At 35.9% G+C, this 72089-nt stretch overlaps 4 protein-coding genes across 4 annotated transcripts; 1 reads left to right on the top strand and 3 right to left on the bottom strand.

Moving 5' to 3' along the window:
• Window positions 1–5331: 5331 nt before the first annotated feature.
• LOC131654002 (ribulose bisphosphate carboxylase/oxygenase activase, chloroplastic) lies at window positions 5332–9818 on the bottom strand. The gene is made up of 9 exons (XM_058924377.1): window positions 9302–9818; window positions 9107–9220; window positions 8958–9019; window positions 7399–7453; window positions 7026–7227; window positions 6621–6727; window positions 6377–6432; window positions 5933–6025; window positions 5332–5668 (listed from the first exon to the last, which is right to left on the bottom strand). Exons 1-9 carry the CDS (start codon window positions 9741–9743, stop codon window positions 5561–5563), a joined length of 1239 nt encoding a protein of 412 aa, XP_058780360.1. The 5' UTR covers window positions 9744–9818; the 3' UTR covers window positions 5332–5560.
• Window positions 9819–46041: 36223 nt separating this feature from the next.
• LOC131651375 (uncharacterized) lies at window positions 46042–47325 on the top strand. The gene has a single exon (XM_058921044.1). It carries the CDS (start codon window positions 46042–46044, stop codon window positions 47323–47325), a length of 1284 nt encoding a protein of 427 aa, XP_058777027.1.
• A 13254-nt stretch (window positions 47326–60579) lies between these two features.
• On the bottom strand, window positions 60580–60930 carry LOC131651371 (uncharacterized). The gene has a single exon (XM_058921035.1). It carries the CDS (start codon window positions 60928–60930, stop codon window positions 60580–60582), a length of 351 nt encoding a protein of 116 aa, XP_058777018.1.
• Window positions 60931–63885: 2955 nt separating this feature from the next.
• LOC131648288 (probable pectinesterase/pectinesterase inhibitor 21) lies at window positions 63886–66732 on the bottom strand. The gene is made up of 2 exons (XM_058918070.1): window positions 66422–66732; window positions 63886–64725 (listed from the first exon to the last, which is right to left on the bottom strand). The coding sequence occupies exons 1-2, from the start codon at window positions 66720–66722 to the stop codon at window positions 64046–64048; spliced, it is 981 nt and encodes a 326-aa protein (XP_058774053.1). The 5' UTR covers window positions 66723–66732; the 3' UTR covers window positions 63886–64045.
• Between the last annotated feature and the right edge of the window lie 5357 nt (window positions 66733–72089).

Genomic DNA, 72089 nt, shown 5'->3' with positions numbered 1-72089 from the left:
TATCATCCTTACACATATAATTTCAGTCCCGATGTTCTAAAATCTCTAATAACATTATCGCACCTTCTTTGCCACATACATCTTCCCTCTTCTTCTATAATCTCTACTCTCTTATATTCATTCTTTTTCACCTTCTCATTTTTATGTAAATGTTCCGTATTTCAGTTTCGTTTTTATCGCATATCTTCTTCTCTAATCTCTCAACACTTTTTTTCTTTTTCACTTTCACTAATCTTTCGTCTCTTCTATTTTTTTATTTCGTTATAATAATTTTTATATTGTTTTATGCTATTATTTTATGTTTAATATTCCACTTTTGTCTAATTTAATTTTTACATATTAAATGAAATTTTTTTGTCAAAATATGACGAGTTTTGTTGTTATTTGATAGTGTATGAATGTATAAATACAAAATTATGTTATCATCTATATGTATATGTATGGCTCAATAAAATATTTGTAAAAAACCGAACCAACCGCACCGAACCAAACCGCATTAGTTTGGTTTGGTTTGGTTCGGATTTTTTTTAAAAGCCAACCGAACCAAACCAAACCGCACTATTTTTTCTCTTGCGGTTCGGATGATTTTTTTTGTCAAAACCGCCCAAACCGCACCGCGAGCACCCCTAGTAATATCTAACGTCATAGAAATATAAAAAAAAAAAAAACAGAGTAGAAACTAAATACAAAAGAAAAGTATAAAAACACAACTCTCACAAGCACATCCATTGAGAGACATATATAAAGAAAAGTATTATAAGAGTGACAAAAGGGTTGATAAGAAGACACTTTTACAACACACAAAATTAACCCTAACATCCTCCTAGGTACTAGGGCCTCCAAGTGTAAGGTTATCCGATGAGCTTCTCTAATCACTCAGACAAAAGTTTTGTAGAGTGTAAAGATTTAACAATGAATGATGATATAAGATTTGTAAAAACTTATTTATAAGATTTGTAAAAACTTCTCTAATCCTATAAATTGATCTTGTAAAAACTTATTTTATCCCTATTAATTACTGATTGTCAAGGATGTTTACTCCTAAGGATTTAGTGAATAAACCTTTTAAACATTCAAATCAACTCTCATGGCCATAGTGAATTACAAATAAAATTAAGCATTCGCTTATCAAAAACATATCGGTTTCTATATGGTATCCCTAAACATATGTGATATCTAATATAAAATACTTTAATCAAGTGTTATTGTTGAAAGCCCTTCTTAATATATAACCGTAAATCAATTCACAATTTGACCGAAAGCAAAAGCAATGAACTCAGACAAAATTAAATGAGATAAAGATAAAATATATGTCATTACAAGGTTCAATTTAGAAAAACCAAAAAAAATAAAGAACAAGGATACCCTTAGCATTAGAGGGTTTAACTACTCATAGTAATAACAAACAACATCATAAAATTGTCAAACATTACAGAAAGACGAAGAAGATAAGGAGTCTTCAATGGAGAAATTCTCTTGAAGATGATGCTCCACCTTGATCTTCAGCGTTCTCCAACTTCTAATTCATATTTTGCCGTCAAAAATCAGTGTCTCTCAAAAATCACTTTGTGGCGTTTAATAATCTGAAACTAAGCTATTTTTCACTTGTTAGCGCCCATAGGCGCACAAATTCCTTTTCCTGCACCCTATACGTATATGGGAGTGTATTGGTGATGTATTGGCCTGCTGAGAGCTCCTAATAGTTCATCTCCAAATGCAGATTTTCAACTGGATCAATCCCATCCATTCTTTGTTCATCCGAGTGATGGACTATCATCTATTAGTGTTTTTCCAAAACTCAGTGGTGTGCATTATCACTGATAGTTTTGATCCTTTTTAATTTATTTTAAATATACATGTATAATATATTCTACTTTTAATATATATTTTTATTTGAAAAAATGTAATTTTTAATTTAAAAAAAAATATTTATCGTTTTTTTAGTATTTTATTTATAATTCTATTTTTAAATTTTTTTAATGTTTTTTATACATAAATATTATATTCATCATTAATAAAAAATACTTTTTTATTAATATATAATTTTTTCTTCATAAAAATAAAAAATATATACTATTTTTATTTTTAATTTTAATATATTCAGTTTTTTAATATATTATATTTTCAAAAATATATATAATAATATATTTTTTAACGTTATATATAATATAAAATTCGTTTTAATAAATTTATATATAATAATCTGTTTTAATAATATATATTTTATAATCTGTTTTATATATATTCTAACAGATTTAATAAAAAATTTGTTTTAATAAATTTATATATAATAATCTGTTTTAATAATTTTTTTTATAAATTTATAATAAAATATAATTCTTTTTTAATAAATAAATAATAACATATAATAAAACATAGTTTTTTTAATAATAAATTTATAATTAAAATAATCTGTTGTAGCATATATATATATATATATATATATATATATATATATATATATATATATATATATATATATATATATATATAACCTGTTTTAATAAAATATTTAGTAAATCTAATAATCTGTTTTAATAAATATATAAAATCTGAAGAAAAAAATCATATCATCTAACAACCAACAATTAATATAATAAAATCTGAAAAAATAAATAAAATTGCAAAAATATCTCTTGGAGTTCTTATTAATCCAAAAAAAATTCCTTTATTTTCTTAAAAAAAATGGCCCATACCATTAACACTTTAGAATGGAGAATTTTAATGAAATTAGATGGATTTGGGGTTTGAGAGAAGGGAAGAAGAAGAAGCTTGAGAGAAGAGAGAAATAAGAGAGACGGAGGGGAAAGTGTTATGTTGGAATTAATAGCGTCATCAGCGACATGAATTTCACGTTGCAACTTTGCGAAATAGAATTCACGTCGCAACACGCAACGGTAATAATAACGTTACCCACTCTACTACGTGTCAATCCACTTAATCTGAAAAGTTATTTTGGTTTTTGCAATTGACGTGATTTTCACGTCACTACTTGAATTTTGAAAAATTCAAACTCCCCCCCCCCCCCCTTTTTAAACGTAACTTTTCATTTTTTTAATATTATATACACGTTGTGACGTGATATTCACGTCACAACGTCTTTTTTTACCCACGTGAAAAATATGTCACAACTTCACGTGGCTATAGAGCACATTTCTTGTAGTGAGGAAATCTTCCTCCCATGAGGATGACCATATGGTGATCAACATCCAAATATTCAATTAAAGTGTCAAGAGTGTCCTTGTGGATCCTAGAGGCTCGGCCAATGTACTTTACTGGAGTGCGTTCAAAGAGTTAAAGTTAGATCCTAGTCTCCTCTTACCATTTAGGGGGTCGCTGGTAGGATTCTTTGGAGAACATGTACACGTTTTGGGATATATCTCTATGCCAACCAAATCCTCGTACAACATCATCATAGGCAGGTCGGCCTTCAACATCTTGGAATACGCCATATCCACCCTTTACTTGACCAAGAAATAACAAATTTATTCTCCAAAAAATCGGTTTCAAACCCGTTGTCCAAAAAACGCGTAAAATGGAGAAGAAAAGAGGGTCGGTCCCCATCGCTCGAGAGTTAGAAAAACTAAAATAGGTTAGGTTCATACGGGAGATCAAGTATCTAAGCTAGTTATCCAATATCGTAATGGTCAAGAAATCATTTGGAAAATGGCTGTTATGCATCAAAAATGGCGTTCAAGACCAGCCTTAACAACTTTTACTACGACATCATTTCGTCCTGTCTTAAGAACACGAGAGCAACTTATCAGAGACTCATGGACACCGTTTTCTCTAGGCAGATTGAACTGAACTTGGAGGTATACATTGACGACATGGTGATCAAAACCTTGGACGACGCACATCACACCCATGATCTAGAGGAAACCTTAACATCAATTAAAATGTACAACACGTGGTTAAACCCAACCAAATGCTCGTTTGGGGTTCTAGAAGGAAAGTTCACGGGATTCATGTTGACCAGGAAAAGAATCGAAGCAAACCCGGACAAGTCTCATGCTATCATCAACATGAGGAGCCTGTTTTCGATGAAAGAGGTTTAAGAATTGACGGGAAGCATTGTAGCGCTATCCCATTTCCTATCATGCTCAGGGGAAGGTTCGTTCACTTTTTCATCGCTCTGAGGAAGTTAGCAGCCTTCTAGTAGACAGAAGAATGTGAGAAAGCTTTTCAGAAATTGAAGAACTTCCTGGAAACACCTCCTATACTAACTCTCCCAAAGAACTTCCTGGAAGCACCTTCTAGAAAATACCAAATTTTTGAAAAATATCTAATATAATTGCATCGGATTTTTCAAAAAATTCAGTAAAATTACAAATTTTTAAAATATTCAGAAATAATGCTCAAAGGTTCTTTAAAAATCCAGTAAAATTATATAAGTTTTCCTAATTCCAAAATTTTTCGTACCAAATTATTTTTATTTTTACTGCTTTTCCACAAGTAACATATTTTTAACAAATGAGATCCTTTTGATCAACATGAAAATATGTGGAATGCCAGGTGAAAGTGTGGCTAATAATATGTACACGACTAAAAACCTGACTTTGAGGCTTCTATCATTATCATTGGCTGATATGTACACGATTATAAACATGACTTTGAGGCTTTTATCAATATCATTAACTCATTTACAGTAATTCATCCATTACCACATCAAGTTTTTGGTCTATAATAACATAACTCTTGTTTAACAAAAAATGTTTTCATAAGAAATAAATTTAGTTTAGTTTATGGTAATTAGGCTTATACACACGCTCATTACTCCACCATGCAGTTCTAATGAAGGAGATTGTAACTTGTAATCACATCACATGTTTGTATTGCCACCATCAATCCTAACATTATGAAATGATATGCTATATCATTGTTTAGATAATTTAAAAAAATTATTGAACATAAATTAGTGTTCTTCATTCTTTATATTCCCTCCGTTTCATATATTCCCTCCGTTTCAAAATGAGTGTTAGTTTAAAAATTTTACACACAGTTATAATTAGCGGACACAATTAAAAAAATAGCAATGATTTCTATATTGAAAAGTGAGAACGATATTTATTTTGAAACAAATTTTTTGCTCTGAAACAACATTCATTCATTTTGAAACGGGAGTATTTTATTAGTAACCACAATTTCACTTTCTAACAAATTGTGCAGAATGAGTTCAAATGACTCCTAAACATGATAAAATGCTCAAACAATATAAGGGGATCTTTGTTCCATATTGCTTCAATACATTCTCATTTTATTCTATTTCATTGCACACCACTAATCCAAGCATATTTTTACTCAAATAAAATTTTCAAGCAAGGAAGAGGATGACCAAAATAATCGGAATTTATTGAGTAATTATTTGTACAGTCCAGATATCATTACGCTACTGTTCTTCACACATTTCAGCATCTAGGTTATATCCAGATTTATACACACAAAAAATGAGAAAATGATAAAGAGAAGCACCCTGTTTGAAAGTAGACCTTTTGGGAGGTAGCAACTTTCACAATCATAATTCATGAGAACTTGCACCAGAGAACCAACATCCTTGGTATTAATCTTCTATGTTCTTCATGTACTCCTTTGAAAGTTTAGTTTCCATTATCAACTCTTGTTCTTTGATTAGTGAATAACCTGACTCAAGTAGAGCTTCGGTTGTTTGCTATCCAACCAAACACAATGGCAGTGTATTATTTTCACATAAGCCAGATCAATTGAAAAACATAAATGAAAGACAAAAGGAAAACTACAATGTAAAGTCCATAACCCTATTTTTGTGTGTCTATATTTAGATCTTATAACCAATTTTTATTTACTTGTAAATAAGCTGAATCAATATTTCATCAATATTGGTCAACAGGAAACAGCTAAATGCTATTGGTTAGCCTACTACAACAGAACTGGGGAAAAAAGGCTGGCTTTTTACCTCTGGAGGAATAAATACAGGAAGATTCTTGTCCTTTTTTCTTTTGAGAAAATTGGATGCAAAATTTTCAGCGCCTCCAATATCATCAATCCACTGAAGTTCACCACAAATTTTAACTCATTAGTAGCAATCTTTGGGGCAGAAGATTTCTGTAATGTATAATGGACGAGATCCAAGAGTCACGTCCAAAAAGATTGCTCCAGAAATATGTGACTCTTGGATGTCTACATTTTAACATAGGTTATCAAAAAATTTTAACTCGATTTTAACTACATTATTCCTTTTCTTCTTTTTGGTAACCTATGTCTTTGGTCATAAAAAACTACCGTTAATATTTAACCAAACATAATCAGTAACAGTAATCAAAAACTAGATTTTTTACATATAAAATGAAAAGTCAGATAGATCGATAAGATATTAATATAAACTCAGGTATGTGCATACCTTCAAAATAGATTTGTCATATGTACGCGATCTTAGAGCTCCATAAAAGTCCAATGCTGCCAGTATCAAAATAAGAGTGTGTTTGTTTATGTTTTGGAATTCATATTAGAAATATTTTAGATTGTATGTTTAAGCTTTAAAATAATTAAAAAGAAAACTGAGTTATGCTAATTTTGAGAAACTACACTAAGTAGCTTAAGATAAATATAGCTTTTCTGGACCTACATGACAAATGGATAAGTACCTTGATTAGGAAAAGTGTTCACAATTTTTTCAACTTCATCCCTAGATATGCCATCTTTCTCATACATTCTTTGAACAATATTCAGTATATCTTCACGGTTAGGCTGCCTGTGCCACATTTACAGACAACATTTTAGGGAAGAGTGACATAGTTACCTAGTATCATAAAATCAGATACTTCAGAGTCATTATCACATTAGCAATGTGATAGATGAGGTAATCATGCTAAAAAACATGGCTTAATCGATCACAATCACATAGATCATGAAAATTCATCTCCCAGTACTACGTAAAAATTCAACTAAAACCAATTTTTATCCAACTACACACCTGGAAAACACTACCCTAATTAAAATTCATGAATGACGAGTATAATAATCCTAGAATAAGACAAATGACAATTTACCAGTAAAATTTATCCATCCTTCCATCACGTATCAGTGGAGCATAAATAGTTGAAAGATCATTCCCTGTTACAATAATCGGAATTCTGTTCGTGACATCTGATTCTCGCCAATCTTGACCAACACTAACTCTGTTAGGATTGTCACATAGATTCATAAGAGTCCCAACAACAATTTGGTTATTGACTGTCATTTGAGTAAACCCTGAATCAAAACAGGAAAAGTATATTCAGACTAAATAACTGAAACACTAGGAGATTCATTGTAACGCGCACGCATACATTCACACAAACTACAACGTACTGAACAAATAAGGATATGAAATAAAAATTACAAAAAAATCATTTTCTTTGGTCTAACCAGATGTTAACTTACCGAATCTACCAAGGCCGGCATCGATGTCATTGATCATTAAACAGCTCATTTTTCCCTGTATCAGGAAAACAAATCTAGACTGCTTCAGCAGATTAACAAAATGCAGTATCATTATTCAACTAATAAAGATTGGTCTAGAGGTAAACCGGATTTACACTATTTTAAACTACTTCATCCACAGTAGAATGTGAGCATCGGGTACATCAACCTTCAGTATATCTTCATTAAGTGTTTTTTACACAGATTAGACCAGTCAAATATGCAGAATAGGATGTTAGGCTTTCCTTTGTAAATTGAATTCTACTTAAAATGAAAATAAACTAGTGTGTTATTGTTGAGTTTCAAGACGTCTGATGCCTTAACACCCCACATTTTGATAAATCTAAACGCTCCATGAGTTGACGAAAATTACAAGGGTATCATCATCTACTCTAACTCTAGTTCAGCTAATAATGCCGGTGCAACGTCCTTCTACATCGCCCATCAGAATTCTCTAGGACAATGGAGTTGAATAATGGGATATATTTGATAAAGCATTTCAAAACTAAGTCTTGTTGAGAAAGATTCCTAATACATTAAGAGAAGTCGATTTTAGAAAAGAAATCCCTGAGCAACGCATGTGATAACTTCAAATGAAAGGCAAAAAAACAGAGAAATCTTGGCTGTACGCCTATTGTATAATCATTTCAAGGGAAGTTCTTTAAATATCTTTGTGCTAAACTGTCATACACTTGCCACAATTGCACAAATTTTGACAAGTGAAGATAATAGCAATGTCTATTTGTGTTAGTTGCTTGTCAACATTCAAGTTCAAAAGAACATATTTCATTTGTGTCTAACGTATTTCATTCTTAGAAGCTCTGTAAATAGAAGCAGAAAAGTTTCTGCATCCTTCATTTAACCCGTTACTCTTTTTTAGTTTCTTGTTTTGTGAACTAATGAAATTGACAAGGAGTTAAAGTGTGGTTTTCAAGACTATCTTAACAATCTTCAAAAAAAATATGCCATTGAGTCTATCCTCTAGGACTAGTAGAAGATATATACGAAACTTTGTTTCCAAAATCTACGCATGCTCAGTCATCTGACTTTTATTAGACGATACTACCATCTAAAGCCTTTGTGAAAAACACATAACATTATATTTTGTAAATACCATCTTAGAAGCAAAACTCAACCCCCTCTTCCAGTGCTTTTTTAGGTGTTTCAGTGTGCAAATACTTAATGCCACAGAGTAAACACTAGATCGGGGAAAAGATCAGAAAAACCCCAAGCAGAAAAATACGTAGTATGCAAAACGATTTCTGGGTAATCAATATCAAAAGTTTCTATTAGCTTAAACCGAGGCGCAAACTCTTTCCTCAAAACAGTTCACATTAGCATTATTTTCTTCATACAACATAGGGAATGTAAAGTGAAGAAGATATATCATAATGTTCAATTTCTTTAGATGAATGAAAAAAGTATTTTATCCAAAGGAAAAAAAAATGTATAACTAATCCCATAAAGTAATATATCAACATGAAAAATCAAGACATACTGAAAAGTTTAAAACTCCTAACTTGATTCTGGACCACTCGAGATGCAGTTCTATAGCGCTCACGAATCAATCTTCCCGGCTCTCCTATTAATAGAAGTTAGTTACAAAAATTGTATAAGTAAATACATGTAAATCAAACTTAAATCAGCATAATTTCATCAAACACCTTACCTGCATTTTCTGATTCTAGTTCCCCTGCAGACATAATCACAGGTTCAACTCCCATAGCCCGAAATATAAGTTCTGTTTGAAATGTTTTCCCTTGCCCTTTACCTCCCCAAATACCTGCAACAAAGTGAAAACAAAACTCAACTCTTAAACCTTTCTATCATAAAACGAGTTTCGAGTTCGGTTAATAAACTATACCTAGAATTAAAGGAACTTTAGCGTTGAGGAGATGAGAAATGTAGTTCTTCACAATGTGGCAAGCAACTTTGTCCATAAAAAGAGGCGCAATGTAATAATCTCCTTGAAGATATTCAAACGATCTAGTAACTTTCTGACGATAATCAAAGACAATATCAGAGTCTTTGCCGAGAAAATCACCGACGAAAAGATCATCGATGATTCCGGCACGCTGACCAACGGCGATATTCATGTTATCAGCTTCTTTGCCGAGTCTGTAGAGATAATCTCTTCCCTCGGAATCCTTGGTTTCCCATGAAGACTGCTTTGATAGCCTCTTCTTATTGTTGTTGGTATCTTCGTCGTTACGATCGCAGCAGCGAACAGAGAAATGTTGGGGTTTGAATTTGAAAGAAAGGTTGGGAGTTGGAAGACATAACGGTAGGAATAGTAGCTTCGCCATATCGTCTCATAAGTTCTTTCCATTGCCCGCCACATAACAATAACATAACTCTGTCTTCCACTCATTTTTGGTTCATTATCTTTCTCTATCTTCAATTCTATTTTACATTATTTTTCCATCGGGCTTAAGTAAAATTTTTTTTATATTTTATGTGTAATATTTTTTTTAGTCATTAAGATCCATCACTTTTATATTATTTTTAGGAAATGTTAACAAATGTTGAATTTTTTTTCAAATAATTAGTTTTTTCAAAAAAAAAAAAAACAATTCCCTTGGATAACCACCCTTTCAAAATATTTATCAATTTAACCATTTTGTTTTAAAAAGTTGTCACATAGAGCAGACGTCATTTGGCGCATGCACTTAATTTATAATTTATAGAGGAGACATCACACTTCGTAGTGTGTGCATCTCTGTCATGTCATGCAGTATGGCGCATGCACTTAACCTTTAAGTGCAGTAGTCGTTCAGTACGACTACTCAGTTGTTTTGTTTTTTTTTATAAATACAATCATTCTTCTCCACCATTTTTCACACATCTCTCCTAATTCATTCTTAAAAATGTCTTCTAGTACTCCTCCCATATTTTCAATGATCAAGCATTTTCAGAGGAGTCTGATCAGATGGTTAGACTGAGACATTCTTGACGGTGAACATATCAGAAGAATTGATAGGTGAGTTACGATATCCAACGAAAATAGAGTAACTCGTTCATGGAAACCCGTGAAAAACGACTACGAAATTCTTAGGATGATGCTTGAACCAGCTGAAATTGTCTTGATAGTTGTAATCTCTAAGTTTTTATGATGTGCTCAGTTGTTTTATTTTTTTTCCTTGTTGTTGTTGTTGTTTGTGTGGTTGCGTTAAGTATATTGTACCCGAATGTTTAATGGAATATGAAATGAAATTCTAATTTAAACTAAAATTTCTTGGTTACAAAAAATAAAATACATATTAAAATTGACATAAAAATTTGTGTTGCAGACACTGTAATACTAAACCTGCCTTTAATACGGTCAAACACTGTATTAAATTTGTGTTGACATATTAAAATTGACCATCATTATGATCCATTCTCTCATGTACACTAAACCTGCCTTTAATACGGTCAAACACTGTAACACCATGTGTGTTATCTTTGACAGTTTCCTCTTGAATAAATTTTATAGAGCTTTCACTAAATAATTTTCCCGATTGCATTATTGGTCTCCATTTTGAACCCCTGGTATTGAACAGTGACCCTAACCTAAAATATGTTGCTCTAACCAATACAGTTATCGGGAGATTTATGATGCCTTTGAAGACATAGCTCATTGATTTCATTAAATTGGTTGTCATGTGTCCCCATCATTGACCATTGTCAAATGTTCAAGCCCACTTCTCCACGGGAATATTATCAATCCACCTTAACGCATCGACATTTGTCAACTAGATCTCTTCATGATAGTGCTGGATCGATGGCTCTGTTAAGGCATATGCTGCATTAATCACTTTTTTTGAAGCATCTTGTCTATTAACTCCCTCATGAAGTTTTGAGCAATATGTCTAATGCAATAAACATGCATCAAAGGGGGTTCTTCTCAACCATTATTATGTTTATTGTAAGCACTCTAATAGAAGGATGTCTCTCTGAAATCAAACATAGGGTGGGTTGGGGAGCAACGTGTAAGCGTAGGTTTTTGAGAAAGAAACTTCAACCACCAGCCGTCTCACCTTCAACTAGAGCGAATGCAATTGGAAAAACATTGTTGTTCCCATCTTGTGCCACTGCCATTAGTAACATTCCTTTATACTTCACGTACTACCAAGTTCCATCAATTTGTATAATACGTTTTCAGAATGCAAAACCTTTGATGCATGGTTCATACGCCCAAAACAGTCAATGAAATATTCTATTTCCACTAACACAAGTTCTGTCTAGCGCAAAGGCAAGGAGTGTTTAAAGACTAATAACAGTTCTCGGAGCATAAAACTTGAATGCAATCAAAAATCTTGGAAGTTCTTTGTACGAATCCTCCTAGTTGCCTTATACAAGTTCAACGGATTTAGTCATAGTGATACATCCATTCCTATAAGAGGGAGTATAATTAAATCTTGTAACTATATGAGAAATGATTGTACCCACCTTCAATAATGGATCCTTATTAAAAAATTGTCCACTGTTTTTTTGGCCAACAATTTCAAACAATGCTCATCTGATCATTCCCTCTTGATACATCAATCTCAATCTCACTTTACTTTTATTCTCATATATGTTGATGATTTACTCATTGCAGGTAAAAATGTAGAAACTATTGAGCAAACAAATCAGCTTCTTCAAAATCACTTTCACATTAAAGACCTAGGGACTTTGAAATATTTTTTAGGTCTTCAGGTGGCAAGAAACAAATCTGGAATCAACATTGCTTCTATATGCGTCGTCCATTACCTCAAATCCTCGCCTGCACAAGGCCTCTTCTTCCCCGAGACTTCCTGCTTACAATTCAAAGCCTTTGTTGACTCTGATTGGGCAACTTATCAGGAAACACGAAAGTCTGTTACAGGATTTTGCATTTACATGGGTGATTCTTTAATCTCATGGAAGTCTAAGAAGCAAGTCACCCTATCACGCAGTTCCACTAAAGTAGAGTATCGCTCCATGGCCTCGACAACTTGTGAATTACAATGGTTAACTAACATCCTCAACGAACTCTTTATCTTTTTCAAACAACCTGTTTTTCTATATTGCGATAATGCATCACCCATCCGTATTATTGCCAACAACTCTTCCTTCCACGAACGCACCAAACACATGGAACTTGACTTTCATTTTATCCGCGAAAAATTACAACAACACCTCTTCTAACTTTTTCCTATCTCATCATCTCAACAACTCGCGGATATGTTTACAAAACCTTTGGATGTTTCTATGTTTAATGCTAACGTTAGTAAGCTTGGGTTATCTTCCATATACGCTCAAGTTTATGGGAGGTATTAGACACATAGTTTTATTGGGCTTCATGTTATCTTTGGACCTTAGGGTTATCTTAGTTTGGCTCATGCAGATTTCTATATATTGTAAACATATTCCATTATTGGCTTCAAGGAGAAAGGCAGGAACTTCATTTTAAACTCTCACTTCCCTTTTTGTTCACATCAAGATGGCTTTGCCACATGTAATATATTCGGAGATCCATCTCCGAACTAAATTTTGGCAAAAATTGATATTTGGTGCATTCGCAAATCCTTCTCCAAATGCACTCAAGGGTATTTTTCAAATTTTAAGGGTGCGCTCCATATAAAAAGGGAGAGAAGAGAAATTGCCTTAAAAAATGTGCTACGTAGTGTATGCTATATTACTTTTCTCTACTTTCAATAACATCCATAATAGTAGACAACCTCTTACTCTCTCTGGTCCTTATTATAAGAGAAAATTTATTTTGTAGATTCATTCAATAATAAATGTATCTAGTCGATATATAAACTAAATAGATTGTTCATTTCATGAATATAAAATCTAAAAAGTGGATATTTTCTTATAATAAGGATCAGAGGAAGTACTACATACTAAGATCCTAACCGTCAAAGTTGGAAACTAAACATAACATGGAAGTAACAAAGAAGAGAGTGTGAAAGATGCCTTGTAGCAGTATTTTAGGGTCACTGTCTTCTCCCGAATTAGATGTGATTATAGACACGGGCGCATTCCTTAACCTCACACTTTTGATGGTTTTTTTGAATATTGGAGTTACAATTAATCACTAAATTTCTTCTCTTTCTTCTTTTTCTTAAACAGTCTGAGCTAACCTTCTTCATCTTTAGGTTGCAGTTACAAGTTCAGTTGCAGAAGATAACTATAGCATTCTTCAAAAGGGTAAGTGTTTCTTAACTTTTGCTATTACCCTTTCGTTAAATTTAACAAAATTGCCTAAAGGTGAAAACTTTGATTTGGGTTTATTATCATATATAATTTTATTTCTTTGTTTAGATTTGTGTTATAAATTATATTAATAGCAAGGTTTTTAATTGCGGCCCGCAGCCGCAATATTGTTGAAGCGGTAGCCTCTGCATCAGACTGCAATTGCGGTGTGATTCGTAATCACACGTCCATTCCTTCAAGTCCCATCTCATTAGTTCCCACCTTCTTATCTACCACTTTCTTGACCTTAATTTTTCCATTTTTCACATTCATTCACTTTCTCCATTTTTCTCACCATCTACAACATAACACACAAAAAATGGAGACTCTTCGTTAACTTCTTCGAAGACCAAGAAAGATCCATTTAGTGATGATCCGTGTCAAAGGAGATGTAATTTTTATGGTTCTCATCCATTGTTTTTTATTGATTTAGCAAATTAGAGTAAGAAATAGAGCATTGTTTGTTTGTTGTGCGGTTAAAAATTCGTGTATGTTGTTTTTAATTCAGTTGAATGTGTTTATTTAACAACATATTGTGTTGAAAACTTGTATGCACGTGTTCAAAATTTTGTGTTTGTGTGTGTTATATTTTGCTCTGTTTTATATTGTGTTGCTTAAATTTCATATATCTTTTGCTTTGTTTTGCTTTAAAAAAAATTATTTAACAACATAATGTGTTCAAAAAAATTTAACTAAAGTATTATTAATAATATGCTTTGTTTTAAATATCATGCTTTGTTTCGTGTATGTTGTGTGTTCTATTTTGATCTGTTTTTTTGTGCAAAAATAAAAGATTATGTCTTCTGTGTTGCTTTTTATTTTTAATTCGTGTATATTGCTTTTTGATTTAACAACATGATCTCTAAAGTATTATTTATAAAGATTATGATTAGTTCTAAAAAAATTATGTGCATTGTTAGGTCGAGGGCGAGATTGAACCATATTTCTTAGAAGAATTCAAATGGGAGTTGGGAAAAAAATTAGTCCTATATAATGCCAAAGGTCTTCAACTGATGGTTGAATTCAATGTTGATGATAAAATTCCTAGAATTACCGATGATTGGATGACTTTAAGAGAACATTATAAATTTCAATGTCATCATCATATTTTCTTGGGTTAATAGCTATGTACCCCCCTGCCATATAGGCGAGATTTGATTTTCCCCCTCTTAAAAAAAAATGTGATTCCCCCCTTGAGAAACCCAGATTCCAAATTGCATCCCCCTCATGCTGACTTGGCCATGAAATCTTCATATTTGACCTGCCAAGTGTTAGCTGAAGATTTCGTCTTGTAATATTTGTCCTTCGAAGAAGTGGAAAATCGAAGGAAAGATGATTACTGATGGCCATCCCTTAAAAATAAAAGATGGCTACTGATGGCCATGCTTCGAGAATAAAGATTTCTAAGTTCGTTATGAAGATAATGAATACTGAAAGCTAGTGAAAGTATGTGTCTTCGGGGACTTAGACAAAATTTATAAAATATATTCAAGTATTACTACTTAGCGTGTTTTCGTAGTGTTTTTAATACACTGCCACGCGTCGAAGACGGACTCAGGCAGGAAGATTTGAAATTCGAAGACGGTTTCGTAACTGTCCAAGTAACAGATGGCGTCGCTGGAAGTACTTATGAGAGACGTGGCAGCAGATTAGTGTAGGACCGTTAAGGTCGAAACTAGTATAAATAGGAGTCTTAATGTTAGGATTCTGTGTGTTCATTTTGTACAAATCACTCACATATTTACTCAAGTATCAAGTGTTAAAGAGAAAGAGTTCGCTGAGAAAATGTACGTATGACACCACCACTTTAATACATGTGTATTATCTTTCGTTTTCAAATATCTTTCAGAATTACTGCATTCCATTTACTTCTTGCCATTTACATTTCTGTATCTTTACTTTAATGTCATTTACTTTCGAATTACTTTCATGTCATTTATTTTCAAAGTCTTTAACGTTCCTGCATTCTAAGATTCTTTACGTTTTAACAGTCCTTTTAGTTTCATATGTTATGTTACTTATCTTTTCATTGAAATCATACTTACATATAACAAAGTAATTATCAAGATTACTTGTTCTTTATCGAACAACGCTTATTGAAGAAGACGAATCATGAATATGGTTCAAATGAACATTGATAACAATCTTTTTGACTATGTGTCCTAGGATCAATCTAGTCGATCCTGCGAGTAACCAAATCATATTTATTATAGTTTGGAAGACTAGCAGTTGTTTACCGGAAATCACCGTAAACAAATTGGCACGCCCAGTGGGACCGTGTCAAGCGGATTGTTTTAATCAATTGCTTTATTTTTGTCTAGACAATATCAAGACCTTGTATGAACCTTAGGAACGGTAAATTAACGAACAGTGCACAACCGATTCCCAAACGAAGGTACAACAAGAAAATGGTCGTTACGGCCAGTGCAGGGGGTGATCAAAATCCTCCACAAGGTTCAGGATCAGGAGCGGTAAATTCGACTTCCACTCAAGGAACACGGGATACAACGGGTCCAAATGAATCGAGACCTGCAGATAATTCCCAGGCTATGCCTGAAAATAATACGGGACCCTCATGGACTATTCCAGTTTCTGTGTCGACAACCGCACCCTCATCCACAAGTGCAGAGGACGTACCGTTTTCCTCGACAAATGCTGCAAACAATTTGTTTGGTCAAGGCACGAATTCTGCTTTCAAATGGAGACCAAATAATCCATATGGAATGCCATACCAATATGGAACAGGCGTACGAGGGGCAGGACCTATATATGCCCCAACTAACAATGCGACATTTTCACCGAATGTTAGTTCAGTGGGTCGAAGTGCACACAACACTAGTTTTTCTACCCAGATGCCCCACTTTACCACAAATAACCAAGCAGCATTTCGACAAGAAATGGATGCAAGCAACCATGATATGCTAGGGGCTTTGGCCAGAGAATTGACTTCAATTTTAAACCCACTAGTGACAAATATTGCTACTACAAATAGGGAAAACGTGGAGACTTTCCAAAAGATATCATCTCAAATGAATCGAATGGCAGAGTTCATGGGAGTAACACCACCTAGAAGGAAAGACAAACAGCCTTCGAATCAAGAAGAGAGGCCCATTATGGAACGTGTACAAGATATAGTTCCGTTATCTAGGACAGCCACTAGGGATGTATGCCCCTCACGAAGAACAGAGACGATCGAAGGAACTCCAGTAATTAACTTAGAGGCTTCAAATCAAAGAACCGTCCCCGTTCGACAGGAAACGGAGGAAGAGCGACCCAGATTAAGGGTTGTGGGTAGAAACGAACACCCAGATGAGGTTGTCCAAAGAATCAGAAGAGAAAATCTGGCTACAGAAAATAACTTAACTGCCATGATAGAAAGGGTTATGGCCAATAATGGCCTTAGTACTGGACTTAGACGTCCAAATTATGCATCCCCTATATCAGATTATATCATGCAGACAGAATTGCCTAGGGGCACTAAGGTACCCAAATTTACAAAATTTTCAGGCGAAACTAATGAGTCAACGGTGGAACATATTGCTAGATATTTGACAGAAGCAGGAGACTTAGCGGGAAACGAGGATTTAAGGATCAAATATTTCCCTAGTTCGCTGACAAAGAATGCCTTCATTTGGTTTACTACTTTGCCACCAAATTCGATAGATGCGTGGGCATACTTAGAAAGGCTGTTCCATGAGCAATTCTATATGGGCCAAACTAAGATAAGTTTGAAAGAATTGGCCAGTATTAAGAGAAAATTCACAGAAACAATTGATGACTACTTGAATAGGTTCCGTCTGTTGAAATCAAGGTGTTTTACAACAGTCCCATAGCATGAACTTGTCGAGATGGCTGCGGGTGGTCTAGATTATTCAATAAGAAAGAAACTAGATACCCAATACCTTAGGGACATGGCCCAATTAGCAGACAGGGTTCGACAGGTCGAACGTCTGAAGGAAGAAAAAGTTAGGGCAAATAAAAGTTATAAGAAGGAAAGGGTAGCGTACGTCGAAGCCGAGGACGCTGATGATGAGTCTTTCAATGACTCATATAGCCCTGAAGAAGTCGAAATAGACTTGGCTGAGTTGAAAGAGGCGCCACCTTATGCCTGCAAATTGCTAAATCCTGCAAATGGAAAAAACCCAGTAGAAAACGATAAGAATGATAGGTTCCCTAAGAAAACTTATACATTCGACGTTACTAAGTGTGATGAAATATTTGATTTACTGGTAAAAGATGGCCAAATGATACTACCTCCAAATTCCAAAATTCCTCCGTTGGAACAACGGAAGAAAAGAGGTTTTTGTAAATATCATGGCTTTTTAGGCCATAAAACTTCTCAATGTTTTCTTTTCAGGGATCTAATTCAAAATGCTATCAATGATGGAAGGTTGAAGTTTGCTGACAAGACCAAGAGTCACATGAGGGTCGATACCAATCCCCTGAACATTGCTGACGCTAGCCTCTGTGAGGTAGAAGATATCAACATGGTGGAGGCATCTGAAGTCGAAGTTGTGGAAACTAAAACAATGTTCAATGGAAAGCAGGCTACTGAAAGCCTAAATGGTGACATAGTCTTCAATACTGATGTTGAAGAATCTTCCAAGACAGAGATAACTGAAGCATCGAAGGAAGAAAACAGTGAGGCCACTGAAGACCTCAGGATGAAACTCCAGAAAATCCAAATCTCTGAAGTTCCTCCAGCAGTGGTTAACATGGTCAGCGCCAGACGCCTAGTGTCTGAGTTTGGCGAACTAGAGACATGGATGACGAGGCAAAATGGGGGCATCGAAGTTCCTCCAAAAACTGAGAGCCTCAAAGACTACCTCTGGAATTGCCATGAGAGAAATGGTGGTAAACAATGGATGTGTCCAAGGTGTTCGATCTTGCTGAATCGAAGGGTCGAAGCCAACTTCGAAAGGGCTCGACGTGAAAGATGGGAACACCCAGGAAGAGAGCCAAATCCCCTACTACAACTGTACCCAAGGATGGAGGAAAGCTTAGTAGGATTTTTGGTCAGATGCCACAAAGGAAACACTGAAGTTGCTCTGTGCCCCAGATGTGGGGCAGTCTATGATGAAATGCTAGCACGATCATTCGAACGTGTGTACTGCTACATGAGTCGAGAAACTCAGGGGTTGCGTCCTAACCTGTACGGTTTCGACATATGGACTCCGACAAAGAGACCTGATAGCCCACACCCCAGAGCTCGAAGGGTAACATTCAAAATCCCCGCAGATGCACCCAGGGATAGGTGGGTGCAAGCTGATGCAAGAACCAACAAATGGCGAAGTTGGGACCAAGGAGGGAGAACTGCAATGGCATATAGGAAACGATTTCAAAGACCAAATCGAGAGGCGTATCGATTGGAGAATTATAAAGGAAAAAATCCTATGTCTCGGTCCCAGTGGAGAAGGCATCAGAGAATAAAAAAGGCTCAGAAGGAATACAGGCCAAGAGAAACTAGAGAATCTAGTAGCAACCAAGTCCCACACCAGGGGGCAAAGTCAAACAAACCTCCGGTGGAACGCAGATTATTCGAAGCTGAAAAACTCTTGGATGAAGAAGAAAAGATGCGTTCAAATTCCTGGAAAGAAGAGGATAGAATGACAAATGATTTTGATTCTGATGGAGTGTCATCTATAAACTTGAATTGCAATGTTGTATCCGTACTCCCTCACGAGTTTAATCAGGAAACTGAAGTGGAAGACTGTGAAGAGGCTGATATCGAAGAAATGGCAAAACACAGACCTGTGTGTTACTATGTGCTGAATAATGGTGCAGTTGAAGAACAGAATGCTTTCTTCGAAAGGCCTGATGAGGGTATGCGAAATCATTTGAAGCCACTCTATATCAGGGCTAAGATTGAGAATGTTGGCATTAATAAAGTCCTAGTTGATGGGGGAGCAGCAGTGAACCTAATGCCTCAATACATGCTAAAGAGAATTGGTATGTTCGATACGGATATAAGGCCACATAACATGGTTTTATCTAACTACGAAGGCAAAATAGGACAAACACTGGGAGTCGTTCAGGTCAATTTGACAGTAGGCTCAGTTACCAGGCCAACTATGTTCATGGTTATACCAGCAAAAGCAAACTACAACCTTTTGCTTGGTAGGGAATGGATTCATGGGGTAGCAGTTGTGCCCTCAACAATGCATCAGAGGGTGACAATTTGGAGGGAAGATGGTATAGTGGAGAATATCGAAGGTGATTAGAGTTACTATATGGCTGAAGTCAACCAGGTGAATAAAACCAACTTCGATAGGAACCTGGCAAACATAGGCCCTTGTCATGCTGCAGAAGAGATGTATACCCCAAATAAAAATGCATTGTACTATTTAACTTTACACCCAAATGGATTCCAATGGGATAGAGAGATCATGGATGGTCCAGCAGATACAGCACCATTGGAGAATTATCCAACAGTACGGCCAACAGGCTGGGACGATGACATTAATTATGTTTGAGTCTTCGTTCTTCGAAAAGATTTCGGCCTATGTGGCCGAGAACAAAAGGAAGGCGGCTCTCGAAGCCGAACTATCAAATACAAAGATAGATGCAGTTCTAACCAAAGAAGGAATAACAGAATTGGAGATACGTACGAGTTTCGAACTCTCTGAAGACGCGGCTCCAGACGAAGAGATCATAAGAGAAGAACCAAAACAAAGGTTAGATGCAATATACGACGAGGAACCTTTGGGATTCGAAAAAGACCCAATGGCGTCGAACATAAAGATGTTGGCCCAAGATCCACTTGAAGAAGTAAATCTTGGAGACAATGATCAAAAAAGGATAACATATATCAACGCGAAACTAGAACCAGAATTAAAAGCAACGGTCATCAAAATGCTGAAAGAAAACAGAGATTGTTTTGCTTGGGATTATGATGAGATGCCTGGTCTAGGAAGAGACTTAGTCGAATTAAAATTACCAATAAAAGAAGGGAAGAAGCCTATAAAGCAAACTCCCAGAAGATTTGCGCCAGAGATTCACTCGAAGATTAAAGCAGAGGTCGAAAGGCTCTTGCGTTGCAAATTTATCCAAACTACAAGGTATGTTGAATGGATTGCTAATATAGTACCTGTAATTAAAAAGAATGGCTCATTAAGAGTATGCATAGACTTTCGTGACCTTAATGCAGCTACTCCTAAAGACGAGTATCCCATGCCTGTAGCAGAAATGCTAGTAGACTCAGCCGCAGGTTTTGAGTATTTGAGCATGTTGGATGGATATTCGGGATACAATCAAATCTTTATAGCAGAAGATGATGTATCCAAAACAGCATTTCGTTGCCCAGGGGCAATAGGCACTTACGAATGGGTTGTGATGCCTTTTGGTTTGAAAAACGCTGGGGCAACTTATCAAAGAGCAATGAATTCTATATTTCATGACTTTATAGAAACATTCATGCAAGTATATATAGATGACATTGTGGTAAAATCTACCTCGGGTATGAGTCATCTCGATCATCTGAGCCAATCATTCAAAAGAATGAGGAAATATGGCTTGAAGATGAACCCCCTCAAATGTGCTTTCTTTGTGCAGGTAGGTGATTTCTTGGGTTTCGTAGTCCACAAAAAAGGGATAGAAATTAACCAGAACAAGACAAAAGCCATTATGGAAACCAAGTCTCCATCCACGAAGAAAGAACTACAATCATTATTGGGTAAGATAAATTTCTTAAGGAGATTTATCTCTAACTTGAGTGGACGCACGCAAGCTTTCTCACCTCTACTACGGCTTAAGCAAGGAAAATTTGAATGGCGTGCTGAACATCAAGAAGCTTTCGATCAGATAAAGCAATACTTGACTTGTCCACCAATTCTGTCTCCCCCAAATGGGAAGAAGCACATGCGCATATACATTTCAGCGTCAGAAAAAAACAATAGGCAGCATGCTGGCACAAGAAGATGAGAATGGCATCGAAAGAGCCATTTATTACTTAAGTAGAGTACTCAATGATGCAGAGACTAGATATACTGATATAGAAAAGCTCTGCCTTTGCTTGTATTTCTCCTGCATCAAACTTAAGTATTATATAAAGCCAGTTGATGTTTACGTTTCATCTCATTGTGATGTTATTAAACATATGTTATCTAAGCCAATACTACATAGTCGAATTGGCAAGTGGGTTTTGGCCCTTACTGAATATTCATTAATATTTCAGCCTCTCAAGGCAATGAAAGGTCAAATTGTGTCAGACTTCATTGTCGACCATGCGGTGGTTAAGAATCATCAGCATTATGTGGACCTAAAACCTTGGAAGTTATACTTCGATGGTTCAACACATAGAGAGGGTACTGGAGTTGGAATGTTGATAATTTCTCCTGATGGAATTCCAACAAAGCTCAAGTATAAAATCGAAGGTCCATTATGCTCCAACAATGAAGCTGAATACGAAGCATTGATTGCTGGACTTGAAGCTTTATTAGAATTAGGGGCAACCAGAGTCGAAATTAAAGGAGACTCCGAATTGGTCATCAAACAATTGACAAAGGAGTACAAGTGTATCAAAGAGAATTTGATCATGTATTTTGTCATTGCAAATAGGCTACTCAAGAGATTCGAATATGTGGAATTAAAACACGTATCAAGGGTGAATAACCAGGAAGCAAACGACTTGGCACAATTAGCTTCAGGATATAAAGTATCAAAAGAAAAGTTGGAGGAATTGATTGAAGTAAGAGGAAGAGCAATGTCTACTAAACTTTCTCCAAGTGATCTAGAGAACTCACAATTGGGTTATGCCAACAAAGAAGAATTCGAAGTACTAAATATAGACTCGTTGGCAGACACAGATTGGAGGAGTCCAATTATTAACTATCTGAAAAATCCTTCGACGGATACAGACAGGAAAATCAAGTATAGAGCCTTATCATATTTCCTGATGGGAAATGAATTGTTCAAGAAAACTCCTGAAGGGATATTGTTGAAATGCTTGGGTGAAGCAGAAGCATACTTGGCTCTGTCGAACGTACATAGTGGGGCATGTGGTGCACATCAAGCAGGGCACAAAATGAAATGGCTCTTGTTTCGTTATGGGATGTATTGGCCTTCGATGTTAAAAGATTGCATAGAGTTTGCGAAAGGGTGCCAAGAGTGCCAAGAGCATGCAGGTATCCAACACGCTCCAGCAAACGAATTAAGTACGATAGTAAAACCGTGGCCTTTTAGGGGATGGGAATTAGATTTGATTGGAGAAATTCACCCCAAGTCATCTAAAGGTCAAAGGTACATTTTGGTAGGAATAGACTATTTCACAAAATGGGTCGAAGCAATACCACTGGCAAATGTGGATCAAGAGGCTGTGATTGAGTTTATTCAGAAACATATTATATATAGGTTTGGAATCCCAGAAAGTATAACAACCGATCAGGGATCAGTCTTTACTGGACGAAAAATGCAAGACTTTGCCAGAGAAATAGGTTTCAAGTTATTTACTTCTACACCTTACTACGCTCAAGCAAATGGACAGGTTGAAGCAGCAAACAAAATAATAATTGGCCTTATTAAGAAACATGTGGGGAAGAAACCCAAGAACTGGCATAAGACTTTAGATCAAGCACTCTGGGCTTGTCGAACATCTCCAAAAGAAGCTACAAATACAACTCCTTTCCAGTTGACGTTTGGACATGATGCAGTACACCCAATTGAGATATATTTGCAATCGGTAAGAATACAAAGACAAGCAGACATTCCTCCCAACGTGTACTGGGAGTTAATGATGAATGAGTTAGTAGATTTGGACGAAGACAGACTTCGAGCACTGGAAATGATAAAAAGGCAAAAGGAAAGAGTGTCTAGAGCATACAACAAAAAGGTGAAAGGTAAAACTTTTGTTAATAATGACTTAGTTTGGAAAGTTATTTTACCTATAGATCGAAAGAATCAGGCACTTGGTAAATGGTCCCCACATTGGGAAGGACCCTTTCAAATCTTAAAAGTATTTTCGAATAATGCTTACGAAATTGAAGAGTTAGCAGAAGATCGTAGGATCTTAAGAGTAAACGGGAAATATTTGAAGAGATATAAACCAAGTATGTACGAAGTAAAGATTGCAAAAACGTAGATACTCAGGGTACTACGAAAGCCAAAATGGCCAGGCATGTGTGTCATACCCCAAAATTTGCCCACACTTTTAAAAAATTCAAAACTTTTTCAAAAATTGGATTTTTATAAAATATCGGGTTCATTTACATTTGACATTCTGAATTTTTATAAATATTCGGTTTAAAGTCTATTTTAAAAATATAATAGTTTACCCTTAAATTGTTATATTTTAATAAATAGCAAAATGCTGACCGATGCTTCATAAACTTTCAATTGGCTTTTTATTTCGAATAAATAATATAGCACAATTGGTAAGGAGGTAAGGTTTACAAGTACAAGGTCATAGGTTCGAATCTTACAGCTAACATTTTTCCTTTTTCTTTTGTTTTTAACCTTAGTTCTAACATTTCACTTTTTATTCAAAAAAATCACAAAAAAATTTATTATTTAAATGTCATTTTTGTATTTCTTTATTCACTATTTAAAAAAAAAATGTTTTTCCCCCCACTTTTTATTCACAAAAATAACCAAAAATTGTTATAAAATAAAAAAGAATCAAACAATATTTTTTTGTCACTTTTTCCTTAGTTTTTATTACTAATAGTAGATTTTTTTTTTTATAATTATGTTATTAGTAAATTTCAAAAACTTTCCAAAACATGTAGAGACAAAATCTCCAAGCATTCCAAAATTCCCAAGACAAAATATCAACAAAATTGAAGAAAAGATTAAAGAGGTGGACAAAGGTCATAATGCTAATAATTTGGTTGTTCTATACCATTTGTGACTTAATTTTGAGACTATAAAAAGAGGTACAAGAGCCATATTTCGGAAACTAACAATTGACCCTTTCAAATCCTCACACCACAAGTTTATAGATCCCACAATAACAACAATCCTTCACTAAAAAAAAACCATTCCATTACCATAAGCAAAACTTTCACACAAAACCAATATTCATTATCCTCACCGAAAAATCTATATCGTCAAATCAAACTTCATCAATTCAATCTCTAACAAAACCAACACCTTCAGATCCATTCACACTAACAAACCTTTTACTACAAAACCAACAAAGTCAGCCACATAATTGACACCAAAAATCACTTGCAATTTTCTATTTGTTTTTGTTTTTCAGGACATGAAGAAGAGAGGAAGCATGAAATAGAAGAAAACCAAAAATCTGAAAAAAAAAATGCTTTTTATTATCTCACGCCTGATGCATATATTGGTTATATTTATTTTGTTTTGTATTCTAAATAATAGCCATGTGTCACGTAACCATTGGTTTGTGGTATAGTTGAAAAGTCAAGGAAAGCATTTTTAAATCCTTTGTTTTTACGAATCGTGGAAGCTACAGGAGAAAGAATTGGTCCTTGTTTCATCTACTTTTTTTTTCTTCCTCATTTTTTGTTTTAACATTTCTATTATTTATTTCAATTAATAATTTAATTCATTTAATGTGTTTTATTGTAACATTAGTTCTTGCATATCTATTATTCAAAATGTAAAACTTTTTTCCTTTAAATTATTTAGTAGTCATGTAATTAGATACTTTAATTTTCTCTTTATTTCTTTTTAACATTTTTTAGAGTCTTATGGATTAATTTCAACTTTCTCTTAATTAAATTTTTTTTCTTATCAATATTTGTCCGTGTTTTATTTTGTCATTTATTCATCTATTATTTTATGCATTGTCACTAATATTTTATTTTGATTATAAGGTACTACACTTGAGGCTTTCGGACTTTTACAGACATCTACAGTCTCCATTTCATTTTTTGAACATTTGTCTTTTCATTTTCATTTGGTTTTGTAATAATTGTAATAATTTTTATTCCCGTTTGGCAATTTGTAATCCCCCTCCCGAAGCCATGTAATAGTGTAGGAACTCTACTTTCCGTATTTTAATTTTTTGTACAAATATTAACTGTTAGATGTATGGTTAATAGGATTGCATGGAAAGACTAAAATTGAACATAGCTAACTAACTCAAGATAATAAATAATTGAATCTAACACACGTGATTGCCGCACACACTCACCTCTAGGGTACGCCCCTCTTTGTTGCCTTACAAATTAAACGGTCATGTCCCTCGAACGTGAGGATACTCTTAGCAGGGTTACCTACGAATAAAAATCATCATAAAAGATCATAGACCCTTCGAGTTGCCTACGGTAAAAATGATCTTGTCCCTCGATGTTGCCTTTGATTAAATGATGATAGTCCCTTCGAAATGCTAAAGTATCCTCATAAGTTGCCTTCTATGACCACTTGATGACCCTTCGATGACCCGCACGTCCAATATAACAAGGATTTCCTACTTCTATATAGTATGGATGATCCTGGGAATCGTAAAAAGTTTAGAAAAGGACCAAGTAGTTAGGGTAGTGCTCTTAACCTGCCTAGCTCAATAAAAGAACATCTCTTCACTACTATTTCAAAAAAAACTAAGGCTACGCATTTACGCTAAAGTCCTTATGTTCCTTTCAAAACAAACAAACAAACATGAGCTAAGCAAGTTAAGAGCCCGTAGATAACTACGGATGAAAAGGGTGCTTGCACCTTCCCTTTTCATAACTTACCCCCCGAGCCCGTTTTCTTTTTAAAAGGTCTTTTTCTGTACTTTTTACCTTTCCTAACATTGGACAAAATAAAAGCCGGTGGCGACTCTTGCTCACCGCAACATTGTTGCATATAAAAAATAAAAGTCAGTTCACCGAGTTACAGAACTGGCGACTCTGCTGGGGATATTTTAAGAGGGGTTTACCTTAGGGCTTAGATCACTATTTTGTTTGTTTGATTGTTTTAATTTTCATTGCTGCTTGGGTTTTGTGGAAGATGAATCCTATACCCGGATTCGAGTGCACTTTAAGATAGGAGCGGCATAGTCATGGAGACCTCCCTTGTGCATGTTTGGGATTGGTCAAAATGAAGTTCGCGCTTGAGTTAGGCCTCCATTGGTTATTGTGTACCTCTTTTGCATGAGAGAGGTTTATGCATGTATCTTTGGGTGCGCCGGAGCTCAAGGACCTTTAGTCACCTTTAACCCATCTTAACCTTTAGGAACGTAGTGGGAGGGCTATTCTTGGTGCATGCCAAGTTATGGTCGCGACCCGATACTACAGCTCAGATAGGTTTCTTCTTAAAGTATCATTGCGTGGTATGCATGTACCATGTTCGAGGGTGCTTTAGAGAGGCTGACAATTCTGAGTAACTGGTAGAACCTTGTTGCTGAAATCTCTTTACCTTTAGAAGTACCTTTGGGGAAGGCTAATCACCTGGTCATACTCCATGCAAGTCGTAAACCTAAGGACTCTTGTGTGACATGTTTGTTATCTAACCACTTGATCTCCTTGCAGGTTTTGTTTGTAGGACTTACTTGTCCATACTACCCTATGCTTTTACATAACGTGTTGACTAACCTTTTTCAGAGATCTTAAGTATTTAGGATGCATAATTCCCAGGCACTGTTATGGAAGGACTATCAAGAGCCTTAATTCCTATCAAAGGGCAAGAGGATTTATTTTCCTCTAGCCAGATGCTTTTCAAATTTGAAGGTACAATTCCTATCAATGGGCAAGAGGATTTATTTTCCTCTAGCCAGATGCCTTCAAACTCAAGGGTACAGTTCCTATCAAGGGGAAAGAAGATTTGTTTTCCTTTAGCCACATGCTTTTAAGCTCAAAAGTAACGTACCCCGAATCAGAGGCTATGACCCACTGGATATGGTGAGCTTGATTCTTAAAGAAGGACGTTCAAAGATGGAAGTTGAAGTTCTTCAACAAAGCTGCAACTACATTTCAATGTTGCAAATTGGGTTCCAAAAAGATCCTTGAAAGCATTGCATATGCATTTGCATACATATCATTGCATAACAGGTTTCCAGACAGCGAGCTTCTCATTTTCTGCCTCAAATCCCTAAAGCTTGATACTTACAACTCCTTTATGGCTTCGTCATAATTTTCTTCTTAGAAGTAATTTGTAGTTCAGATACGAACGCCTGGTTTGGTTTCCTCTCTGGGGCACTTGGTCAGTCGATCGATAATTGCCCACCAGTTTGAGACAAGGTACAAGACCTGGTTGATGCAAAGGCTATCATATTCACACCTGCAGGCCAGATTTGAAGTTCTCCTTCGACTCAATGGACCTTCTGAAGCAATAAGTCCATACGGAGAAAATCTCCTCAATATTGGCAATTCGTAATTTCTCATGCATTTTCATGCGTAATCTTTCTTGTTCTTGTTCAATACTGTCTATATGCAATACTTGTTTGTTTTTGAACTATAATAACGATGCATTGGATGTGTTTGTCTTGAAAAAATTCATTCGCTCTCGCTCTAATATCTTCTTATTTGCTTGTGATACCAAACTCTCAATGATAAAGCATGATGACTCTGAAGGGAGGATGACGAAAACGATACCGCAACCTCATACAGTATGCTTTTGAACGGACTATGCTGACGATGTACAGGCATTATTTCAATTCCCAAACACTGGAGATATAAGGAAGTTAATCCCTTGCCAACCCCTTTGAGCCTTGAAGTAGGAGTTTCTTTTCTATACGAAAAAACCCCGCATTTAACCCAGGGGCAGGGTAGTGTTCAGTTAACCTGATTGAGCGTTCAAAATTCATCAGGAGCAAGCATCTAAGGATACAACAATGGTTATCTTTCAAAAGGATGAGGAAAGTTAATACCACAACGGTTATCCCTCGTCGACCAAGAAATAAGGCAGTCACAATCTTTCCAACAAATCGAAGACGTCTCAGGATTATACGACTTGTTCAAAAAAAAAAGGAAAAGAATGAATACAAAAAAAAAAAAATCCTGCTAAGTCAACAAACTTGAAAACCAGCGACTTAGGAAAAATAAGGGCATCCCGATGGACATCAAAATCAAAAGAATTTGTCCAGGCAAAAGTTAGAGAAACAAAAAAGAGATCCTCAACAAAACGGCAAAGTCGTGTGACTATAAATTCAAAGAACAAGTCATGTGATCAGACACAAAATATGAAAGGTAAAGTGACTGCCATGTCCAAACACCTCATCAACTCCTCAATCGTACGTCTCAAGCTCCTTTTGAAGGATGAATGCTCGCGTCAAGTTAACTGAACTTAGGTTGGAGAACATCACGAAGGGGGTGGGCACCAATAAAATTTTGAGCCTAAAAATCTTCTTTTCTAAAACAATGAACCTGGCCACGTTACAACCCTCAAAAGTCCTAATTGAAGCAGGGTTAATTTGAAAGCATACTGTAACGAGAATACGGTAAACTGACTCCTAGGAGTTTTGCTAAACGCTTGAGTTGGTATCACACTACCTTTCAAAAAAAATCGATGTTTTAACATCCTTTCAAAAATTTCCTTTTTAAACTTCAAGACAAACATGAACTTTGCATTAAAATTATGTTTCTCATAATAAACATTCTTTGCATATGAACAAGTACTTGACACCAGGAAAGCTTCCATCATGAACTGTAAATGAAAATTTTATTCCTTTCAAAGGACAAGTTGTCTTTAGAACTTCGCTGAGTTCGAGCGAGAATATCTCAAATTTTGATCACCCTCAGGGGCACAAAAGCAGTTGGATACTCCGTTGAGTAATAGTTTAGTCAATCTGGGGAAATCAGGTCAAGATTTGAAGAATCTCTCAAAAGTGTTGAACAATCAGGGGCATTCACCCAAGCATAGTTGAAAATTACCTCCGACCCGGATTAATCAGGGGCATTGTTCCTAAGTTCATGATATTGGGGCAGGTTGCTTATAACAACACAAATCTCAGGAAGCTTTCCCGACAGACAGAGTCGCTTCAAAAGCACGTCAAAAGCAGAAATATTTCCTACGAATGACTCATTTGGTTAAAATGCCAATATGTACAAGGGGCATGACATGTTATTGTCCAATTCATCTGGGGAAGTCAAGTCGAGATTCAAATAATCTCTCAAAGGCGCTGAACAGACAAGGATTTATTTTCCCCGCAAAACACTGCTACAATCTGTTGTCATCATTAACAACATTTTGCATTCATACATCATACACCTCATGGCATATGCATAACACTTTCATTCATTTTAAAAAAAACATGCATTACATACATCATGTCATCACATAAAACTAACTTTACCTTTCAGGTTGACCAACTGGCCAGGAAAATAGCATCAACAAAACCAATTTCTATCAAATATACAGTCTGGAAGCTTGAACCCCAGATTCTCAACAGATATGTTCCGGAAGCTTGAACCCCGGATAATCTGAAATCTACGACAGAAACGTTCCGGAAGCATGAACCCCGGATGTTCTGAAATCTACGGCAGATATGTTTCGGAAGCTTGAACCCCGAATGATCTGAATTCTACAACAGATATGTTCCGGAAGCTTGAACCCCGGATAATCTGAAATCTACGACAGAAACGTTCCGGAAGCATGAACCTCGGATGTTCTGAAATCTACGGCAGATATGTTTTGGAAGCTTGAACCCCGAATGATCTGAATTCTACAACAAATATGTTCCGGAAGCTTGAACCCCGGATAATCTGAAATCTACGACAGAAACGTTCCGGAAGCATGAACCCCAGATGTTCTGAAATCTACGGCAGATATGTTTCGGAAGCTTGAACCCCGAATGATCTGAATTCTACAACAGATATGTTCCGGAAGCTTGAACCCCGGATAATCTGAAATCTACGACAGAAACGTTCCGAAGCATGAACCCCGGATGTTCTGAAATCTACGGCAGATATGTTTCGGAAGCTTGAACCCCGAATGATCTGAATTCTACAACAGATATGTTCCGGAAGCTTGAACCCCGGATAATCTGAAATCTACGACAGAAACGTTCCGGAAGCATGAACCCCGGATGTTATGAAATCTACGGCAGATATGTTTCGGAAGCTTGAACCCCGAATGATCTGAATTTTACAACAGATATGTTCCGGAAGCTTTTACCCCGGATAATCTGAAATCTACGACAGAAACGTTCCGGAAGCATGAACCCCGAATGTTCTGAAAACTACGACAGATATGTTTCGGAAGCTTGAACCCCGAATGATCTGAATTCTACAACAGATATGTTCCGGAAGCTTGAACCCCGGATAATCTGAAATCTACGACAGAAACGTTCCGGAAGCATGAACCCCGGATGTTCTGAAATCTACGGCAGATATGTTTCGGAAGCTTGAACCCCGAATGATCTGAATTCTACAACAGATATGTTCCGGAAGCTTGAACCCCGGATAATCTGAAATCTACGACAGAAACGTTCCGGAAGCATGAACCCCGGATGTTCTGAAATCTACGGCAGATATGTTTCGGAAGCTTGAACCCCGAATGATCTGAATTCTACAACAGATATGTTCCGGAAGCTTGAACCCCGGATAATCTGAAATCTACGACAGAAACGTTCCGGAAGCATGAACCCCGAATGTTCTGAAATCTACGTCAGATATGTTTCGGAAGCTTGAACCCCGAATGATCTGAATTCTACAACAGATATGTTCCGGAAGCTTGAACCATGGATAATCTGAATTCTACAACGGAAACGTTCCGGAAGCTTGAACCCTGGATGCTCTGAAATCTACGGCAGACATGTTCCGGAAGCTTGAACCCCGGATAATCTGAAATCTACGACAGAAACGTTCCGGAAGCATGAACCCCGGATGTTCTGAAATCTACGGCAGATATGTTTCGGAAGCTTGAACCCCGAATGATCTGAATTCTACAACAGATATGTTCCGGAAGCTTGAACCCCGGATAATCTGAAATCTACGACAGAAACGTTCCGGAAGCATGAACCCCGAATGTTCTGAAATCTACGGCAGATATGTTTTGGAAGCTTGAACCCCGAATGATCTGAATTTTACAACAGATATGTTCCGGAAGCTTTTACCCCGGATAATCTGAAATCTACGACAGAAACGTTCCGGAAGCATGAACCCCGGATGTTCTGAAATCTACGGCAGATATGTTTCGGAAGCTTGAACCCCGAATGATCTGAATTTTACAACAGATATGTTTCGGAAGCTTGAACCCCGGATAATCCGAATTCTACGACAGAAACGTTCCGGAAGCCTGAACCCCGGATGTTCTGAAATCTACAACAGATATGTTCCGGAAGCTTGAACCCTGGATAATCTGAATTCTACAACGGAAACGTTCTGGAAGCCTGAACCCCGGATGTTCTGAAATCTATGGCAGATATGTTTCGAAAGCCTGAGCCCCGATTGATCTGAATTCTATGGTAGATGTTTCGGAAGCTCGAACCCCGAACATCTATGAATCTCTATTCCAGATATACGTTTGGAAGCTTGAACCCCAAACATTCTGAAGATCTATCATATACGCGCCATGGGAAGCATGACCCCCCAGGTTGCTGACAAGCATTTCAGTTAGGTGGCATCTCTAAGCCCATCTCAGACATTTCTCTGTCAACCTCCGGATGGCATTTTTAAGCCCATCTCATAAAAAAGTCCCCCCATCAACAAGGGCAAATTTCTGGGTATTCTAGTGTTCAATCCTCTTCCACCTTCAGATTCCGATAGGCACACAAGCCAATCTACATCTTCAGGTTTAAGAAGATTGAACAGGGGCAGCTGTCATACCCCAAAATTTGCCCACACTTTTAAAAAATTCAAAACTTTTTCAAAAATTGGATTTTTATAAAATATCGGGTTCATTTACATTTGACATTCTGAATTTTTATAAATATTCGGTTTAAGGTCTATTTTAAAAATATAATAGTTTACCCTTAAATTGTTATATTTTAATAAATAGCAAAATGCTGACCGATGCTTCATAAACTTTCAATTGGCTTTTTATTTCGAATAAATAATATAGCACAATTGGTAAGGAGGTAAGGTTTACAAGTACAAGGTCATAGGTTCGAATCTTACAGCTAACATTTTTCCTTTTTCTTTTGTTTTTAACCTTAGTTCTAACATTTCACTTTTTATTCAAAAAAATCACAAAAAAATTTATTATTTAAATGTCATTTTTGTATTTCTTTATTCACTATTTAAAAAAAAAATGTTTTTCCCCCCACTTTTTATTCACAAAAATAACCAAAAATTGTTATAAAATAAAAAAGAATCAAACAATATTTTTTTGTCACTTTTTCCTTAGTTTTTATTACTAATAGTAGATTTTTTTTTTTTATAATTATGTTATTAGTAAATTTCAAAAACTTTCCAAAACATGTAGAGACAAAATCTCCAAGCATTCCAAAATTCCCAAGACAAAATATCAACAAAATTGAAGAAAAGATTAAAGAGGTGGACAAAGGTCATAATGCTAATAATTTGGTTGTTCTATACCATTTGTGACTTAATTTTGAGACTATAAAAAGAGGTACAAGAGCCATATTTCGGAAACTAACAATTGACCCTTTCAAATCCTCACACCACAAGTTTATAGATCCCACAATAACAACAATCCTTCACTAAAAAAAAACCATTCCATTACCATAAGCAAAACTTTCACACAAAACCAATATTCATTATCCTCACCGAAAAATCTATATCGTCAAATCAAACTTCATCAATTCAATCTCTAACAAAACCAACACCTTCAGATCCATTCACACTAACAAACCTTTTACTACAAAACCAACAAAGTCAGCCACATAATTGACACCAAAAATCACTTGCAATTTTCTATTTGTTTTTGTTTTTCAGGACATGAAGAAGAGAGGAAGCATGAAATAGAAGAAAACCAAAAATCTGAAAAAAAAAATGCTTTTTATTATCTCACGCCTGATGCATATATTGGTTATATTTATTTTGTTTTGTATTCTAAATAATAGCCATGTGTCACGTAACCATTGGTTTGTGGTATAGTTGAAAAGTCAAGGAAAGCATTTTTAAATCCTTTGTTTTTACGAATCGTGGAAGCTACAGGAGAAAGAATTGGTCCTTGTTTCATCTACTTTTTTTTTCTTCCTCATTTTTTGTTTTAACATTTCTATTATTTATTTCAATTAATAATTTAATTCATTTAATGTGTTTTATTGTAACATTAGTTCTTGCATATCTATTATTCAAAATGTAAAACTTTTTTCCTTTAAATTATTTAGTAGTCATGTAATTAGATACTTTAATTTTCTCTTTATTTCTTTTTAACATTTTTTAGAGTCTTATGGATTAATTTCAACTTTCTCTTAATTAAATTTTTTTCTTATCAATATTTGTCCGTGTTTTATTTTGTCATTTATTCATCTATTATTTTATGCATTGTCACTAATATTTTATTTTGATTATAAGGTACTACACTTGAGGCTTTCGGACTTTTACAGACATCTACAGTCTCCATTTCATTTTTTGAACATTTGTCTTTTCATTTTCATTTGGTTTTGTAATAATTGTAATAATTTTTATTCCCGTTTGGCAATTTGTAATCCCCCTCCCGAAGCCATGTAATAGTGTAGGAACTCTACTTTCCGTATTTTAATTTTTTGTACAAATATTAACTGTTAGATGTATGGTTAATAGGATTGCATGGAAAGACTAAAATTGAACATAGCTAACTAACTCAAGATAATAAATAATTGAATCTAACACACGTGATTGCCGCACACACTCACCTCTAGGGTACGCCCCTCTTTGTTGCCTTACAAATTAAACGGTCATGTCCCTCGAACGTGAGGATACTCTTAGCAGGGTTACCTACGAATAAAAATCATCATAAAAGATCATAGACCCTTCGAGTTGCCTACGGTAAAAATGATCTTGTCCCTCGATGTTGCCTTTGATTAAATGATGATAGTCCCTTCGAAATGCTAAAGTATCCTCATAAGTTGCCTTCTATGACCACTTGATGACCCTTCGATGACCCGCACGTCCAATATAACAAGGATTTCCTACTTCTATATAGTATGGATGATCCTGGGAATCGTAAAAAGTTTAGAAAAGGACCAAGTAGTTAGGGTAGTGCTCTTAACCTGCCTAGCTCAATAAAAGAACATCTCTTCACTACTATTTCAAAAAAAACTAAGGCTACGCATTTACGCTAAAGTCCTTATGTTCCTTTCAAAACAAACAAACAAACATGAGCTAAGCAAGTTAAGAGCCCGTAGATAACTACGGATGAAAAGGGTGCTTGCACCTTCCCTTTTCATAACTTACCCCCCGAGCCCGTTTTCTTTTTAAAAGGTCTTTTTCTGTACTTTTTACCTTTCCTAACATTGGACAAAATAAAAGTCGGTGGCGACTCTTGCTCACCGCAACATTGTTGCATATAAAAAATAAAAGTCAGTTCACCGAGTTACAATGTGTCAAAACATATATGTCACATTGATCAAAATGGCTTCACAATCAGAATAGATTGTTAAATGGAAGGAAAAGAGTCTAAAGAGACACCAAAATATTTTTCATTCAAAACATAGGAGTACGTGCATTACAAAAGGATCCAAAGAACAGGATCTGAGATTACAAAAGAAAAAAGAAAGCACAAAAAACCTAAGGTAAATACTTGCTAGTTAATCCTTTGGTCTAAACCTTCCAAGGACAGCACAGGCGAGGGTTCAGCTTCGAACATATCCATGGCTCCAGAATTGCGCATCCTCTTCACTACACCTTTCCTAAGGAAAATGTAACTGAGGAGTCTCCCGTATGGAAGACAGGTCACACTCCCTTGACGGTTGACACCAATAGAGACAGCCTTAACAAGTCCTTTAAAGATCATCAAAGGAATGTTAATTTTCTTCCCTCGAAGACCACAGAGGATAAACTCCAAGTCTTCAACCATGATGTTGTTTTCATCAATCCTCCGAGGTTGAAAGTTTCCCACGAGCATCTGGTGCCAGATCCTGATAACTTTGGCACTGAAGCGGTCGTTATCCATAAGAGTTTTTAACATGAGATGAGTAGTCATGTTAAAACTGTTGTCATCAAAAGTTTCCCCAGAGTTACTGCATCTCATTAGGTTGGCAATAGTGGTGGGAGTGATGCTAAGACGAGCATGTCGAATACCAGAATCAATGGTGGTCCTACCTTCAGGATCTATGCGTAGTGACGCATTCATCCAGAATTCTGCCAACATGTTGGGGTAGATAGCACCCTCCAAGACTTCTTCAAAATAGAAGTCCAGTTCTTGATTGACAAAGAGGGTTTCGATGTTGATGAAGTTACGAACAAGTTCATCCTCAGAAAGTCTGAACTCGTTCTTGATGAGGGCTTTGATGTTATTAAAGGAAAGAGGTCCAGACATTGCAAGGAAAAGAAAGGTTTTTGAGAAAGAAGTTGTGTGTTTTCTTTTTCTGTGTTTAGTTTGGAGAGAAAGCGCATGAATGAAGAAATGAAGGCAATATTAGACCCTTTATATAGACTGGGGATACTGAAGGGTGGTTTTAAATTGTTAATGATTGATTGGACTGCGTTTGGTTTTTTCAAAGAGAGAAGTTATGGCTTCCGCCGTTTCCCGCCCTTGGAAGTTGAGAAGTAATCATGAAACTGATGCACGCACGTCTTAAATTGACGTTTTGAAGAAAGTGACGTCACTGTTTAATAATGATTATGGCTAGAGAAGTGGAAACGTCAAGTCTAGAGGCAAGGATGCTGCGAAGGATGTTCAGGGTCTATACGTTGCATTAAATAAAAGCACTGTAGAAAATCTAAAGATATATTTTGGCAGAAATTGAAAGATTCGCTAAAATAGTGCTGGCGAACATTGTAGATATAAACGAAGAAAATAGAAGTCAAGCATACAAATAGATGTTTCTACAAAAGCTTCGATTACAAAACGAAAATGCAACAAGTTACAGGATTGGAGACAGCTAGTTAAAATCCTCAGGGAGATTGTTTTTGATCTTCAAGTATTGAGTTTCCCACGAAGACATACGAAGCTCAATTAGTGCCCGTTGTTTCTTCAATCTTTCGATCTCTGGCACTAATTTCTGTGCAGTCTCGAAATGTTTAATCCCCGACTGCACCACTTCGAGCAAATCCTGTTGGTTGGATTTTTGTATGGCTGCCTGACAACGTTCAGCTTCCTTTATCTTGTCCTCGAGTACCTTTATCTCTTGTTTCCAGGAGTTGATGTTCTTCTCATAATCATCAAAAGCCTTCTGATTTTCTGAATGCTTAAGCTTGAGGGCCTCACCTTGTTTCGTTGCATCCACAGCAGAGTTCCATGAAGAGTCATGAGAGGCCGTTGTCTCAGATAGCTCTTTTTCGACATTTTGCTTTCGAAGAATGTTGGCCTGGAGTTGATCAATTAGAGAACCTAGTAGAACAATTACCTCTGAAACTTCTGTGGAGACTTGAAGCAAATCTACTTTCTTTAAAAGTTGATTTAAGTTGTGACTCTTAATAGGTTCCCTGCTGAGAACATCCACAAGATTGACCCCAAAGAATCTCTCTTTTATTTGTCGAAGGAGGCTAGGAATATCTTCCTTGTCACTAGATTCTACAGTCACAGCTGGAGAGACATCAAGTTCCGAAGGCGAAGAAGTATTCACATTCATGATAGCCTTTAGGAAACTAAGAGGATCAGTTTGCTTAAGTTGTTCCAGCTCCGAAGGAGTAGGCTTCGCAGGGGCAAGCGTCGAAGTTGTTCCAGGAATGGCTTCTGTATCAAGAGTCTAAGTTCCTTGAGGATCTTGTTTTTCTGGTTTAGAAGTCTCCTCCATAGCATCTTGCTCCGATGCAGTATCTTCGCTGTCATGTGGTTGTAGGTTCACATTGTCGCTGCCTGAGAATGGGTGATCTTCTTCCAAATTTTTGTCTTGGTGAGTAGGTGGGGATTCGTCAGTGGATTGGCTTTCTTCGACTGGTTCATTAGGCAATATGGTGGCGATTGGCCTAGCATCTTCGAAGACTGGGGAGAGAACATGAGTTTTGTTTTGAGAGTTATCTGTATTAAACGGAGCAGAGTTAGTCATAAAGATAAGCCTTTGAGGGGTTTATTGACGAAAGTTAAAAATTGGCGATTACCGTAAAGTTTGTCAACATTAAGGGTAAGGCCATGATCCTTAAAACCTGAAGTGGCAGTGCCAACATCATCCTGCAATAACAAGGTAAAATGTCAGTTCAATCATTTAGTTAAAATTACAAGATAATATGTGGGGTGAGACCCAAATACCTTGGTTGGGATATTATCTGGACTTGAATTATGACTTTCAACAACGAAAGCATTGCTGGCAACTTTCAAAGGAGACTCTTCAGAGGATGCCTTATCGCCAGGAGAAGCAGCTTTAGAGGGACTTATCCCTTTCCCTTTTCTTGAAGGGGTAACAGCTTTTTGTTTCTTCCTGTGTCCTTGTCTAGTACGAGGAGGGGATTTATCTTCGCCATCTGAGGCAGCTGTCGAAGAAACTTTCCGCTTCGAATCTGTTGGGGGTTTCGAGCTCTGGAAAATAGATGATAAGTAAGATGAGTACTACTCACAGATTGTACAAGATTAAGAATATGAGATGGGTATGTACCATGGGCTTCTTGTCAGTGACGATGGAGTCACTCTCACTTGGTTTGTTGCTTTTAGATGTCCCAGAATCCCTTTGGGCAGGAGCTTCCTTAATCTTCTTCCTTCGTGCAACAGCTGTAGTTGAAATTGAAATCAGTACATCAGCAAAGAAAAGAAAAGTCAGTCGAAAAGATTGTCTGAATCCAAACCTTCAGATATTGGAGTCAAGACACGAACATGTTCAAGATCTATATGTAGATGTCCTTTGAAAGTATCCAAGGTATGCTTAGTCGGAACCACTCGTTCGGCGCGTTTTTTAGTACTGTTTTGAAGGTCTTTTAGAACGTTGCCACACACAAACCAATTTGGAAAAGGAGGGCTCAAAGCCACACCAAAATCCGCACTTGGCAGTGGAGGGAATTTTGGAGGATTAAGTTTGAAAGCCACTTCATAACGTAGTTCTGGTCGAACATACGAGGGCAATTTCAACTTATCCAGTTTGGCGGAAAACTTTTCGCGCAAAATGACTGCAGCCTCACGAACGGTCCAACTAAGATCATCAGGCCTGTAGATAGTTTCAAAGAATTTTTGAAAAGCTTGGATTTCTTTAATATGAGTTGAAGTACCTTTGTGAAAATTCTCCTGCACATCAGCAAAAGCTGCAGTTAGTTCTTGAGCAAGACTATCGGCATCAAAGATTTGGGAGCTATAATAATCCGTCCACCATTGGTGAAAATCTGGTGTAGAGTAAAAAGCAGGTTCGAAAGGAACAGGAGAAAAATTGGTGGTGCCAACGTATTTGTTGATTTTTGTTTCACATTCTCCTTCAGTCAAGTACAAGGTATGGAAACACATATGGCTCCTTTTCTCATATAAGCACTTGGGTTTTATTTGAACCAACCCAAACTGTCTCGAGACCAAATTTTGTTGATAGCACACGAGAATACATTGACCTTTTGATGGTCGAAGGCGATGAGAAAATAACCTTGGAGTCAGAAAGGCTTCCCAAATTTCCATAGACTCAGTTTGTTGATCCTGAGATGTTGATGGGAATTTTCGAGTAAACCATTCGGGACCTATTGTTCTGTGTACAAACGGGGCCATAGAAGGATCGAACTGATTACGCTGGGCAAACATCATTGAATACGCCCGAAAGTGTTCACGAAGCTTCCCAGTTTCTTCTTTTGGAGTTAGGTAAGCTAACCTGGTCCCTTCTATAGTTCGATTCTTGATTTTGCTATCTTCCTCATTGACGTTTCCTCGAAAGGGAAGATGAGTTTCGAATGTAGCGTTAAGCCACAGTTGCAATAGCCAGAAAGGACCAGCATAAAGCAAAGTACCGGATTTGTAATTCCTGGTAAGGTTTGCAGCTTCGCTGAGGTTTTCATAAAGAAACCCTAAAAGCAGTTGGCTGAGGTTGAGCTTTTTTCCAGCATGCAACTGATTAGCCATGCAAAGGTATCTCTTTGCAACTTGTATGGATCTTGAGCAGAAGGCACATCGTGAGAGCCATAGCGCTAAGAAAGCAATATGCTCTTCATCGGATACTGCCGTATCGGTGGTGATATGGTGCTTATGGATGAATGCAGTATAAGTGACTAGCGAGTCATTAAAACCAATAGTATCAGTATCCATCTCATTGGGATCGAAGGTTTCGCCAGTTGGTCGAAGTCCTGTAATCGCAGCCACATCGAAAAGAGTGGGGGTAACCATTCCACATGGGAGATGGAAAGTGTTGTGAGAAGCATCCCAAAAGTGAACCGCTGCTACTAGCATGGGTTGGTTATATTCTAAGCCTGTTTTTGATAGTTGAATCAAATCGTATACTCCTAACGATTTCCAGAAGGATTCTTTCTGTTTCTCTACTTTTTCTAACCAGGCATAGTACAAATCAGGATCTTTGGCTAAAGGAATTGACCTAAACACTTTTACAAAGTTGGTCATATAGTTTAACCTAATTTTCGTCAAAGCCAAAGGGGTTACAGTTGAAGTTTCTTCAATGTTAGCAGATTCTCCTGAGGGAGAACAACCATCTTCATCTATCTTAGTTTTGCTAACTAATGGTCTAGTCTTGTAATAAGCAGGGAAGAATCTATTCAGAGATGAAATATTTTCACCTGGTAACGGACCCATAAAAGCAAGAGATTTTCCAGAAAGTTCAAAGGGAATGATTACCTGGGAAGCGTAAATAGTGCGTACTTCTTCGGTGTTAGGGTTTGGAATATGCTCTTGTTCCCCAGACCGTGTTGTTGATTGGAGCTTCAGAACAGGTTGAAGAACATTTGAAGATGAAGCCATAGAGAGATTTTGATTAAGAAAGCAAGATTTTGAAAAGATTGAGGATGTTGGTTTTTCTGTTGAAGAAGATGAAGAAATAGGAATGAAAGGTTGTATAGAAGTGCAAGACCAAGTATTTAAAGGTTTAACGGAAACCCTTTTTAAATCTTTTGGGTAAAACCCAAAGAACACGTGGCGGCTGGTGATTTAATCTGACGGCGGTCGAATAAATTAGCTTCACTCCTAGTATGTAGGAGTAATGATCAAGAAGTAAGGTCAAAAACGTGGGAATGTAAGTTATGAGAAGACATCTTTGAAAATGACAAGACGTTTCGGGAACAGGGTCATCAATGATTATGACGTTAGTCAGCAGTCTTGGAACTCTCAAAGATCAATAAGAAACGAAATCTTATGATGACAAGAAACGCCTATTTCTGGTTAATTTTCGAAACAGGCATTTATTGGGGGCAATTTGTTAGCTGAAGATTTCGTCTTGTAATATTTGTCCTTCGAAGAAGTGGAAAATCGAAGGAAAGATGGTTACTGATGGCCATCCTTTAAAAATAAAAGATGGCTACTGATGGCCATGCTTCGAGAATAAAGATTTCTAAGTTCGTTATGAAGATAATGAATACTGAAAGCTAGTGAAAGTATGTGTCTTCGGGGACTTAGACAAAACTTATAAAATATATTCAAGTATTACTACTTAGCGTGTTTCCGTAGTGTTTTTAATACACTGCCACGCGTCGAAGACGGACTCAGGCGGGAAGATTTGAAATTCGAAGACGGTTTCGTAACTGTCCAAGTAACAGATGGCGTCGCTGGAAGTTCTTATGAGAGACGTGGCAGCAGATTAGTGTAGGACCGTTAAGGTCGAAACTAGTATAAATAGGAGTCTTAATGTTAGAATTCTGTGTGTTCATTTTGTACAAATCACTCACATATTTACTCAAGTATCAAGTGTTAAAGAGAAAGAGTTCGTTGAGAAAATGTACGTATGACACCACCACTTTAATACATGTGTATTATCTTTCGTTTTCAAATATCTTTCAGAATTACTGCATTCCATTTACTTCTTGCCATTTACATTTCTGTATCTTTACTTTAATGTCATTTACTTTCGAATTACTTTCATGTCATTTATTTTCAAAGTCTTTAACGTTCCTGCATTCTAAGATTCTTTACGTTTTAACAGTCCTTTTAGTTTCATATGTTATGTTACTTATCTTTTCATTGAAATCATACTTACATATAACAAAGTAATTATCAAGATTACTTGTTCTTTATCGAACAACGCTTATTGAAGAAGACGAATCATGAATATGGTTCAAATGAACATTGATAACAATCTTTTTGACTATGTGTCCTAGGATCAATCTAGTCGATCCTGCGAGTAACCAAATCATATTTATTATAGTTTGGAAGACTAGCGGTTGTTTACCGGAAATCACCGTAAACACCAAGTGGCTTTTTTAATTATTTTTAAATCCACGTCATTTTTTAATAGTTTTTTATATATTATATTTTTTTTACGTTTTTTAAAATTATTTCTATTAATACTTTTTAGAAATTATTTTTTTAAATTATTAAAATAATATTCTTGGGCCTAAGCCCATTTAAATTTCATTAGTTATCCATTTACTCTCACATTATTTTTAATTCATGAAGTTATATGTTTCATTGGTATATAAACACTACTTTTATTTCCATTGCAACCAATGTGGGACTATTTTCTATAAGTAAACCAACTTTGCCCCATTATCATCTATAAACCAACTTTGCCCCATTTCCATCTCTACTCTGATATCAAAGCTAATTACCATATAAAGTTAGTATGGGTGGAGCTAGTTCATAACACAACAACAACACAGTCCCAGATTCACCACTCAAACAATTCTCCTTTCATTAAACTTCACAACCACTTTTGCTCACATCAATCTTTTCTTTCTCATTCTTTACCTATGTCTTCTCCTCAGTTACTTGCTCCTTTTGTTGGTTCTCTAATGAAGTTAAGGAGGTATTTAAATCTGCAAGTAAACCAAATATATTGTACACACAATTGCACATGCGGGTACCGTGTTTAGTTTGTTTTTTATCACATTGTACAAGAATCTTCCGACTCCATTTTGTCAAACTTTATAAATTTACAATTACTCCATATTAAAGATGCAAGCATGGCTCAACAACATGAAAACAAAAAGTCTTCATCACACTGCATGTGTAATGAAGTATGGTAATCTCAACAGAGTATGTTGTAGTGAATTGCAAGGAGTTATGGTATAAGTGCAATGCACACAAAGATGTGTCTACTAAATCCAAATTTTAAGATATAGCCATGAATTGTACAACCATGCTGTAATGAAATGAAGATAAGTTTAGTATGTTATAGTAAAACAAAAAATATTTTTAGTCTCTCATTGTCAAAAGGATGAAAAAACAATGATTGTTAGGATATAAGGATTGTTCAGTTCATCATCTTCATTGCTTATTTAACAATGGCATCTCAAAATGCAGAAAAAACCATACCAAAGAGTATTGTTGCATCACTCGCTCATGATATATTCATCAATGGAATTCATGATGTTGAGATTAGCAGTTTGTATCCTAGAGAGTGTTGTTGTATACTGGGTTGGTTTATGTGCAGGAAATGAATGAAGTTTGGGCTGGTTTGCAAGGTTTGAATTGAATGGTGGGATGATACAGTTTAGCTAATAGAGTCCCACATCGATTGGCTTTACAATTGTAATAATGTTTATATACCAATCACATATGGGATTATATGAATTGAAAATAAACTAAGTAAATGGGCTACTTGTGAACATGTTGAAGTTAGGCCCAATTTTAATATTTTATTAATTCTTTTAATAAATATTAGAAGAAAACAAAACTATAAAATATAAAAAGAAGAAAACGTAAAAAAATAATTCTTAATAAATAGAAGAAAACGAAATAAAAAAAATTTAAAAATAAAAAAATAAACAAAAAATCCAACTGGACGCCACCTATGCAAGATTCTCCACGCCCAGTCAGCAAAACATGAAATAGGGGGTGTCTGAAAACTGAATCTTTTTTGTTAAAGGGTCAAGACAAAAAAAATTTTAATAGGGGGAAAATCAAATCTCGCTACTATTGCAGGGGGTGAAAGCCATTTAACCCTATTTTCATGTACTTGGGAAAAAATATATTTCATATCATGCTGATGGAAATGACGTGGAATTGATTTCTTCCCAAATATCTAAAAAAAAATGTGTTGATGATGTTAGAATTTAATGTTCTCTTAAATTCATCAATCCATCAGAAATCCTAGGGATTTCATTATCATCGTTGAATTTGACCATGAGTCGAAGACCATTGCATCACATATATAAGCCCCAAATTTTTCCTAACTCCCCTCTAAATATTTCGTAGAATTTTGGTTCAATCTTGCCGAAAACCTAACAATGAACATGAAAAAAAGACAAAATTTTTAGAACAGAGTGGATAGTCTTTTAACAAATAATACTTTAGTTTACTTTTTTTTAAAATATTATGTTGTTAAATCAGATAGCAAAATTGAAATCAGTATATACGAATTCAAACCAAAAAGCAACAGAGAAGACATAGTCTTTAATTTTTAAAGCAAAAACAGAAAGCAAAACATATCAAAATAGAACACACAACATACACGAAATAGAACATAATATTTAAAGAGAAATATTATGCTTACATCTGAATTTGACACCACACCGTATAAAAATACGGTATCATATACATTTCCCATTTAATTATTATTTTTATTCAAGTTGAATTCTATGCCATACTTAAAAATAAGCTTCCAGACTCAGGTGTAAGCATACTGTGTATGTTTTCTAGTGTAACTATAGCATACCTCATATTTAAAACAGAACATAGTCTTTAACACGTAATACTTTAGTTTAATTTTTTGAACATATTATGCTGTTAAATTAGAAATTTTAAACAAAACAGAGCTGATATATACATAAAATTTAAGCAAAATACAACATAGAACAAAGCAAAATAGAACACACAAATACGAAATTTTAAACACTCATGTTGAGCAAAATAGAACGTACATACACACAAAATTTAGACACATGCATACAAATTTTCAACACAATATATTGTTAAATAATTGCTCTATTTTTACTCTAATTTGCTAAATGAATAAAAAACAATAAATGAAAACAAGAAAAATTACCTCTCCTTTAACATGGACGGTCATAAATGGATCTTTTATAGTCTTCAAAAAAGTTCATCAAAAGTTTCATTTTTTTTTTATTTTGTAGATGGTGTGAAAAATGGTGAAAGTGAATTTGCAAAATAAAGATATAGAGATCAAGAAAGTGATAAATGAGAAGAGTAATTTTAAGATAATGACTTATTGCTTGATCAATGTTTTCAATGATGAATACAACTTGGATTAAATAAATTTTTGAAGTTCTTATTAAATGAAAAGGTGTAAACCGATGAGATGGAATGTGAGCAGTAACACCAATAATATTTCTTATTTATTTTTCTTTTTAGTATAAAGCTCTTCAATTAAGATACTGGATTGTTAGAGTTAATTTTCTTATTATACTCTTATTTATTTTTCTCTTTTCAAATAAATTCAATCTTACACTCTCTTTTTTCAATACTAATTAAAAAATGTGAGATGAAATTATTGAAAAAATAAAAGTATAATTAACAAATCATAATATTAAATTATAAAACGACGCTTAAATAGGACAAAGAACCAACCCTTAATTGAGATTCAGTCCAATAAGGACAAAGACAATACAAGGACACAAGTTAGTTCTACTACAAGTCATCAAAATATTAACATTTTTCAAAATATAATTAGACAAAAAAATATACACTGCATTTACCGTGTCAATCAATGAAAGGCGTATACACAACCAAATCATATTTTTAATTTAAAAATATTAATATAACGTATTTTTATACTGTCAACCAATTAAGAACGTGTAAGTTTCAGGTAATTTTCCAAAACAAAAAAACTATCTAAGTAAAGGGTAGAATTAATACAAATCTGTACCAAGCTAAAGATATTAGGCATAACAAAAATGTTGTTCTTTAAGAAAATAAATTATATTACCTTTAACCTCAAATAATTAATCAACAATTTTTTATAGTCATTAGTGAAAAACAACAATTATTTTAAGATGTACAAATCATATACATTAGAAAAGAAATCATTCATCTTAAAATTTCAACACATGATTGTAAAGATTCATTTTTATAATAATTATTAAACAAACGATTTATCAAATAATAATATTGTCTTATAAATTAATTAAGAACAGTTTTGTGTTACAAAATAATTACCGATACATAAATTAAAGAATGAGACTCAAAACAAAAGACATGATTGAACCCAGAAAATTAGAAAGCTATATAAAACGTACCTATTGTATGAGATCAATAACACTATTATCAATGCAGGCAAGAACAACACCAACAACACGTGTCTCTAGTGAGAGAAGCTCCAACTTCTCTCTAAGACTTATCGTGTTTCCCTCCCCCTTTTCTCCCTTCTAGGGTTTCAAGCGGCGGTTCATCTACCCCCAGTTATCTGGTCCCTTCTCCAAAATTGTTTTTGGTTTTTCCCATATTTTTGTGGTGCATTCTCTCTATCTGCTTAATCGGAGATAGGGTCTTATTTGTCCATCAGACATGGAAAAGTGGAAGAGTTTTCAACTGTCGAAGGAAGAGGAGGAAGGGGTGACGATTGAGGCAGAGGAAGGTGGTGAAGATGAGATTTTCCAGCGAACATTAGCAGGGAAGCTGTGGACTGACAATAGCTTCAACTCGAGAGCGTTCACTAGCACAATGATAAGCGCCTGGAGATTGAAAAACCCGGTGGAGGTACAAGAGCTGAACAAGAATCTTTTCCTTTTCAGATTTGCATCCAAGCGGGATCTCGAAGGGGTATTGAGAAACGGCCCATGGAGTTTCGACAGGAATATTCTGGTGCTGGCTCGAGTTTCAGGAGATGAGCAACCATCCGATCTAAATATGCACTTTGGAACTTTCTGGGTGAGAGTCTATGAATTACCACTCAAACTCAGATCGGAAACCATGGCGAAAAAACTGGGTGGAATACTGGGAGAGTTCGAAGAGATGGATCTTAAGGAGGCCCACCGCAACGGAAGGTTTTTGCGACTCAAGGTGAAAGTGGATCTGAAACAGCCACTTAAACGGGGAACAGTGGTGAGGTTCAAAGAGAAGAACTTGAGAGTCCATTTCAAGTATGAAAGACTACCAACTTTCTGCTTCATTTGTGGCCATGTTGGACATCAATTAAAAGATTGTGAATCAGTGGGTGAACTCAGTGAAGAAGGTTTTGAGGACCTAGAAGAACAGGATTTGTCTTATGGTGCTTGGCTTCGGGCTTCTCCACTACCAAGAACGCAGGAGGATAGTCAGAGGAGGGGGTCAAATACTAGCTCTTGTAGCAAAAGTCTTTTCAACATCTCTTCGGGACAGAGCAGGTGCGAGACAAAGGAGAAGGGGAAGGAGGTAGAGGAAGGGGAAGTCGAACAAGGAGTGGGGAAAGGGAAGGCTAGCAAAGAAAAGAAGGGAGTGCCATCGAATAGGAAAGAGGTAGTGGCGGCAGATGGGAAGAACCTTTTGGAGATTGAAGCTATGGCAGAATCCTTAGGGGCAGTTGATATCTCTAAGGTGGGGAAGGAAGACAAGGCTACAAAGAAGATGGGGGTTGGGAAACGGAAGAAGTGGATTAGGAAGACCGGCGCTCGGAAAAATAATTCTGCTCTAAGTAAGAAAATGGAGGTAGAAATGGGGAAAAGAAACTTGATTGATGTAATGGTGATTGACGGAACTATTGAGGGGAGGGGAAGTGGAGAGAAAAAACTGAAGGCTGACGAGGCTCCAATAGTGAAGAGTTCACAGGGACCAGAGGTGGTGTTGGAAGTCCAACACCGCCTACAACAATGAGAATTCTAAGCTGGAACTGCAGGGGGTTAGGGAGTCCCCGTGCAGTTCGAGCCTTGTTAAGGCTCCTTAGAGTGGAAAATCCCGATTTGGTTTTCATTATGGAAACACGGCTCAAGGAAGGGGAGACGGAAAAGATCCGTTTCAAAAGCGATTTTAAGGGATGCTTAGCAGTGGACTGCAGATGTATTGGTAGAGAGAGGTCTGGTGGCTTGCTGCTAATGTGGAAGGAAGCATTATCCCTGGATATTTTATCTTTTTCTCTGAACCATATAGCAGGGAGGGTGAAGGACGAGGTTAGTAGCCATGAGTGGTGCTTTAACGACATTTACGGTTTTCCGGAGGAACACAATAAGTGTCTTACTTGGCGTCTTATCCATGAGCTGACCAACAGGGGAGGTAGTAAAACATTATGTGTTGGGGACCTAAATGACGTGATACTGGAGAATGAGAAAAAAGGGGGGAATGTAAGAACGGCAAACCAACTCTCTGTAGGGCGACAAACTATGGATGTGTGTGGTCTTGTTGATTTGGGTTTTGAAGGCTATAAGTATACATGGACAAATGGGAGGAAAGGGATGGAGAATATTCAATGTCGGTTGGATCGATGCCTCGCTACGAAAGATTTCTCTCAAAGTTTTACACCGGTCAAAGTTTCTCATCTTCCTCGGTTTGGATCTGATCACGCTGCGCTCAGAATTGAGATGGGTGTTGATGGGGGAGTTAGGAGGAATAGGAAGCATATTTTTAGATTCGAGGAGGTTTGGGGAAATGACCCGAAGTGTGAAGACTTAGTTAGAGAGCTATGGGGTGGCCAAGGTGGTTCGACTGTTAACAAGCTGGCTGGTATGCAATGTTTGGGTGATCATTTTAAGGAGTACAGAGTGGGGAATGTCAGCAAAGAGCTGAAGCGCGTAGAGAATGAACTGAGTGAGGAAGTAGAGTGGGATGCGGGTGATGAGGCAACTGCCAAGCACAAGGCTCTGCTGTTCCAACGAAATAGGCTGATTCAGGTGGAAGAAGTGATTTGGCGGCAGAAAAGTAGAGCCCTGTGGCTTGAACATGGTGATAAAAATTCTAAGTACTTCCATAGGAAAGCTGATCAAAGGCGGAAAACGAATTCGATTTCGAAATTGAAAGATGACAGGGGTGCTTGGTGGAGAGGAGAAGAGCAGTGTGAGAGGCTGTTAGTGCAATACTTTTCTGGTTTGTTTTCGTCTTCCTCACCAACAAACATTAGGGATGTGTGCTCTATTGTTAAAGGGAAGTTAAAACCCCATCATGTTAGCTGGTACGAAGGTCGTTTCACTCAACTGGAAGTAAAAGAAGCGCTCTTTCAAATGCATCCCTTAAAAGCTCCGGGCCCCGATGGACTTCCAGCGTTATTTTTTCAAAAATTTTGGCATATTGTAGGACCGGATGTGTGCAGAATGGTTCTTGGGGTTCTGAATGACAATGATGATCCGGCTACCATCAATAACACACATATAGCCCTCATACCCAAATGCAAAAATCCAGCAAGTCCAAAAGATTTCAGACCCATTAGCCTCTGTAATGTGGCTCTGAAACTTGTTACTAAAACTATTGCCAACCGTATCAAGCGCTTCCTTCCGGAGATCATCGATGAGGAGCAAAGTGCTTTTGTCCAAGGGAGATTGATTACGGATAACGCGTTGGTGGCGATGGAATGCTTTCATTGGCTAAAAAAGAAAAGGAAAGGAAAACGTGGTGTCATGGCTCTTAAGTTAGACATGGCGAAGGCGTATGATCGTTTGGAATGGCCGTTTATCATTGAAGTTTTAACCTCCATGGGCTTTCCAATTCATTTGGTGAATGTCATTAGGCGGTGCATATCGACAGTGTCCTACAAAGTCCTTGTCAACGGGCAGCCTTCTGTAGATTTTCTCCCTAGCAGGGGTCTCCGTCAAGGAGACCCTCTCTCACCCTATTTGTTTATTTTATGTGCAGATGTCCTCTCCGGTTTGATAAAGAAGGAAGCCCTGGAAGGTCAGATCCACGGCATAAGGATTGCTCGTCAGGCGCCGGTGATAACACACCTATTTTTTGCCGATGATAGTTTGTTGTTTACTCGGGCCAGTGTTCAAGAAGGGGAGCGGATCATGAATATTCTTAGGAAGTACCAAGATTCTTCGGGGCAGATGGTGAACTTAGATAAATCAGAGGTGTCGTTCAGTCGAAATGTGCGTGATGAAGATTCAGATTTAATCCGGTCTAGGATGGGAGTAAAGACAGTGAACAGCCACTTAAAGTATCTTGGTCTGCCGGTGGTCTTTGGGAGGTCGAAAAAAGAGGTCTTTGCTTTAGTTGTGGAAAGAGTGTGGAAGAAGATTAAGGGTTGGAAAGAGAAGTTCTTATCTAGAGCCGGAAAGGAGGTTCTGATTAAGGCGGTGGCTCAAGCAATTCCCAACTATATTATGTCATGCTACAAGCTTCCGGAAGCCACTTGCCATGAGATCGAAGCGCTGCTAGCTAGGTTTTGGTGGGGTGCGAAGAACGGAGAAAGGAAGGTGCATTGGCTAAGTTGGGACAAGTTGGCAAAGGCAAAGCATGTGGGAGGAATGGGGTTCAGAGGAATAAGTGACTTTAACCTATGTCTTCTTGGAAAACATTACTGGAGGCTGCTGTCTAATGAGGAGTCTTTTGTTGGGAGAGTGCTTAAAGGGAGATATTTTCCAAGACAATCTATTGAATCTTGTGGCCAAGGTTTTGCTCCTAGCTATTCTTGGAGAAGCATTATTGGTACCAGGGACCTTATATCCACTGGGGCAAGATGGCGAATTGGAAACGGAGAAAAGGTTCGTATCTACAAGGACAGATGGCTTCCAAATATTCCGGGTTTCCGACTGAGAGACTTTGATTGCGCTCTTGGGGAAGAAGCAAAAGTCTGTGAATTAATTGACAGGGACTTTGGAGGATGGAACAGACAGCTTATCTATGAGAACTTTGATCAGGCCACTGCTCACAACATCATTAGCATTCCGTTGGCAGCAAGGGATATTGAGGATAAATTAATTTGGCACTTTGAGAGGGATGGTATCTACTTTGTTAAATCTGCGTATCGTGTGCGTATGGAGGCGAAAGATGCGTTGAGACCGGGACCTTCTAGTCTACCTTTTCAGAAACTTTGGCACGGGATTTGGCGCATTCCGGTGGCCAACAATATCAGGAACTTCTTATGGAGGCTTGCAAAAAACATTCTTCCTACCAGGACCAAGCTATGGAAAAGAGGTATTAATCTTGATGTTGGCTGCCCCTTTTGCAATTGTGAACCTGAGTCTGCTGCTCACTTGTTTATGGAATGTGTTTTTGCCAAGCAATCCTTCTTCGCATCTATATTATCGTACCGTGTCCCTACTGAAAGCTCTGTGGAGGATTGGCTGATGAGCATAGTGAGCAACACGGATACTCTGAGTACTCAACTTTTGAGCTTTCTTTTGCATAAAATCTGGTCCGCCCGTAACGACTTAGTTTTTAAAAACTTGAAAAAGCGGCCAGAGGTTATTGCTTCGGAAGCGCTGGACTGTGTAGCTGAGTTCAACAGATTTGGGGTGGCAAAGGGCAAACCAGGCGTGGTGTGGGAACAAGAGGACATGTGCTGTAGCGATACGCAGATTGTTCAGATTGACGCTGGAGTGTTTACGGATGGTTCTGCAGCTTTTGGCTGCGTGTTCAGGAAGCTTCAACAAGGTGTTTCTCTTGCAGCCTGCAGCAAAGAACTGATCACAGTGGAACCAGCGGTCGCGGAGATCTTAGCTATCCGTTGGGGCCTTCGGCTGGCAAGAGATTTGAAGGTTGAGAAGGTTTTGGTTCAGTCTGATGCGATGATGGTGGTGGACTGCATTAATGGCATCCAAAAGTTTGCGGTAATTGAACCTATTGCGGCGGATTGCCGGGAGCTGCTTAAGAGTTTTACTGTGTCTTCTATTATGTTTATTAACAGAAATTGTAATATTGATGCCCACAACTTGGTTAGATGGGGTAAACATCTTGGGTCTAGAACTTGGTTAGGGGGTGTCCCTGATGGAGACCCTGTTTCATCTGTATTGCCTGTTTCCAGTTAATGAAATTTGGTTCACATCAAAAAAAAAATAACACTATTATCAATGCAACTGCAATCTGTTGGAACATGTATGTAGTAATAAATTGGGAATGAGAAACGTAATAATTTTATTGATTTTACCTATTCAACTAACGAATAGGTAAAATCTTAACAACTGAATTATTAAACTAATGACTTGGTAAAACCTTAACAAATACTCCTCCCAACCACTATTATAAGTAAAAATTCTTTCTTCATATTTATTAAGTAATGAATGTATCTGATTTACATAAAATATCATTATTCTAAATATATTTTTAATCACTAATATAAAAAAATTTGATATATATTTTAAAATAGTTCTTATCATTTAATATTATCACTACATTTTAACTATTTATCCACCACAAAGATTAGTAATTTTGTTTTTAGGCTGATTATAATATGAACATGTATATATATGTACCATGAATAACATTTTCTACCATTAAATGAATAACTATTTTAAAATATATGTCAAATTTTTTTTATATTAGTGATGAAAATTTTATTTAATTATTTTAAAGTATAATTTATTTATTTAAATTCATATATAAAAATGCTCTTAGGTACTCTTAGCAATAGTTTTTTTTTTACGGGAAATATCTCATTCAATAGATAAAGAAAGGAGAGTACAATCATAAATAAAGAAATTGTGTTAGGACATACTCCAACCACAAAATAACACTAATACTAATAATTAAACAAAATAAATTATGTACTTCAAACACCTTTAAGAGATTAGAAATTAAAGGAGAGATACCAATTCAAATTCCAAATTCAAGCAACCAAGCAAAGTTCTTCCGCCAAATGAGTTGTGGAACTACAATCTTTAAATATGTCCAATTAAAGATCATATCTTTAGCTTTATCACGCGCCAATCGATTATACGGGCTTCCAAGATTGAAAATACTCATGATTTGTGGTGGAATCAAATGTTGATCGAAAGTATGAGGCTAATTTGTACAATTCCTAAACAAAATCTTCCTCAAAAGCAAAACTCCTACATCCAAGCTTCTTTGAGGCAAAACCACAAATACCTTGAGCACCAACCTACTGCAAACTAAATTTAAGAACAAAATACAAACCAAACAAGACACAACAACAACCACAACAACACAAACATAATAATAGAACACAAAACATGAATACACACATAAAATAAGGAGATCCAAAACTTTCGGTGGTGGAGGTTTTGGTGGAGGCCGCTTTCCATGAATGAGACACCTTTGGCCACCGCGTGACGAGGATGATTATGAAGTTGCAAACGTTTGGTGGTTGGTGGTATAGAAGAGGACAAGCTTGATGGAGGTTGGAGGAAGAAAGAGTTTGGGGAGAATTGCCATAGTATCAGCTACTGAAACTCACCGTCGTAGCCTTCAAACATCGAGGATAGAAACTATAAACAGTCACACAAAGTGAAAAAAATAGCCTGAAAGAACTGGAGAAAATAGTCATCAGAAAACCATAGGAAAAGGGGTGAAACAGGCGCTCTGAGTTTTAGAGAGAGAGACCTCCTTCTCTATAGAACAAGATGCCCCCAAAAAAAGTTAGTCCCTTAGCAATAGTTAATATAAGGATAAAACTTAAATTCAATCCTAATAATAGTATATATTAAAGTAGCAAAAGCTTTGGTTCAGTGGCAGAAAGGTGGGGTTACTAGAGTAATGATCGATGGTCGAATACTGGCATCATAGACGGACCTACGTTGAGGCTAAGTGTGGCTTTAGCCACACCAAATTTGTTCATTTTTTCATATATATATATATATATATATATATATATATATATATATATATATATATATATATATATATATATATCACACCAACAGTGTAAAACAGTTTTATATTGTCAGTGAAATTATAACCGTTAATTATTGTAGAAGTTTGACTTTTTCTTTAAATCACACTTAAAGTATTTCTTTTTAAGGGTTGTGATGCATTGACCATATAAAATATTTTACACTGACAGTGCACTGCCTTTAATATATATAATCTCTTAATTTTTTCTTCTACTACTATTTTAAAAATGAGACCGGTCATCAAATCAATGAGGGTAAGTCATTGGTTAGTTGGTCAAATTACCAGGTCATTGGTTAAGCTGTATGACTAACTCATATTAAATTGAATAATTCTGTTAAATGAAACGGATAAGTCAATTGAATAAAATTGGTCTCCCTAACAAAACTATATAGTTATTAAAATAGTCGAACCAACTGGCTCGATCTCTAAGAAATCATTACACCTACCAAATTGGAAAATTTCAAAATTTTACAAGTTTATTCTTTAAATTCAAATTCTAATCATAATTTTCACATACAATAAAATAGTATAAAATACAAATCAAAATAAATTTTGAACATAGCCTAATTGTATCATAAACCAAATAGTAAAATAAATGTGTGTCTAATAAATTTAATTTCAAAGAGGGAAAGTTGTTCCATATTAATTTTGAAGAAAGTCTACTTACATTTTGATTTTAATTTTTTTATAAAAATTATCAAAACGATGTCGTTTTGTCCGAGGAAAAAACATTTAATGTGTCGGTTTTCTAAAATCGTTGGTTCGTCGGTATTTACTAGTTATGTTAGATCATGATCGATTCTTACTAATTTAATAGCTTATTCAATCCAACAATCAAATCAAATCAGACTGACAAAATTCTCTGTTCGTCTGACTGGTCTAATCTTATTTTTAAAACACTGTCACCATCTCTCAAATTTATGTCTCACTTTTATATTTGCTAAAAGTATCCATTCAAGCTGTTAATAAAAGACTCATTTCATCTGTCTTCACCCTCAAGTGGTCTGTCTATCGTCAAGTTGATTCCTCAACACGTTGAACTGGGGGCATGAATCTGAAGACTATGGAAGAACTTCAACGAAGCCAAGATTTGCTAGGAATGGAATTTATTCAGTTAAAGAGCCAGTATATCAGACAAGGCAACTCATCCTCGTCACTGATTAGTCACTAGGCCTTGTTCCCTTCTGTTTGCAATTTCCTTATATTGTGTACTGCATTGAACTTTGTTCGTTCCCGAATGTTAATTTTAATGAAATGAGCATTGCATATTTGAATCAATCCATTTACATCCACTGTGTGTTTCTTTATGCTTTATCTTTCAAAAAACAAAAATATATCTCTTGTTCTTTTTTCTTTATGCAAAGATTGGAGGGAGGATGATGAAAACAAAATACCCAAATTGTTGAATTGTATGCTTTCAAATAAAACTTTGCTGATGATGTACAGGCATTGTTTCAATCCCCAAACACTGGAGAAATAAGGAAGTTAATCCCTAGTCAACCCCTTTGAGCCTTTGAAGTTGGAGTTTCTTTTAAACGAAAAAACCCGCAATTTTAACCTGGGGCAGGGTAGGTCTCAGTTAATTTACCTGTGCATTCAAATTCAAGAGAACCATTAAGTACACCTTCCAATAAAGGTTTCAATCAAAAGTGACCAAGATGGTTATCATCAATCATTATGGAGGCAGTCACTATCTTTCCGAATACAAAAATATTTCCAAAAAAAAAACAAAAAAAGCCCGCTAAGTCAAAACCTACGAAGGAGACTTAGGCAAAATTGGGGCATCCCGCTGACTGTACTCCTCAAAAAGAAACAGTTCAGGCAAAAGTTAGGGATATCAAAAGAAAAAAGAGAAGTCAATAAATTCCTTGAACAACAATAAAACGTTGTGACCATCAAAAGGAAGAAGTGACTGCCATCTCAAAGATTCCCATGGTCTTTAAACCATTATCATTATAATAGATGCAATTCCAAAAGCCTCTTGGAACTTGGATGCATAATTTGAATTAACTGAACGTAGGATTGGAGATCATCGCGAAGAATGGGGTGGGTACAAATATATTTTGAGCCTATATCCTTTGTTTTTGAAACCATGAACCAAGCCACGTTACAACCTTCAAAAGACCTAATTGAAGCAAGGTTTATTTTGAAAGCATACTACAACAAGGTTGCGTTAACCTGACTCCTAAAGATCTTTGCAATTCCTTTTGCTTTATCCATCATTTTGAATGCCTAGAATTCATTTGCTTGACATCAATAATATCATTCCTAAATGATTTTGATTTCAAAATATACTTTGAGCGTTGCATTAAAATTACCATTTTGAATGAACATTTTATTTGCGAGTACTCATCTTCAAGGAAATTCAAACAGTCGAGAAACTTGATCTGTGATCTATCAGGGGCACATTACTTCAAGATCCTGTTATTCAAAAGTTATACTTGGGGCAAGTGTTCCCGACATTCATTTCAAGGATTGAAGCAATGATCAGATAACAATCAGCCAGTCAGGGGCAATGTTCTTGTGTTGAGGAATCAGAGTTCCAATCGTCCCTCACAAAAGAGTCTACCTCAGTTGTCATAATCAATTGCATTACATTAATCATTCATATCTCATGCATAGAAAAATCAAATATCATGCATCGAAACAAAATTCATACTCATTTGCATTCTTTCAAGGTTTCGTTGTTATCAACATCTTACCTCGAGATCAAAGTCCAACTCACTTGGCATTTACCAAAGCGATTTCGTCTCACATTCATCAGTACATTAGCTGATAATGTCAACTCTTTGTCATATTCATCAGTACATTAGCTGATGTCATTCACCACTTGTTGTTATCATTAGTACATTAACTGATAATATGCACTTTCGTTTCCCGTCATTAGTACATTAGCTGATACAGGACTTTCATCAGTACATTAGCTGATATCAGATGTCTCCTATTTAGCCGATGATTGATCATGGTTGTCTCCTCCTTATCAGTACACTAGCTGGTATAGGACTTCTCTTCGTCAGTACATTAACTGACGTGAGCCTCTTTCTTCTTTCCTTATCAGTACATTAACTGGTATAGGATTTCCTTTCGTCAGTACATTAGCTGATGACAATTCCCTCTTGTTTCCCTCATCAGTACATTAACTGATGCAGGTCGATTTGTTTCACATCTTCAGTACATTAACTGATGATATAATCGTTTTTCCTTCTTTAGTACATTAACTAAAGTCGTGTATCCTTTTCATCTTTTATCAGTACATTAGTTGATAAGAGATCTCATTTCCATCTTTAGTACATTATCTAAAGTCGATGGTCTTCTTTGCCTTTACCAGTACATTAGCTGATATGGGTCGCTGTTTTCATCCAAAGCCAATAATTGGATGTCACAATCCACAATAAGGTGTTTTTTATCCGTCTAATGTCACTCTTAGACGCTTCTACTGTCTTTTTACCCAGAGTTTTATCTCTCTTTTCCAAATCTCTCCATCAATAGTTAATCTCCTGTGGCGCTAGTTTCCCACAGAGATTTGAGTCTGTCTCACATCATATTGCATTCAAAATAACAAAAGAGTCCATGCATTGCATTTCATTTGCATATGAAGGACAAAAATTGTGTACTTTGTATTTAAGTCTCTTCACATCTTCGATAGAAGAAACTTAAATAGGGGCATCTGTCGCACCCCAATTTTTGACCCATATATTTCATTCATTTGATTATCGCATTCGCATTTCATGTGCATCCAATCATCGCATTTGGCATATCTTGAAAAAATTGACTTTTTATTAAAGTCAACAAAAAAATAATTTTAGATAGTTTAGATTAATTTAAGTTTTAACATTATCTTATTTTTAATTTAGATTTAATTTAAATTATTTTTATTTCATTATTTATTTATTATTATTATTAACTTTTTTGTTATTATCATTATTATTATTGCCTTTTTTTTATTCAAATGGTTGTATATATAAAAAAAATAGTAAGAATTACAAATAAGGAGGCTTTGTGTGTTTAGGCCCATTGATCATTTTGGTTAAAGCCCATTTACTATTTATTTTTGTTATTACACCAAACAAGTCAAAAACATGACAGAAAAAAATAATAGCAAAGTTTGTCTTCACATCTCTGCTATCCCATGCCAAACACTACCCTCCAAACTGCTGCCATGCCATGTCCCTTTCACCTCTATGCACCATAATCAAGCCAAAACTCTGCTACTATAAACTGCTCAACCTGCACATAACAAACCAACATTTGCACCAACTTGATCAAGTCAAAACCTGCATAATAAAGGCCACAAATCAGCATACCAATGTGTTCAAATTGACCCCAATTTCCCCCAAAACCTCTCAAATTCATCTATAAAAAGACAGCAATGATACAATGAAAAGGGGAGAAAAAAATCAAAGTTACTCTGCTCAAATAAAACCGAGCTATCTCTCATCAATTCGATGTTCAAACTAAACCAACATGTGTATCCTCACATCTGAAATAAACCTTCACCACTGCAACATATATACACCTCACCTTCAAATAACTCCAGCCTCATATCTAATCACAACAACAATATCAAACCAAAACCTCATAACTGTCTAAACACCAAGCAATCACCATACACGCACCATTCAAACTCAACGAAGAGCAACAACACGACAACACACAGAGATCCAGAAGCGAGTTACCGAAGGAGAAGAGAAGATTAAGAAGAAGCCGCAACAAAATAGCGTACTTTCTATTCCTTTGTATCTATAAGCTTTATTGTCTGTTACTTGTCTCTTTGTTTACGCTTTGCATACTTTCTGTTCCTTTGTATCTACAAGCTGACTAATGAGAAATTGGGGCTTTAGGGTTCTTGCTGGGGAATTGGGGGTTTGTATGCTTTGATTGCTTGAATTTTCTTTCCTGTTAATTCGCGAGAGAAGAGTGATCGGGAGAGAAATGAGTGAGAGCGCGAGAGAGATAGATGAACAGAGGAGTTTTGTCTTCTGGAAACGTGTTTTCGTGAGGAGAGAGCACAAAAGGAGGTTAGGGTTGTTTTTCATGGAAGATAACAGGGAATCGGATCCGGGTTTGACCCGGTCCGCCCCAAGATGTTTTTTTGTTTTATTTTTTATTGTTAGATTTATTTGGGCCTTACACTCTTAGTCTAGGTTTCACACCCCCATTTATTTCTTTAAGAATCCAATTTTGCTTTTATTTGAATAGTCTCCATTGCAATTTTATTTTTATATTTGTTTTAGTTTCTAATATAACAAAAAATAAAAAAATATATTTAGATTTAGATCTTAAACAAAAATATGCTTTTTAATTTAGTTTTTTTTGTTAGTTATTTTATTAAAAAAAACACCAAAAAACATTAAATTAATCTCAATCCAAAAAAAATCAATAAATCTTGGTCCAACGCCAAGGCGATTTCAATAAACTTCTCGATCCAACGTCGAGTCTCTTCTTTACAAAAAAAAATCTTTTTAAACCATACCGAAAGATCGAGTGACAAGAAGTGTACACCTCTTGAATACCTCGATTCTTTTGGATTAACACTTTTTAAAAAAAAAAAAAAAACTTTCTTAATCAAATCAAAGTGATCAAGTGACAAGAAGTGAACACCTCTTCAATACCTTTGGTCCTTTGAATCAAACTTTTCTTAATCAAATCAAAACGATCAAGTGACAAGAAGTGAACACCTCTTGAATACCTTGATCTTTTGAATTAAAATACATTAATCAAATCAAAGTGATCAAGTGACAAGAAGTGAACACCTCTTGAATACCTTGATCTTTTGAATCAAAACATATTAATCAAACCGAAAGATCAAGTGACAAGAAGTGCACACCTCTTGAATACCTTGATCTTTTGAATTAAAATACATTAATCAAATCAAAGTGATCAAGTGACAAGAAGTGAACACCTCTTGAATACCTTGATCTTTTGAATCAAAACATATTAATCAAACCGAAAGATCAAGTGACAAGAAGTGCACACCTCTTGAATACCTTGATCTTTTGAATTAAAACACTTTAATTAACAAGGACAACAAGTGACAATGGGGCTCGCTCCTGTTGAATACCTCGGGTAAAGACGCGCTAGGTGAACACCTATGCTCAATCCTTTGCTAAACGTCCCTTAAAAAAAACAACTTCGATTCCATTCAAACCTTTTTGCCGTATGGCTTTTAAACCTCTTTTCATAAACGAATGCGAACATACTTCCACATGTGAAGATCGAATATCTTCCGCTCGAATGCGATGATGGCCAAAATCTCGTCTCACTCTTGATTTAGTCATCCATTCTTGTAGTGATCTCATATCCATGTGCGCGTAGTATTTCCATTTGAAAGCGATCGAGTACCTCTCGTTAAAATCAACCAACTAACTTTCGTGGTTCTTCGCCCGAACTACGATTGCTCTGACTTTCCCATTGCACGAGGGAATACGTAGGCACAAGATACAAACGTCTTGGCGAGCATAATGATAAAAAAATCATTTCTTTTTTTCTTCACAATAATAAAACTCTTTCTTTTATCTTTTCTCGATTAATAAGCTAAAGAACGCAAACATTACGCTAACACTCAAACACGAAACTAACTAAATGGGTCCCATCGAGTACGATGGAGGTGAGGGGTGCTAATACCTTCCCCTTGCTTAACCGACTCCCGAACCCTAATTTGGTTACAAACGACCATCTTATCCGTTTCTTTTCATTCGCGGGTTTTATCGATATTTTCCCTTTCCTTCTTGGAATAAATAAAGTTCGGTGGCGACTCTGTTGTACTTCGAACGCGCGATTGCGCTCGAGTAATTTTTTTTTTTTGCCGCTACAATATTATTGAAGATTAGGAAATGAATACAAAATGTAAATTCAATGTTAGTGAAGAATAAAGATGACGAGCAAGATAGAGATGGAACAAAGGTATATAAAGAGTAGTACCCATTGGGGAACCATTTTGGTTTGCAAGAATCTTAAAATAGTATTTATTGTTACTTTATTTTAAATTTTTGAAATACTATAACAACATAACAAATATTTAAAACATTTTTGTAAACTCTCCAAAATCTTCAAAAAAATATAAGTCGGAGATTTCTTATTCTACCTCGTGCTTTTCTAGTTTACAATGCAAAATTCTTTAAATATCCTTCAAAGTCGAAAGTATATTTCTGGTGCGAACTAAAATTTAATAATCTATACATTGAAACCGTAATTTTATTTTCGATTTTGACCCGGATATGTAATTCCGATTTTGTGTTACATAGAAACCAGAAAAAAATCATTGAATATAGTAAATATAAAAAACTCAATACAATTTATAATATAAACATAGGAAATACATTAAGGATTTTAACACAAATCAAACGTTACAAATCAACGTCCACGTGGACATTGCAACATCATGATAATATCATCGGTCGATCTTGAAATAGTCGCATTTACCTCGATCAGAACTTTCTCCTCAAAATTGGTAAAAGTATTCCACATAGCCTGCATATCAACGTCGTTCTTCAGCTCATAGTTGATGAACACAAGCTTCCCATCTTTATCAACAGATGGTGAGCGATACTCGATCTTCACAACTTTGCGATTGTCGTTATAAGGTAAAAGTTCCTGCAATATTTCACGCACATCTTCAATTGGGGTGAGCGTGGTGAACTTAAATTCGCGTGATGGTGTAGCACCGGTAAAGTGGACAACTCCAACATACCATTCAATGTTCATTTCTAGTTTTTGTGTTGTGGTATGAAACAATATGAAAAGTGAGATTATTTATAGTAGTTGAAGGCAAACATGAATCATACAAACCCTATCTCCGTGTTAGAGTTGAAACTGGAATTGCACTTCTGGTTTTAGATAAATTGGAACCAGAAATATCTGGTAAGTCTCGTGGGAGTGACAAACCAGAAACAAAACAGAAACAACAACTCAAGAAATAAACCTCATGTATTCAAATATTGTATTTCTAGCCAAACTACAAAATGACTATATTTCCACGGCATAATACATGAAAAAAAGACATACAATAAAATGATGCCTAACTACGTAAATGAGCCGAAAAAATTATCGTCGGCCAAATCCACAGGTGGAACCCCTTTTGACTTTTCTTTATTTTTTTCTATTTCAATTTTGTTTAACTTGTTGTATTCTTGCAACCTTTCAATAAATTGATCTAGCCAGGTATCGAATGGAATTGGGAAATGAATCGCCCACTCCAGTGATGTAGGTGGTATAAAGAATCTCGGCTTCAAATACACTATAACAAAATGCTACAGATTTGAAATACACCTAACATATATGATACGATCATTTGGATTTAGTGTTGGAGCAGTGCGCAGAGGGAAAAAAGTCTCTGAGAAACTGCATCTTGTAAGATTAATACGCACCCTCTCATACGCACTTTCTATTAGATGACCCATATCAGGGAAGCCATCCATTTATCCTCTGGTGCAAATCCACCCACGCAACGTACAAGAGCGTTATATATATATATATATATATATATATATATATATATATATATATATATATATTCAAATTTCTCTTTACTTCCTAACACACATGTGTATAAATCTCTGTTGCCCCTTAACTCTTTGATCAGGGTATGTCGGACAATGTGGTAATCATCTTCCCCTTTATCGGGCAAACCAGAAACAGCTCGAAAACCACAGTTACCGTCACCTCCAACATTGACGATATGTTTAATGTACTTGTGCATAAAAACTGGCATGTGATCGATGAATAGTATTTTTGGTGGAGTCGGTGTAGTAGGTGTTTTGCTAATACGGGCACCTTTGACAAAACACTTTTATGAGATTTAAGAATAGGTGAATCGAGAAAAACTTTGTCAACATGTTCAAAATATGAAGGACTTCTCGTAGTTGAATTGTCGTCCGATGTCGGTTTCACCTTCTTAGATGCCCTTTTAGTTTTTACCAGTTGAGATGGTGGTTTCAAGTCCGTGTCTTCGGAAATGTAATTTTACTCAATTTCTATTTGATGTAGAGTTTGGTGGCGTCATCAACTTTCAAAAATCTTTCTTGTATCATTTTCCATTCAGTCGAGATGGAAATACTTAATTTATCGTATTTCATTTTACCGTCATCTTCAAAACTGAGTCTTTTCCAATGACTAGAGACCTCGTCCATACATATCGTGCAATCAACTTTCATCTTCTTAGATATGACACAAGCACAAGGGTGACCATATGTTTTCACAATTGAACAACCACACTTTAAGCTGTCGGAACCGACATTAGAAGCTCGTTTGGCTTCGTAAAAAATATAATTTAGACCTGCCCGAGACATATTACCGACAAACTGAGAATATAGGGTGTTGTCTTTGAACCTGTGTTCCAACACCGTGATACGACGACCAAATGTTATTTGTTTCTCGTTATGCTGGTTTAGTATCATCTAGTTCACAGAATCCCAACCCGTAATCAAATCACCCATGCTATTTCTCAACCAATTCTTCAAACAAGCATGAGCAGACTCAACTCTGTTTGTTGTTGTATTTCCGAGATGCATAACCTCATCGGTCTAGGCACAAACAATCTTCTCCTTTACTTGATCAAGTATGTGCTTTCAACATATTTCAATAGACCATAATATTTCACGCAAACATTCCTGAATTGTAAACCAACATTAGTGTATAACTCTTTTGTAGATGTTTTTATTATAGCATTCCATGCATCCATAATTTTCTCTGACACCCGCCTTGACCAGTTTTCCATCTTCCACTACAACACATCTTCGCGTAATTTGAAACTCTTCTCCATTTTCAAAATGCTCACGAATATCTATCACCTTAGTTACGATATGAGATACGAGAGGTGAAACAACTTGAGACACATTAGGTTTGGGAATGTTATCGGGATGCACCATACCTAATGTCATAAAAAAAAGAAAACCTATTAACACTAACTTATTAGCACTTCTGCTGTCAAATAAACACAGACAAAAATCGGAAAAACAGAAAACTATATCCACTTCCTTGAGCTCCTTTTGATATGATAAACCACAAAAATGAAGATTTAGAGTGGTAAAATGGATTGAGACAGAAAGGGTTTTTAAGAGGTTTTACGATCAAAAGTTGGCCATGCTGGTTACTGTTTGAAGCATTATGAATTTGCCATAATACCGGAAGTATACTTCCGATTATACTTGAAATGATAAGGTGGCAGAAAAAATCAATCTTCCCGCTCTACAAACCAGAAACATAATACTGATATAGAACCTGAGATATATCTCCAGTTTGTGTTTTTACATTTTGAAGGGTAAAACCACATTTGACCTGTTTTGTGAAATATGTGGTGCGAAACGGAAATGCATTTCCAGTTTTCGACGGGCAATTTCAGAATTGTAAAGGGTCTTTCTTTTGGACATGGGGTGGAATAAAAAGTTCCCTATAAATTTGGAGTTCTCTTTTGGTATTAAGAAGAAATGCAAACCTTCCAAAACCCTCTCACCAAAATCTTCCTATTTTTTCCATCTAATCCTTGCTATTTCTTAAAACCCTCCATCTATTCCCTTCCAAACTCGTAAACAAAGCCTTAAAGAATTTGTTTCAGAAAACCTTTGGTTGATCATTTGTTTGAAATGAAAAACAACTTAAAAGAAGACTGCCCAACAATGCCCAACAAAGCAATGCGTGACAAGGTTATAAATTATTTTAAAATTCTTTATATCCCAAACATAGTATGAGTAGACAAAATTCATTTAAATTTATTTTTTAAAAAAGAATATAAAAAATAACACAATATTGAATTATAAATATATGTTGAACCAACTACGAGAAGTTCACCTAAAATTGAAATATAAGAAAGACAAGAGGAGTATTATAGTCCAGTGTCATAAGGAACACCTTTAATAGGAATCCAAGAGTCAGCATCCAAGAAATAGGAAGGAGTGAAAACAAGTGCTTGATTATGGTTACCAAGAACTCTAACACCAGGCCAATCTACTCTACCATCCGTGTTTGATCCAGGTCCAACATTCTCAAACTCCACATAGGTAACCTTATCATTACCCTGCCCCCGCATCTCTTCCCAACCTCTAGGATCCACCATGGAATCAATGTAACACTGCAATATAGCCACAGTCGAATAGTTTCTCAAAGGACGACCCAACGTAGCACGTACCTCTGACTTTCTGTCCTCATCTTCCGGTGACATAGTAAAACTACAACGTTGGAATGTGAAACCTGTCTTCTCATATGGACTCTCACGTGACTGAGCCGTGAATGTTACAAAACGTCGATAACGTGCGTAAATCATGCAGTCTTGGAATACAGCAGCAGCGTTGCCGTAGATGAAGTCGACGGTACCGTAGATGTCACAGTTTTTGTAGAATTGTCTTCCGGACACAGCCCATAAGGTGTCTTGGAAACCTTGGATGGAGCATTGAAAGAAAATGCTATTGTTTGCTTCGTTTCGAACAGCCACTGCAGCGCTTGCATCTAGTCCTGCTGAGTTTTTAAATCCAATGTTTTGTGCCATGAACCCTTCTCCTCGGATGTCTGCACTGTGAACATTTTCATCAAAACTTTCATTTTTCTATAAGGTTTGTGGTTTGGAATATTTTACTATAAAATATAAGTAATAGTAAATTATAAATATAGCAACCGAATGAAAGGAATCAGAGCAGGTGACACCGATATTGTAGGCACAATTAGATTATAGTTTTCTTTGGAGTAGGTTACCAAATACTCAATAAAAGAATTGTATTACGTTTAAGGTTGATGTTGGATGTTTGCACTGGTTTTCTACATTCTCTAGAGTGCAGAGTAAGTAATCTAATTAATTAATGTACTGAAAAACTGTTCTCAAGGACGAATGGTTAAGAAAAATCTTAATTTAAAATCTTTAGTACCAATAGTTTTTTTATATGATTTTAAAAAAACGTGTCTCTGCTTTTTAAGTTGGTGAAAACACAGAATCTGATCCTAAAATTTGTTTGGATGAAGACAATACAAATACAAGTTGGTGGAATTAGTACCTCAGTTTCTTTTTAAGTGATATTTTTTTGACTTTTTAAGCATATTAAGAAAACTAATAATTATTGTTATTTTTTAAACAATGATTATTTTATTGTCCACAACGCCCTTAACTTTTTAGTAATTTATTTTACTTTTTTTCTCTATAATAAATGAGTAGAGGTAATTTTGACAAAACTACCATTAGTGTTTTGGACTTTGAAATGACACTTAAAAAAAACCTATTTTTTTTTTTAAAAATGACACTTATAAATGAATATGAAAATAGTTAAAAACATAGTTTTCCATCTACTAAGACTAGAAAAAATGTTGAATTTATAAGATATTTATTCTCCATTGTCTTAGAGTGAGTTTGGATGAGATAATTAAAAATTTTAAAGAAATTTAAAATTCAAAGCAATTCAAATTCATTCATTTTTAAATTATTTTGTTTGGATGAAGTATTAAGATAATTTACTGTTAGATTTTTGGAGTCATTTATTATAAAATTTAAATTTTTTGGATCAAATTAAGAAATTGAAAATTAGAGACTAATTTGCAATTTTTAAAAATTTGAAGGACCAAATTAAAATTTTAAAAATTATTAAGGACCAATTTGCAATTTTTTGAAAATTTTTGGGTCAATTTTAGAATTTTAGAAAATATGACGACCAATTTGTAAAATTTGAAGAAATAATAGTAACAAATCATTCTATGGAGTATGAGAGGAATTTCAAATTCTTTGATTTTTGATATCATTTCAAAATGATTAAATTTAACTTAGATAAAATACTCCATAAATTTCCATCATTTTAATAATTCTTCATTTTTGTATTCAAATAAAATTTTTTAGGGAAATCATTTTAAATTCCCTTAAAATATTACAATATCTCATTAAAATGCTTCATCCAAACACACTCTTAAAGGATTTGGTAAAAAAAAATATTTGGTAGATATATGGTGTGAAAATTCCTAAACAAGTAGTAATATTAGAGTCACCTTAAAGTCTGATCCATTCTCTTGGATTCCTAAAGTCTGATCCATTCTCCAACACATACATCTAACAAAGAAACTAACCATCTTTAAATTTCAATACATCATTTACAAAATTCTTTAATTATGAGAATGCAATAGTGATAAATGTCTCTAGAAAGAATTTTGCAGTCTATTGTGATTTTTCAGACTCAAGCAAGATAGAGAATAGAGATGAAAATAAATAAATTTGATGTATAAAGCGTACCTATTGTGGAGCCATTTTGGTTGGCAAGAATGATTGTGTGATTTGGACCATCCCCTAAAAGGTGAATATTAGTCTTAGTGGATGGAATGAGAATGTACTCTTGATAAATGCCTGCTAGAACGTGAATTGTGTAAGGTTTTTGACTCACATCTGGTGCATTCGCGATAGCTTCACCAACTGTTGCATAATTTCCACTATTCCTATCTTTCGAAACTGTAATACTAAAACTACTACTACCTGCAGCTGCATTGTATGAGATCAATAACACTATTATCAATGCAGCTGCAATCTCCATATGCATGCAAGGAAGAATGAGTCTTAATTGATTTTTGTATATAAAGGGGCATGTACTAGTTATATATTACAGTATATATGCTTCAACAGTTAGCTCAACCTCTTTCACCATCACAGAGAGCCGCTCTAACCAAAATAAACTACTCTTCAACCATTCACAGGTACCAAAAAATGTATGCTCTAAAACAAAATATATAAAATCCCAAATGACCTTGCAAGGATGCAAAGATGCAATTTATCCCTAAGTTGGAGTAAAACTCATTTTCCCCTCTATATGTAATCATTATTTGATGCACTTGGTTGTGGCTAAAAACTAACTGCACTCATGTTAATTACTTGTGTTTTTGAACATCTTTCTCAATCAGTTTAGTTAAAATGGAAGAACTGAATAGTATATTATTATTAATAAATTAATGTTACAGGTATAAAGCTGTTGGTACTAATAATTGAAATGAGCTCCTCATCAATTATGAAGACGTTAACAAGTATTTATGATATGTGAGGTCGTTATCATATACCTATCTTTCTCAGTGGCGGATCCAGACATTTTGTCTATTTGGGGCAAAATGCAGTTGAGTAAATTTTATTTAGAATGTAAAATTACTATTAATCTTACTTTAATTGATAAAAAATTACTTTCTTCTAAATTTTTTTATAATATATATTAATAAATTAATATTATATTGATAAATTAATATTACAGTATGAGTCGTTAGAATTTTTTTCTTCCAAAAATAATTACTTTCTTTTAAATTTTTTAAAATATATATTAATAATTTAATATTATGATATGAGTCGTTAGATTTTTTCTCTTCCATTTTATTTTAAAAAATAAATTAAAACGAGATTTTATGGAGGAAAATGTCAGAGGTAAACAACATGAAATTTCTATATATTTGTTTGATATTTGAAAAAAGAGAAGAAAATTATTAGAATACAACAAATAGTGAGAAAGTGGATAAAATATCAAAAAAAAAAAAAATTGTGGGGGCAAGCATCTCCTTACTTCATATGCATAGAAAAAATACTAACATTGCAAATAGAGAGAAAATTAATTGGTGGGGGCTTGAGCCCACATATGAATGTATGTAGATCCGCCAGTGATCTTTCTTCTTCTTTATTGGGTACAATCATGCATGTTATCATTTTGAAATCTTCTTTTATGATGACTTAATTATTTGTGTAATGTAATATACTATAGATAAGAAGTTTGGTCCAATCCATTAATTAGGAGGAAATTTTATCCTATACTCCTACAAGTATTCTCTGCCCTCAAAATTTATGTGATTAGACTAAAAGATGTACTGGGTGGTGTTAGACTAAAAGATGGTTGGACGGAAGTTAGAAACAAAAATAATAGAAGAATCAACAACAGGGGATCATACTGGGTGGCCGGGAGGGGTAGAGAGGATCTTCTTGAGGAACATGTTTCTAACTTTTTTTCCACGGAATTTTAAGAGGAGTTGGGAGCAAAGAGCTATTTGACTTTAAGGTATTCAAAGATTATGGTTTGGTGGTGGAGGTAGTTATCCCTTTCAAAAGAGATAAAAGAGGTAGGAAATATGGCTTTGTGAGATTTAGAAAGGTAAGTAATGATAGAATTCTTACTACAAAACTTGATAATATTATCATCAGAGGCAGGAAGATATTTGCAAATATTCCTAGGTTTAATAGAGAGAGACAGGAGAGTTGATATGAGGGTGGTGGGAAGGTTCCACCTGCAAAGGCTACTTGGAATTACCATGAAAGCAAGGGAGGCAGATCGTATACTAACGTGGTGAAAGAGAATGAGGTGGATAGGGGGTGTTAAGAAAAGAGGAGCCTGAATTAACAACAATGCAACAGTGAAGAAGGGGAAAACTCTAGGATGGAGAGTGCAAAGGAACATAAACCTAAGTTTGCCCACTTATTGTTTAATGTTGATGAATCAGATATGGCAAGATTTGAAAAAGCATTCCTTGGGGTTGTGGAAACTGCGGGAATGACGTATAATATACAAGAGGCGTTTCATTCTGAAGGTTACTTCAGAGTCAAAGTTACACCATTGGGGGCCAATTTATGCTTATTGGAAGAACAGGAAGAGGGTGAGTTAAAGGCGCTCGTGGACGAAGCTAAAGACTAGATCAGGCAATCTAGATCGGGCAATGGTTATCGGATATCCATCCGTGGTCATATGAAGATGTGGATAACGAGATATTAACATGGATGAGGTGTTATGGATTTCCATGTCACGCTTGGAATCAGAAATTTTATGAGTTTATATTTGGACTTGTGGGCACCTATGTGTGTTCAGACAATGAAACTCGTGAACACTCTATAATGGATGTCACAAGATTCCTAATAAGAACGAAATCATCATTAGTGCTGAACGAGTCGATCAATATGGAGGTGAATGATCACGTTTATGGTATTAAACTCGTTGAGGACATGCATGGTCCGAAACGAATAGTGGTACCGAATGAAAACAAGAAGCTTGAATCTTTGGTGGGATTTTCAATGGAGGAACAGGAGGATGAAAACGACGCATGGAGTGCATATGAGAAGAGGGGGAGTGATGATGGTGATGAGAGTAGCATGGAGGATAGTTTGATACCGCCTCCTTAAAAAATAGACGGCGAAAGTAAGGTCGGCAGCAAAAAAGAGGATTAAGGGGATAGCGTGGTGGCGGATTCATTTTCCAAAGCAGAAAATAATGATGAAAATGGGAGCTCCAATAAAGTTGGAGAAGGAAAAGGAAATTTCTACGTGCGGGAGATGTCAACACTTATTGTTGACAGCATGGGGCCAGGCAATAGGGCCAGGTCAACGAAGCATGATCTAGTTATGGGTGGGGCCTATGTGAGGGAAGATGCATATTTTTCTCCTAAACTAGTGGGCCAAAAGCCTGGATCTTTGGATCTGATTAGGTGTTCTCCTTTGGAAACGAGCGGCCCATTGCGCCAAAACCAATCCTGTAAAAAGAAGGCCTTAGTGGACATTTATGAGTCCTTGAAAATCCCTTATGCCGAATCCTATTTCACAGCCCTGCTACATTCTCAAATTAATTCTAAAGCAAAACCTATTCCTTAACACACCTCTTTGCAGATCCTTAACAATGAAGTGTTAAAAGATAGGGACTTGTCAAGGTTAGCAGAAGGTTCATTGCTACCTGGTGAATCAATTTCAGATTCATGTTTTCAAAAAGGGAATCGCAAAATATGGAGGGCGATAGAAAGCATACCAAAAAAGGTGTGGAATTCTCTAAAGAAAATGGGGGTTGAAGGAGAGGAAGACGATGAAGTATTTGAGGGAATTATCCGTGACTTAGAGGATATGGAGCGGAAGAATGGGGCATGTCTGAAGGAGTGTTATATCGCGGTGCCATGATAATTAGCACTTTTAACATTCGAATGTGTGGCAATTCTACAGAGCGTAGAAGAATTTGCCAAATAGTAAGAAATCAGAAGCCAGATTTGATGTTCTTTCAACAAACAAAGGTGTTGAAGATGGCGGAACCTATGGTTATAGGGCTTTGGGGATTTTCAGATTGCGATTGGTCGGCAAGAGAAGCTGAAGGTAGATATGGAGGTATTTTAACTGTGTGGAGGAAGGATGTCATCTGTCCAAAATTTAGCTTTACTGACAAAGGATTCATGGGTTTAAAGGCCATAAGCAAAGGTTCGATTTATTATTTCATTGATATCTATTCTGCTTGCAATTTGGCAGAGAAAAGAGAGCTTTGGGCAAAGTTGATAGGCTGGAAGACTAAGCTTGAAAAAGGAGAATGAGTGGTTGGTGGAGATTTTAATTCAATAAAAATTAGAGAGGAAAAGAGAGGGGAGGAAAATACTAGCACATCAATAGAAATGGAGGATTTTGGTTGTTTATAGAGAACATGGAGCTGGTAGATGTTCAAGTCTTTGGAAACACTTTCACTTGGGTAAAACCAAACGATAAATCTAGTAGTAGATTAGATCCTATCCTACTATCGGAGGGGTTGTTATCAAAGTGGTGTGTGGTGGCTCAAGAGGTTGGCAACATAGACATCTCAGACCACAAACCGGTGTGGCTTAAATCGGTAGGGTTGATTGGGGACCTAAAGTTTTCAAAGTCAATAAGTGTTGGTATGAACATAAGGAATTCAAGGATTCCGTGCAAACGGAATGGAATTCTTTTGTCGCCATAGGTGGCAAAGTGTTCAACCTTAAGGAGAAATTAAAATTACTCAGAGCTATACTTTGTTGGTGGAATATCAACGTATTTGGGTAGGTTGATTTGAAGATTGAGGAAGAATCTATATCATTAAATAAATTAGAGGACCAGATGATGCTGACCAGTGGTCAACCTTCAGAGGGGGAGATTATTGCTAGGAGATTAATACAGGATTCTATATGGAAAATTTTACACCTTAAAGAAAGCATTTTAAAACAGAAGTCAAGAATCAGGTGGGTGAAAGAGGAAGATAATAACACCAAGTTTTTCCATGCTACTATGAAGGCAAGATATAGGAGGAATTCAATTATTTCTGTTAAAAATGGTGATCGAGGCGGTTAGCGAGGTGAAAGAAGAAATTATGAACTATTTTGCTGCAAGACTTTGTATAACTAGTATACCAAGACCTTGTTTGCAAAACATTAGCCTGGAACGATTATCAAACATAGAATCTGGGAGTTTATAGGATGCATTTACTGCAGAAGAAATCAAGAATGCTGTATTTGATAGTGATGGAGACAAAAGCCCAGGACTTGATGAATTTAATTTGGAATTTATGAAGAATTGTTGGGACATAGTTGGTGGGGAGGTTGTGTCCTTCATTCACTATTTTCACAAAGGAGGTAAGTTACCTAAATTTGTAACTTCTTCCTTTCTTGCTTTAGTCCCTAAGAATGATATTCCTTAAAGTCTTGAGGACTATAGGCCGATCTGTTTAATCAATGGGCTACTCAAAATTATCTCAAAAGTATTATTGGCCAGAATGAGGAAGTTCATGGGTAAACTGGTGTCTAGTAACCAGACTGCCTTTATCCCGGGAAGACAATATTAGATGGTATTTTGGTGACCAATGAGCTGATAGATTACGCAAAGAGAAACAAAAAGGAATGTTTGATGTGGATTTTGCTCGAGCATATGATTGTGTGGACAAGAATTATTTGAGGTTTATGTTGAAAAGTATGGTTTTGGATTCAAATGGATGATGTGGATGGAAGTTGTAATTTTCACAAGTACTATGTCTATATTGGTGAATGGTAAGGAAGTCTGTTTGTGGGGGCTTGTACAATAGTTTTAAAATGTCAAAGGAAGTGGAGTACTGTCTATTATAGTTTACGGATGATACAATACTATTTGGGGAGGGCTCTTGTCATAATCTATAGGCTATAAAGGCTTTACTTAGGGG

Source organism: Vicia villosa, linkage group LG2 (genome assembly GCF_029867415.1).
Source record: "Vicia villosa cultivar HV-30 ecotype Madison, WI linkage group LG2, Vvil1.0, whole genome shotgun sequence".
Classification (NCBI taxonomy): Eukaryota; Viridiplantae; Streptophyta; class Magnoliopsida; order Fabales; family Fabaceae; genus Vicia; species Vicia villosa.
This window is presented reverse-complemented; position numbering and strand designations above follow the sequence as displayed.

What these genes read in the sequence shown, in the direction of transcription:
- LOC131651371 (XM_058921035.1), bottom strand. Translation starts at nt 60,930, where the DNA reads ATGAACATTGAATGGTATGTTGGAGTTGTCCACTTTACCGGTGCTACA.
- LOC131651375 (XM_058921044.1), top strand. Translation starts at nt 46,042, where the DNA reads ATGGAAAAGTGGAAGAGTTTTCAACTGTCGAAGGAAGAGGAGGAAGGG.
- LOC131648288 (XM_058918070.1), bottom strand. Translation starts at nt 66,722, where the DNA reads ATGCATATGGAGATTGCAGCTGCATTGATAATAGTGTTATTGATCTCA. An exon ending in CCAAAATGGCTCCACAATAG is followed by an intron (nt 64,726 to 66,421) that starts GTACGCTTTATA and finishes TTCACAGTGCAG; the next exon opens with ACATCCGAGGAGAAGGGTTC.
- LOC131654002 (XM_058924377.1), bottom strand. Translation starts at nt 9,743, where the DNA reads ATGGCGAAGCTACTATTCCTACCGTTATGTCTTCCAACTCCCAACCTT. An exon ending in ACTAGAATCAGAAAATGCAG is followed by an intron (nt 9,020 to 9,106) that starts GTAAGGTGTTTG and finishes TTCTATTAATAG; the next exon opens with GAGAGCCGGGAAGATTGATT. An exon ending in AGGATGGATAAATTTTACTG is followed by an intron (nt 6,728 to 7,025) that starts GTAAATTGTCAT and finishes AATGTGGCACAG; the next exon opens with GCAGCCTAACCGTGAAGATA.